General features: G+C 40.0%; 2 non-coding genes across 2 annotated transcripts; both read right to left on the bottom strand.

Moving 5' to 3' along the window:
- Positions 1–29331: 29331 nt before the first annotated feature.
- Positions 29332–29438, bottom strand: LOC145629535 (small nucleolar RNA R71). The gene has a single exon (XR_014111701.1). It is a non-coding gene; the product is annotated as a small nucleolar RNA R71 (small nucleolar RNA).
- Positions 29439–40966: 11528 nt separating this feature from the next.
- On the bottom strand, positions 40967–41072 carry LOC145629769 (small nucleolar RNA R71). Its single transcript, XR_014111917.1, has one exon. It is a non-coding gene; the product is annotated as a small nucleolar RNA R71 (small nucleolar RNA).
- Positions 41073–72089: the final 31017 nt, after the last annotated feature.

Genomic DNA, 72089 nt, shown 5'->3' with positions numbered 1-72089 from the left:
ATTGTTTGATTGCCTGAAGAAATGTTGTCATGCTCAATTTGAATTTGTACTTTGTTTTAGTACTACGTACTCTGTTTTTTGCGAACATAGTATCATGCGGCTAGACGAACCTTTAGATACTATAGAACCTTAATTTATGATGATTTTGCACAATGTAGCATGGCTAGACAACGAGGCTCAGGTTCACGGTCCCGAAACACTAGACGGGAGCATGAGCCCGTGGAGGACGACACTACACCGTCCATTTCGCTTGGTCAGCTCCCAGAGTGGGATGAGCAGACCTTGTTCTTTGCCCCTGTCCACCACATTTCTGAGAGGGTGAGACGGGGAACAGAGCCTGGGAGGACACGACATCACGACTCTGGCTGTGATGGTCTAGGCGATTTGTACAGGATGCATATCGCCAGAGATTGAGAGACGAGACTCCTATGGGAGTCTTGCGGATTGGTTGCCCTGTTTGAGACCTCTGAGGCTATGGTTGCCTCCAGTGGGGGTCACCACGTAGTACGTGCTCTGGTGGAGTTCTTCTGGGATACCACCAACACTTTTCATTTTCCTTGGGGTGAGATGATGGTCACTCCTACAGACTTCAGTCTCATCACAGGACTGGAGTTCTCTTCTGTGCCACTGCCATTCGACGGCAGTATCGATGTATTTTCTCCAGAGGTCGAGGAGCTATTGGGGCCGATTGCTGTTCGAGCCCGAGCTGAGGTCGAGACGACTCAGTTCAGTGCTAGGGGAATTCGCCGCTCGACGCTGGCAGCGGCTCTTGAGGACGATGCGACCACCCGAGAGCAGCGGGTGCGCATCTTTGTGCTGATGTTGTTGTCAGGGACATTCTCCCCCGACAGGGGTAGTAGGGCATTGCTTTACTACCTCCCTGCTGACAAGGGAATAATCGCGTCGTCAAACGACTACACCTAGATCAAATACAATTTATACAACCTAAACAAACCTAATACGAGTATAAGGCAAGCATAGGGGTCGAACCACAGAGAACGGTTAAACACCACCAAATGTTATCAACAATTAAGCTAGTCCGGAATAAGGGAAGGTAAACTAAAGGTCTAAACAAACTAAAACTAGAGATAAAACATTAAGGGAAATAGTCTAGGAGTAGCATTCACTTGAACATAGACAAAGGCATAGGAGTTGAATTAATTATGAACTAAACATGCTTGAATATCGAAGTAAAGTCCAATCTAGCCACCTTCCGGGGTCAATTGGCTTCTCCTAACATAGCCTCTATGCTTCCACATTAGAACCATATACTAGGAGGTACTATCAAATAACAATCGATAATAATGAACCTTAACTAAGTCAACTTCCGTTTCATGTTAGCAAAGAGTCACTCCCAATCAACTAACAACATGCATTTTGCAAGGAGATTGAAGAATATCAAGCATATAAAGACTTTAATCACAAATAAATCAATTCTAAACCCTAGAACATGCTCAAGATTCAACTACACCACCACCATCCCCTTAATGGGGGAATTACTCACTAATCATGATAACAACTAGATTAATCAACAAATAATCAAGAATCAACATGATTAATAAGCAATACCAACAACAAAAACAATAATCAAAAGAAAGCAAATAAAAATAGAGGAGAGAGAGTTAGAGATTCTCATTGATTGAAGATGGAAGTCTACAAACAAGATGATCAATCTTCTTCTTCAAGATCCAAGCTACAATCAACAATGGTGAAGCCCCTCACTTTCTCTCTCTAAACTACACTAATCCTAAGCTAAACCTAGAGAGAGAAGCTCTCCTAAAACTATGGAAAAAGATCTAAAAGAATGAAGACGTCCCTTGTGCAAAACAAGCCCCGCAATATATAAAGAATCGCGCAAAAACGCTGAACAGGACTCGCTGCGCGCCCGCGCAAGGCAGCTGCGCGCCCGCGCATTTGAGGGTTGCGCGGCTTGTGCTTTGGTGTGTGCGCCCGCGTTGCTGGCTGCGCGCCCGCGCACTGTAGCTGCGCGCCCGCGCAGTGTCGTTGTGCGCCCGCGCACATGTCGCGCACAGGCCGCGCAAAACTTTCTGCCTTGATTCTGCAATTTTGCCAGTTTTGCGCGGGTTCTCACAGGGCTGCGCGCCCGCACACTCTGGCCTTTCTTCGATTCTTCTCTCATGCTTCCTTGGCTTCTTCTTTGCAATCCAAGACTTTAAATACCTAAGCACAAACACCAAGGAAAGCAACAAGGTATAGGGAACGGTGCAAACACGCAATGAAGGCAAGCATTAAGGAATATACGCGATTTCATTAAAATCACATCGAGACATGTATGCACGCATTATTTGAACAAAACAACTACAAAACACCCTAAGACAAGCTAAAACAAGGCATAAACACTATCCTAGGAGTGACATAAATGTCACTCATCAAATTCCCCCAAGCTAAACCTTTGCTCGTCCTCGAGCAAAGCTAGAGCAAAAGAGAACAAGAGGAAATTATTGAAAGCAAAAGAAACAAAATAGAAACAAGGAGAAAGAATGTACACTAACTCACTGTCGTAGGAATCACGGTTGTTTTTAGCTACAACAAGCCCTTAAAACCCCAAAGTCGCCTATGAGGACGAGTGAGGTCTCGTGAGGGTTTCCTAAGAGCTTACCCCACAACTCTCGACAAAAGCCAAGGCAAGACAACAAAAGGAAAAGGAAAAGAAACACGAAGAGAAAAAGCAAAACACAAGCTCATATATGGACAAGAGATAAGGACAAGTACTAATGAATGCAAACCTTTCTAAATGGACAAATGTATGCACGTTCCAAGATGTCAATGGTTGATTGAAACATAACACATGCTAAGCATAGAGAACTACTTAGGACTCAATCCACCCTAGCCCCAACCAATCGGGCCACGTTCTCTCCACTAGCTTCAAATCAACCCTTAAGCTAGCTTCTCAAGATTCCACGAAGGAACCGGAAAAAGATAAAGAAATGAAAAACTTTGAGAAGGTAATCCCGACGTCTCAACTATGCATACTCTTTCCATAGGTTTGAAGTCTATCTCCCTCCACCGTTCTTTTGACCTAACCCACTAGAGTCTAAGGGTCTTTTTATTGGTTGTAACGTAAGGCTAAGGGTTAAGGTGGGGTAAAAATTTGAAATTTGGTGAAATTTCCTAAGTGAAGCAAAAAGTGCGGCCGACACTCAAAAATAACTCAAGAATTCACTAAATATCAAGCAAAAATACCACTAATGCCATTCCCCCAAGCTTATTCAACACAAACACACAATATTCCCCCCAAGCTTAAACAAAGCATTGTCCTCAATGCTTAAACTAAGGAAGAAAATGAATCCATCTAAAATATTTTTGTTGTTTTTTTTTTTTTTTTTTTGTTTTTTTTTTTTTTTTTGACTTTATTCATTGTCCTTGCCTTTTTTTAAACTTTGGACGGCTTTTTCTTGAAACTTCACTTGATTTTCATAAATTTGCATATTACTTTACAAGCTCAACTCTAACCAAATCTCAAAATGCATCTTGTCTATGATCAACAACTCAAAACTCAAACCTCACATGCCAATGCTTCACTAACTAAAAGGTTGGTAAACATAGGCCATTAGGTTTGTAATATGGTTTAAACAAGAGCGGGAAACATAAGGCTCAAATTGGTTAGCAAGTAGGTTTATGCAAAATAGAAAATCAAATTTGTAACAAAATAAAAAGAAGATAAAGAAAAATGAGAAAGAAGTGCCCTTTTCCTCCCCTAGAGTGCTTCGGTCACGATCTTGGGAGCTATAAGTCAAAACAAGGATCAAGACATGCATAGCTAAGGATCCAAATGTGCCACACAACAAAGTGATGAAGGCTAGAACAATGTTACCTCACACGGGATTATAACTAAGCAAATACCAACTAAGGGTGCCAAATCCACTATAGAGAGCAACACCATCTTACCACATACCCGTGAACTAAGGCTTCATGGCGCCCTAAAAGTTCTTAACCCGGCTACCTTAGCATGTAATATCCTAGAGTCAACCAATGACACTCTCAAACCGTGCACACATTAACCACTTAGGAAGAAAGGCATTCAAGAGTAAACAAATCCAAAAGATATAATGTCCAAAATAAGAACAAACAAAACACAATTTGCTAAACTTGCCTTGAAGTAAACAAAAATATTTTTGGATTTTCCAAAAGCATGAAAAACATGGAAATGCATAAACTCACGTGCATGGCATAAATGAATCAACATCCCACCAAACATGATAGAATACCCTCCCCCAAGCTTGAATGAAACCAAGCTCTCAAATCATAAACAATGAAACCAAGGAGGGGAAAACAAGGACAAATTAATCCAACATTACCAACACATGATCTTCAAGTCACAATAAGTAAGAGAGAGAGGGAAAAGAAGGATATTACCGGATATGGGATAAATGCAAAATCACACAAAAAAAACCGAAATAGCCTCATATGAGCCACACTCTCTACAAATAAGGCTTGAATTCCACATGATAGGTAAGTTGAGGCACATTTCCTTGATTCTTGATCATCACCAATGCGCAAGAGTATATCAAGTTGTGTACCTAGCAAGGAACACAAACACGTCCATGAGAGAAAATCTAAGCTAAAAACAAAAGAAAATGAAAGCAATAAAACACGGGTTACTTCCCGCAAAGGCTTGTTTAACGTCCAAGCGAGACCAATCTAGTAAATATCCCGACAAAGAACGCAAAAGCTTGTCATATGCACCGGCAAACATATCAAGAAATAGAGCATACGCGATGCTCATATGACAAGCAAACATAAAGTACAAGGAGACTTTATGTTTGAAAGAAGGGGGAAAAGAAAAAGTAAAAGAATCAAAAGAAAAATCAACAAAATAAGAAGAAAAAGAAAGATAGGGAGGCAAACTATCCTCACAAAAATCTTTTTGATTGGCATTATAACTCTTTTCCTCATCAACAATAAAAGAGTTGGGGGCTTCGAAAGCATGGATAGGAGGAGGATTCCTAAGCGGTTCTTTGAGAAAAGAAGGGAGGAACATAGGATAGTAGGGGATATGGTTAAACCTTTGAGAGAAAGGTGTATGAGAAAGGGGAAAAGGGATAGCTACTCCCTCACCACAAGGTCTCACATCACTAATGAGGGCATGGAAATCAATCATGGAATCCTCAAATGAAGAACCCTCACGATCTACATCTCCCTCAAGCTCAAAAACTCCAAATGATTCAACCTCAACCTCCTCTTCATCATCTTGAACAACATCTCCCATACATTTCTCAAGTCCTACCATCTCAAATCCAAGAGTGAACGGGGGCAAATTCCTCTCAAACTCATCTCTTTCTAATGAAGCATTATCAATGAACTCACTCAAAAGGTTATGGGCTTTCGTTTGAAATGCAAGAAATATTTGGGCCATAATCTCAAATGAGTCCAAATCATCGTGGATAGACGAATCAAAAGCTTGCTCATTGGAATCATCTAGGGAACTATGGGGCACACCTTTAGAATTCATGCAAAAATTTGATGCAATATGAGAAAGAACATGCACTTCATCATCATTAGAATGTACCTCATTACATTGAGCTATAGAGGGAGGGGAGTTAAAATCATGCATTACATGGTCACTATGGGGAGCATCAAGCACATCATGGGAATTCATATTAGACAAATCATGACAATTAGCATCAACATTAAAAGCATGAGAATCCCGAACATAAGTCTCATGATTGGCCCTCTCCCAATCATAATTATCCCTAGCTAACCATGAATAGAAATCCCAAGCTTCATCCGAAGACATAGTTTCAAGATCACCATTTAGCATATTATCAACCACTCCTCTAAAATGCTCATTTAATCCCAAATTAATGATTTCACAATAATCACCCTTGGTAAAACCCTTAACACCATCCAAGAAATCCTCAAGTCTATTAAAATACACCCAAAACGGTTCATTATCAAATTGAGGAATAGAAATACAAGCCATTTTTCAACAACAAAAACAAAACAAAGAGAACAAAAATAAATCAAAGGCAAAATATATACAATGGACTAGTCTCAACAAGATAACACAACGGTAATGGAAGCCGTTCCCCGGCAACGGCGCCAATTTGACAAGGGAATAATCGCGTCGTCAAACGACTACACCTAGATCAAATACAATTTATACAACCTAAACAAACCTAATACGAGTATAAGGCAAGCATAGGGGTCGAACCACAGAGAACGGTTAAACACCACCAAATGTTATCAACAATTAAGCTAGTCCGGAATAAGGGAAGGTAAACTAAAGGTCTAAACAAACTAAAACTAGAGATAAAACATTAAGGGAAATAGTCTAGGAGTAGCATTCACTTGAACATAGACAAAGGCATAGGAGTTGAATTAATTATGAACTAAACATGCTTGAATATCGAAGTAAAGTCCAATCTAGCCACCTTCCGGGGTCAATTGGCTTCTCCTAACATAGCCTCTATGCTTCCACATTAGAACCATATACTAGGAGGTACTATCAAATAACAATCGATAATAATGAACCTTAACTAAGTCAACTTCCGTTTCATGTTAGCAAAGAGTCACTCCCAATCAACTAACAACATGCATTTTGCAAGGAGATTGAAGAATATCAAGCATATAAAGACTTTAATCACAAATAAATCAATTCTAAACCCTAGAACATGCTCAAGATTCAACTACACCACCACCATCCCCTTAATGGGGGAATTACTCACTAATCATGATAACAACTAGATTAATCAACAAATAATCAAGAATCAACATGATTAATAAGCAATACCAACAACAAAAACAATAATCAAAAGAAAGCAAATAAAAATAGAGGAGAGAGAGTTAGAGATTCTCATTGATTGAAGATGGAAGTCTACAAACAAGATGATCAATCTTCTTCTTCAAGATCCAAGCTACAATCAACAATGGTGAAGCCCCTCACTTTCTCTCTCTAAACTACACTAATCCTAAGCTAAACCTAGAGAGAGAAGCTCTCCTAAAACTATGGAAAAAGATCTAAAAGAATGAAGACGTCCCTTGTGCAAAACAAGCCCCGCAATATATAAAGAATCGCGCAAAAACGCTGAACAGGACTCGCTGCGCGCCCGCGCAAGGCAGCTGCGCGCCCGCGCATTTGAGGGTTGCGCGGCTTGTGCTTTGGTGTGTGCGCCCGCGTTGCTGGCTGCGCGCCCGCGCACTGTAGCTGCGCGCCCGCGCAGTGTCGTTGTGCGCCCGCGCACATGTCGCGCACAGGCCGCGCAAAACTTTCTGCCTTGATTCTGCAATTTTGCCAGTTTTGCGCGGGTTCTCACAGGGCTGCGCGCCCGCACACTCTGGCCTTTCTTCGATTCTTCTCTCATGCTTCCTTGGCTTCTTCTTTGCAATCCAAGACTTTAAATACCTAAGCACAAACACCAAGGAAAGCAACAAGGTATAGGGAACGGTGCAAACACGCAATGAAGGCAAGCATTAAGGAATATACGCGATTTCATTAAAATCACATCGAGACATGTATGCACGCATTATTTGAACAAAACAACTACAAAACACCCTAAGACAAGCTAAAACAAGGCATAAACACTATCCTAGGAGTGACATAAATGTCACTCATCACCTGCTGTTCGCGATCTCCAGCGGATCGGGACTTATGATTGGGCCAGCTTGGCCTATACTGACTTCGTTCGCGCAGTGAGGGACTCGGGTCGCCACCGGTCCTTTAGGACGAACGTTGCTCTGTCTGCTTTCTGCAAAGTCGTAGAGGTAAACATTATTCCTTATAAAGTTTAGCCCTATATGTTAGGCAGCATTTACTCATGCTTTAGCTTTTTTGTAGATCTGGTTTTATGAGTACTTTCCTTCCATTGCGCCGGCGAGACCATCGCCGAGGGGGTATCCGGTGAGCGCCTCTTGGGGCGGCCACCATGTGGACCGGTCTACTGCACGTGTCCGGAGTCGGATCATCTCGGTACGATTTTAGTGTTTATCTTGCTCTTCTGCAACGTTTTAGACATGTTCTTATGTGATTGGTATTCTTGTAGGGACCTGAGGTAGTATACCGACCATGGGATGGTTGGACAGTCCCTGGATTAGCCGCACGGTACTCTGCCGAGCGTCGCTACTTTTTGGGGACCTATGGAGCGGTTGTATACTTAGGAGAGAGAGTTGCTAGACAGCACTCTTCCGATATTTTTATTGTTCCTGCTCCTCCACTACGTCACATGTTCGACGAGAGAGAGTTGTCGAGCATGGCTGAGGAGTCTAGTTCCCTCTGGCGGTCCCATGTGATCCTTGGGAGGAGTTATGCTGAGGAGCTACTTCCTTTGTTGGCTCCAGCCCCTGTGCCGGCCGAGGATGTGAGGGTAAGATTCTTAACTTTTGTTTTTCGCTGAGTAGCCCCCAAGTAATACCTTGCTGATTTCTTTCTGTCTTAGCAGGATGGTCCCACTGAGTTTGTGCCACCCCGTATGTCCATCCACTACCAGGGGATGTACGGGCCGATCGAGGAGATGATTTCTCCGGCTCTTGAGGGCGAGCGCTTCGTGGAGCGGTCGATTCCTCGTCACCAGACTAGGGTAAGTCTAGTTCTAATTCAGAATCTTGTATTTAGTTATCATGCATTTTTACTGACTTGACTTTCCTTGACAGTTCTCACACGAGGTGGTTTCGGCTATGGCACGATGCATAGATGCCTTCCGGAGCCAACTCGTCCGGATGAGGAATGCGGCTACCTGTCGTCGAGACGACGCTGTCCGAGAGGTAACTTTTCTTTACTTATTATTTCTGCACTATGGCTTTAGTTTTTTCTCTTGTTTCTGATTTAATTCTTTTTGCAGGGTCAGCTGATTGCTTCTCACACCCGTACGAGGCCTGAGGGGCGGAGAGAGCCGGTGAGATCTAGCTCGAGACGTCGTCGTACTTCGTCTGGAGGTAAAGGTGGTCGTTCTGAGGCTGCTCGAGCCGATGTTGCTGAGGGCTCAGGGTCTTTTTCTGAGGGTGCTCCTGCTGCACCGGTATGAGAGGCTACTTCGGCTTTCAGAGGTTGTGGGATGTACGAGGTTGGCTCGTCATCGCAGCAGCCTCCGCGGTCTCAGCCTCAGGTTGACCTTGGCTGGAGCGGTCCTGTTTTGAGCTTCCCTCCTCCTACGGAGACTGGAGCTGGTGCTGAGGCCGGAGCTGGTGGAAAGGTGACTCCTCGGACGGCGCAGTTTTATGGAATGATGGGCCTACGTCCTCCGGTGCCGTAGTTTGCTTCTGTATATGCATTTTATTTTGACTTTTTATAGAACTTTGCCTTTGACTTGTTATTTAGACACTCTGTACATTCTGTTATTGCGAATTTATCTACTATTATGTTAGTGTATGTTAGTGTGTGCAAATGTGATGACAATTATGCGCAAAAATTCCGTCATTTTTATTATTGATGGAGGGTATTATCCGACTCTCTCCCCCAAAAGGAAAAATAAAAAGGAAAAATAAAACGGAGAAAAAGGCTGATTTTTGAATTTTAATATAAACTCAAGAGAAAATAAAAATTAACTAAAAAAAATCGCTATATTTAATTAATTTATAAAAGGATAGAAAAACATTTAGAAGAAATTAAAACGGGGCCATAAAGCCATTAAACGACTCCAATTTGATATAAAAACGCAAATTGAGCACGCGCGGCTGTCCTGCTGACTTGGCGCCAGTTGGCGCCAGCTTGTGGCGCGTGGCGCCAGGCGCTATTTCTAGCGTGTGGCGCCAATAGCAGATGGGTGACGCCAATTTCGGGTATTTGACGCCAATTGATGCTGACTACGTATTCCAGTCAGGTAGAAATTCCTCGCAATTTGTGCATAAATAGCCCCCTGCTGAGCCGATTATTCACATAATTCCAGCGAAAAAATTATTCTTCTCTTTTAGAACAAATAATTATCATGTCTTTAGCCACCAAAACCTTCACCCAATATTCTCATGAATGGTGTCGATCTCTCAATGCTAGAGAAAGAAAAGAATTGGATTTATTTCACTTGGGGGGAATATATGGCATAAAAGGGGTAGATCTAGACATAGACTTCATACATACCGCTTTAGAATATTGGAACATTGATACACATTGTTTTAGAATAGGTTATGATGAAATTAGCCCTTTGCTAGAGGAATTTGGTGCTATTTTAGGCTTCCCTGCAATAAACCTGATAGTAATCCCTAGGGTAGATGCATATTACTATAAGGATTTCGAGCGCTTCTTTAACTTGAAGGAAAGGGATTTATCAAAAATAGTAGATGGCAATGTGGTGAACTTAAAAGAATTCGCACGCTATTATTTTGATAAACCGCTTTCAGAATCTTTTCACATATATAGAAGAAGGGCGTTTTTATTCTGCATGCTTAATCAATATTGTCTTAGTAGTGGTAAAATTAACGAGGGTCAATCAATTATAACCACTGTGCTAGAACAAATTGAATCAGGGAGAAATCCAATGCCATTGATAGTTGGAGAGACTATGATTAGTCTAGATGAGTTGAAAAGGGACCCAAAAGCACCTCTTCGCGGTTCTCCAATTTTATTACAGGTAGAAAAATAATATTTTTAATTACAGAAATCAAAAAATATATTTTTGTTTTGTAATATTAATTTATTTGCATTGGAATTTTTTACATATGTGGCTAATGGAAAGGTTAGGATTAATTAGCCCTCCGGACGACATTGAAAGTTATACGCCCACTTGCTTTGTGAGAAGAAAGAAGCGCATCCCTAAAATTGGGCGCCATGGGTGGAAGAAAGTCTTTGAATCACGTGATTTCGCTATCAAGTTGGTCATCCCATGGTGGAAAATAAAAAGGATGGTTGGTGTTAACAAGCAACCTTTCTGCCGTCTTCCAAGCTTGTCTCGCGTGACATATTATTATCCCTGCAGAGTAAAAAGACAATATGGCTTGCTTCAAAATATCCCTTTCGGGGATCTTCGTCCTCCCTATGAGTATCCCATATCTCAAGAAGTAGAAAATTTTGACACTTACTGGAGCGCTAGACCTTTATGGGAAGTGATTACCCAAAAGGTTCCCCCTTCTTTACCTAATGATGTAAAGAAGTGGTTGTTGAAGAAGTCTTCAATTGATCAGGGTAGAACCGATGTGAAGAATCGTCTAGGTGACAGGGTGACACCGGCCAAGGAACGCTTAGGTGCAAGAATTGATTTCAAGACACCTACAATGCCTAAGAAGAAGAATACTACTAAAGACAAAGGGAAAAGGAAAGCTATAGACAAGAAGGCTTGGGTGGAAAAGAAGCATGGGGTGCTAGCTGAAGGAGAAACAATCTATTCTAAAATTGAATGTAGGTCCTCTAAAGGATGCCTACTAGCTAAAGTAATGGATGAAGAGGAGGAAACGGAAAAGAATTGGAAAAGGGCAAAGAAGGAGAAGAAAGACTAGAACATTGCTTAGCTTTAGATTTATTAGATTGTTAATTTTTTATTTAAAGTTAATTTATTTCAGCCTTATTTGAATTCCATTAACAATGCAATTTTATTTCATTAATGAAATTTCAGCTTTCAATTAAATTGTTACTTTAAATTTATTTTATTAAAGCAAAGAAAAACCGAAAAAATTGATTTTCCAGAAATTCTTCGAGTACGGAAGTTGAAAATTTTCCGAAAAAAACACCGAAATTCGCCCAGATTTTATTACTGAATTAGCGTCAATAATTGCAGATTAGCGCCAGCTATTGAGGTCTGGCGCTAGGCGCCAATACCGTCGTCTGGCGCTAATGGCTTTTGCTGGCGCCAGGCTCTGTTCTGTGACGCCAGTTGCTTTTCCTACTTTTGTTGACTTTTTGTTAATTCTGGAACGCGGAGATGTCGAAAAATTAAAGTGGCCGCACCCGTAATGGGTTGCCTACGTATCCTTTCCTAAGGAATCAGGCCGAACGTAGCTCTCTTGAGTGTCCTACTCAAGTAATTATAGGTAGTATTTTTTAAGTTGGTCAAGATTGGTCATGTTTGAGAATTCATTGCCATCCATGTCAGTTAATTTTGCTGCACCACCTGACAGGATTGTTTTGACAATGTAGGGGCCAGACCAATTAGGTCTGAACTTTCCCCTTGGATCTAAAACATTTTTCCTTAGCGCTTTTAATACCAAATCTCCTATTTTGATATTTCTTGTCTTGACCTTCTTATTGAAATGTCTAGCCATACGAGTTTGATAGCACTGAGTCTGGTGTAGAGCTTCTAGTCGTTTTTCGTCGAGTAGGATCAATTCTTCATATCGTGCCCTAGTCCATTCGACTTCATCGAGTTTACTCTCTAGCGCAATACGTAGAGATGGTATTTCTAGTTCGACAGGTTGTACGGCATCCATTCTATATACCAAAGAAAATGGTGTATTTCCTGTTGACGTATGGATTGACGTGCGATAACCCCACAATGCAAAGTGAAGCTTGGCAGGCCAATCCTTATAATTTTCTGTCATTTTCTCGATGATAGTCTTTAAATTCTTATTAGCTGCCTCGACTGCTCCGTTTGCTTGAGGTCTATAAGGGGACGAATGATGATGTTGGATACCATATTTGTGTAGCAAATCTTCACATTCGGCTTGAAAATGAGTTCCATTGTCACTTATCATTTCATGCGGGACTCCATATCGACAAATGATATTCCTTTCGATAAAGAGTGCTACATGTTTTGCGGTGAGTTTAGCATATGATTGTGCTTCGACCCACTTCGTAAAGTAATCAATTGCTACTAGAATAAATTCATGGCCTCCTGTCCCTGGAGGAGCGATCTTGCCAATTATGTCAATTCCCCATGTAGAAAATGGCCATGGTGATGTGTAGGTGTAGAGAAAAGATGGAGGAACGTGTTGTAAGTTGGCATAAATTTGACACTTAGGGCATCTTTTTACATATTGATGGCAGTCCCTATTCATGGTAGTCCAATAATACCCTTCTCGCATTATTTTCTGGACTAACATTTTGCCATTTATATGAGTTCCACAGATTCCTTCGTGGACCATTCTCATTATTCTTTGTGCATCCATCTTCCCTACACATAGGAGGGCTCGACCTTTAGGTACCCTTTTATGTAGCTCGTTGTCTATGAGTACATATTGAGAAGCAAAAAGTCTCAAGGCTCGTTTTGCTCTTTTCTCAGCATGAGGAGGGTATTCTCCATTGGTGACATAGTTGAGAATGTCTGTGTACCATGGTTCTTCTTCTTGTTCTTCATCTTCGTCTTGGACTGGGTCGTCGTCTTCTATAGCCTGTATATATGCTGGTTTGTGCCTTTTTTCGATAGTTAGAGGCATCTGCTCGATATCCATGGGAATCCTAACCATTGAGGCTAATCTCGCCAAGGCATCAGCAAATTGATTTTCTTCTCTAGGTAGATATGTGTATTCCACCTTCTCTAACTGATCAGTAAGAGTTTCCATATAGGTTTGGTAAGGGGCTAGGCTTTCGCTTCTTACTTTCCACCTTTTAGATATTTGATTGATGATTAGAGAGGAATCTCCGAATATCCTTAACTTCTTTACTCCCAATGCCAGGGCTGTTTCAAGGCCTACCACACATGCTTCATATTCAGCAGCATTGTTGGTAACGTCGAAATCAAGCTTTATTGAGATTGGGACGTGTTCTTCTTTGGGTGATACTAGTAGCACTCCGACACCACATCCCTTTTGGTTTGAGGCTCCGTCGAAATACAAGGTCCAAGTATCATCTTCGGTGACCATCAAATCTTCATCTGGAAATTCGTTGTCCTGTATTGGTGTCGAGTCTTCTATTGGAAAATCTGCTAGAAAGTCTGACACCACAGATCCTTTAATAGCTTTTTGTGGCATAAACCGTACATCGAACTGGGCTAAGTTGACTATCCATCTTGAAATACGTCCATTGAGTGTTGATTTCTCGAACAAGTATTTGAGTGGATCCAATCGAGATACCACGAAAACGGTATGCACCAACATGTAATGTCTAAACTTAGTTGTGGCACACACCAAAGCGAGGCACAATTTCTCGAGTGGTGTATAGCGTGTTTCGTATTCGAGCATCTTCTTACTTAAGTAATAGATTGCATTCTCTTTGTTTTCTACCTCTTGTGCTAACATAGCTCCCATTGTCTCTTTAGTAACCGTCAAATATAACCCAAGAGGTATTCCGGGAAGTGCTGACGCTAATACGGGAGGATTTGCGAGATAGGCTTTGATCCGGTCAAAGGCTTTTTGACACTCGTCATCCCATATTACTAGTACATTCTTCTTGAGCTTTTTGAAGATTGGTTCACATATCGTTGTTAGTTTTGATATGAACCTACTTATGTATTGCAACCGGCCAATGAATCCTCGAATCTGTTTCTCGGTTTTGGGCGATGGCATTGACATGATTGCCTGAGGTGACTCCAAAAGCACATTTTGATGGATTCAACCTCATATTGTATTTTCATAGCCTTCCGAAAAATTTCCTTAAGGCTACTTGATGGCCTGGACGGTCCTTTGATTTCACAATCATGTCGTCGACATATACTTCAACTTCTTTGTGCATCATGTCATGGAGCAAGGCAGTTGCTGCACGTTGGTAAGTAGCACCTGCGTTTTTTAACCCAACTGGCATTACCGTGTAACAGTAAGTGCCCTATGGTGTGATAAAAGTTGTCTTCTCCATCTCTTCTTCCGCCATGAGAATCTGATTGTACCCTGCATATCCGTCCATGAATGAGAGAAGTGCGTGATTTGCTGTGTTGTCTACCAGAATATCGATGTGTGGCAAAGGGAAGTCGTCCTTTGGACTTGCCTTATTTAGATCTCGATAGTCGACACACATCCTTACCCTTCCGTCTTTCTTTGGAACTGGGACGACGTTGGCGACCCGTTCGGGGTATTTGGATACCTTGATGAAACCTGCAGTTATTTGTTTTGGAACTTCTTCTTTTATTTTAAGTGCTACGTCGGGTTTCATTCGACGTAACTTTCGCTTTACAGGTTTAATTCCTGGAATTAATGGTATAGTGTGTTGAGCTATTTCTCTGTTGATGCCTGGCATATCTTCATATGACCAAGCAAATACATCGATAAATTCTTTAAGCAAGTTAATTAAATCGGTTCTTTCTTGTTTATTCAATGTTAGTCCGATTTTAACTTCTCTTTTATGAGTTAAATCATTTGAGATGTCAACTGTTTCAGTCTCTTCAATTACTGGTGTTTTCTTTTCAAGTGTTTCCATTACTTTAATAATTTCTTTATCTTTTTCATCGTTAGCTAAGCAAAGTTCGTCATCTTGGGTTAGGGAAGAACACGAGAAGTAAGAAGAATGAGCGATATTATTATACTCTGAGATCATTACATCAAAGAGTGATATGTCCTCAGGGACTGGGTCATTAACTATCCTAGGAGAAGAACAAGGAAGGGGAGGCGTTATAGCTAAAGACTTAGAAGATTCTATGGGGAAGGACTCTGACTCAGACTCTGACGATTCTTCAAACATTGGCCCTTGTCCTGTCGTGATTGATATCTTCCTCCCACTCGAAGTGGCCACCTTGATAGTCTCGCGCCACTCTTGCAATAATCCTTCAGCTGGAGTAATTAGCTTTGAGGGGTCGAAGTTTTCGCTTTGTAGGACCGTTTGAATGAGTGAGGAGTTATCTTCCTCATAAACTGGCTCAATCTTTTCTCGCCCAAACAGTAATCCCATGACGTTAAAGTCAAAACATGGGGGTGCTTTCTCCTTGTGGACGGGAGTTGGGATTTCGTCAGTGAAGTAGCAATCCAAGAAAATCTCGAATCCTGGTTGTCGTATGCCATTTACAACAAATGGTTCGGGAAATTCATGGCATGGATAGTCCTCTCCTTCTTTTATAAACTTTCCATTAAGCGTAAGAGGGTACTGATCCATTGGAATTGCATTCTTTTGAATGCGAGCGTCCCTACGTGCTTTCAGTTTGTCCTGGGCTCGCTTAAGATCTTTCCGAGTCGGTTCGAAACCAAGTCCGAAAGTATCTAGTTTAGGGAGGCCAGGTGACTCTATCGATTTTGCTATCCCCTTCTTCTTTCCTAAGGTCATCCCAGGGAAGTGTCCTTGTTTCTTTAGCATAGTGTTGATAATCATGTTGGAATGGGGGTCGTGGCAAAGAGATGTCCTTTCATCCTCTTGGATTAAGGAGACTTCTTCGTTAAAGCCCCATAGGTCTTCATCATATTCGTCATGCTCCATGTTGATGATTGGATTTTCTATTGATTTGATCCTCATTGGCGAAGCATCAATAGTGATGGGTATTCCTCCAACTATGGCTTTCACTTGGTGGTGGAGAGATGAAGGGACGGCCTTTAGGTCATGGAGCCAAGGGCGTCCTAATAACAGATTGAATGAGGCTTTGATGTCTACCAATTGAAAAGTAGTAGCATGTTCTATTGCTCCTGCCGTCACATTTAGAGTTATTTTGCCAAGAGCTTGACGTCGAGTATTATCGTAAGCTCTTATTCCTTGTGTGGATGGAGTTAAATCCTCATCTTTTATGCCAAGCATCCTTGCAGTCCTAAGTGGACAGACATTAATAGCCGATCCATTGTCTACAAGAGTCATGGGAACATTCATTCTTTTGCAGACTACTGTGAGGTTTAATGCCTTGTAGTGCTTGTCACCTTCCGGGGGTAAATCTTTATCAGAGAAGGTGATTAGATTAATTGGACTAGGGAGATCACTCGTGAGGAAGTTAGCTAGTCTCTCAGGAGTAGTGTAAGAATCTATCCCGATTTTATCCAAGGCATTCATCACAGCCAACCTATGTTCTCGAGATGTTGCTAAAAGCTTCCATACATTCATCTCCACTTTTGTTTTCTTGAATTGTTTAACGATGTCATTGTCTTCGATGATAGGTATGGGAAATTGTTGTACAGTAGGCATGGGTTGTGTTGAAACGGGAGATTGTATTCTCCCGGATCTTGTGAGGACGTCTATTGATGAATCTTCTTCTGCCCAAATGTCGTCCGTGGTGTATGATACAGAAGGTGAAGGTTCTAATATGTCTTTTAGATAGACATCTTCTTCATCACTGTCCCATACTCCATTAACATTTATGTCCTCTTCTTGCTGAACTTGGACTAATTCCTTTATATCAATCATTTTCTGCACCAAATCCTTGAACTTGAAGCAGTTTTCTAGGGTGTGTCCTCGTGACTGATGGTATTGACGGTAATATCTATCTGTCCTTTTTAATGATTCAAATGGTCTCGGTTCGAGAGGTTTGACCTTGCCACTCTCGGAGAGCATTTTAAACATTTGTGCATACGGGATCCCAATTGGAGTATAAACTTTATTGCTCTTCTTGGGTCTTTCGGTGACTTGTAAGGGAAAGTATTTTGCCTCATAAGTCATTTTTACTGGTGTGAATTCTCTCTTAGGTTCTTTATCATATTCCTTGTGAAGTTCATTCAAAATTTTGAGATTTTCACGTAACAGTTGCGATGTCTCCCTCAGATACAGTGTGAGTATTCGTATCTCTACCTCATTTGCTAGTTCTGGAAGATTATCTTCGATATCGAAAAATGTCTCTTCTTCCTCCTCTTCGACATTAGTTTCTTTTACAGGCTTAATGAGGGATGAGGGGTCAACTTCGCTTTCTTCATCGGAGATAGCCAATGTGTGAGCTAGAGGTGCATTGTCAATACTCGGTTTCTTACTGGCAGGAGGCAACGGCAGCTTGTTACTATCAATTAAGTCTTGAATAGCTTCCTTAAGCTTCCAACAGCTTTCAGTAGAGTGGCCCCTACCTTGATGATATTTGCAATGCACATTAGGGTTCCAATTAGGCGACCTCTTCTCGACTGGTGGATCTCCAAATGGTCCAATAGGAGTTATAAGACCTTTTGCATTTAGCCGATCAGACGCGGTGTCATAACTCATGCCAATAGGAGTGAAGTTTCTCCTAAAGGGTTTCTTTTGTCCTTGATTGTTCATGGCGAGGATTTCTCCTAGATTAAATGTGCTAACATTATTTGAGTGGGCGGTTTTGGAAGAAGAAGGATTGTCGTTCTTCTTTCCTTTCTAGCCACTATTGGAGTTATTGTTGGCAGCTTTAGATTTATCTAAGTCATCTTTAATATTAATCCCGATATCATAAACAGCCTTAAAGGTATGAAGGTTGTTTTGATATTTAAGATGTTTTGAATATTTTTCTTGGAGATTTTTAATGAAGAATCTCACAGACTCTTTTTCACTGGGTACCTCAATCATTTTAGCTGAGGTTTCTCTCCACTTGTTAAAGAAAGATGTGAAGCCTTCATTCTCCTTCTGTTTGAGGATTTCAAGTTCTCTATGGTCAGTTTCGACTTGAACGTTAAACTTGTACCTATCGACGAAAGCGTTTGCTATGGATTCCCAAGTAGAGGTCTTTTCTTTTTCAAGAGAAAAGAACCATTGTTGGCAAACGGTCTCGAGAGATAGCGAGAACAAAGAAGGGAAGACTTTCTTATCGATACCCTTGATACTCATTATTGTTTCAAATGCCCTTAGATGGAAGTATGGGTTGTCGATTGCTCTAAACTTTGGGATGTCGTTGGCATTGAACTTCTGCGGAAGAAGATCCTTATCTACCGAGACCCCTTGGGATGTGAGTTCTTGAAACTTGTAGTAACTGGACAACTTGCTTAGGCTTTCTTGCATGAGGTCCATTTGTTGTTGCTTCGCGGGATCCTCGATCTTAAGTGCGAGAAGTTTCAATGTCTCAGTTACAGTAGCCAGTTGGTTCTTGAGATCATTAACTTCTTCCTGAGTTGCCATTATAACTCTTCCTTTCCTCTTGCGAGCTATAGGTTTGTCGAAAAGTTGGACTTGTACGAAGAGGTTATCTTTGATTAATCGCCCTTCCTTTCTTGACCACGCGCTGTAAATTAAGCCAGTTTGCGTTTTAATTACTTGACTCGAATCAGTTTGACTTTATGGCTTTTATTTTTTTAAAAAAAAGAAAGTATGCATATTTTTAGGGAGCAATAATGTACATGTGTTTAGGGAACTTAAGTACTATTATTTATTGGAGGATTAATATCCGACTTATCCCCCTAAAAAAAATGACGAAAAAATAACGCGCGCACACAAGACTCCCTTAATCATGGTCAAGACATGTGTATTGGTGTGTGTATTGAGTGTAAGTGACATGCTTGGACTCTTGTGTAAGACCATGGGATTTAGTGCCTAAACTCGAATATTGATTCAATTAAGCATTATTGCCAGCAAAATTAACCGAATTGAACAGGAAACTGATTAATTAGACATTAGGTGATGACTCGACAAATAATCCGAACTGTCGGCCAAACGACAGGACTGGCGTCACAATATGGTGGTTGGCGTCAGACTTTTTAGTAAATGTCTGGCGCTACACACCATACAGTGGCTCTACAGCTCATATTTTGGCACCAAATTTGGAGCCTCGATCCGGGACTGTTTTCGGTATCATTAGTCAACTGGGGTATGCCTAAAGTCGTACTAGGTCAATTCCAATTAAAAGAAGAAAAAACATTATGGACTCGAATTAATTAATTAATTAATTAATTAATTAATTCGGCAAAGTTCTTTAAGTCATTAATTTAAATCTCAAACACAAATCAACAAACGGTTAGGAGGAGCATAGGATATATATGCACAACAAATAATGCACAATTAGTCAAGTAGGCACAATATGATGCAATGAGTTCACAACCTAACCATGGCTCTAGTTCTCTAAATTCGGGATATGGTTTAGTCAAATAGGGTCCATGGTTAATTGTTCAGATGCACCGCGTAGAAGCCTAACCGTGAAGGGTTAACGCGTGTGGATAGAACACCGCGAGTTTTTAGAAAAAACTCACTTCCATGGTTTGGTGAATTCAACCTCTCAGATGTACCCTTTGTTGCCAGGAGCGTTCAGTCAGGTAGATAGAGCATGAATTCCCAGAGGGTTATGTCCATATGTAGAACACATATGGGTTTCAGAAAAGTGAGAAAAAATTTAATCAGGAAGTAGGATCGAGCAAACAATACGAAAAAACCGGTCGAAATTAGTACGCATATTTCTGGCTCGATATTGGGGGAAATTGGCGCCAACAAACAAAGACTGGCGCCAACTTTTAACTGTAGCGCCTGGCGCCGATATTGGTGTCTGGCGCTACGGCTAAATGTTTGGCGCCAAGCTCTGGCCCCTGACGCTACTTCCCACATGCCTCAGCAGCTTTCTGTGCTCAATAAAATCACCCAGTTTCGCGCAGTGTTATTTCAGTCCTAGTTGTGAAAGACATTTCTCAAATTTCCTACGTGTAAAATCCTATGTTTTTGACTCATTACGGATGGTCTTTCCAATGAGAACCTTTTTATGCATATGCCACAATGTTAATCAAAATAACACACATGAAATACTTAGAACTTTTCGAGTCTCATCCACTCATTCTAAATCATTGCCGAAAAAAATTTAGGAATTAAAATAGAAATCCTCCCCAGTGAATTCGCCAAAAACTGTAGGGAATAGTTTCAAGCCTTTAAAATCCCACTAGCTTGAACCCCACTGTGATCATACACTAAAGTACGGTGGCGTCCAAAAGGGAAGAAGATAGAGCAAAAGAGTCGCCAACAAGTTTTTAAGGAACTTGTAAACCATTCACGAGGTGAAGGTTACACCCCTTAACGATCCAAGAGATCGTCAACTCCATAAGGTCATGAACCAAATAAGGGTTCGGGGATGATGGTACAAATCCAACCTAAAAGAGATTGAACCTTCCCTAATAATAGGCCTCTACTTTATTCTGCTCGTATTCATGTGCGCTTTCTGATTAACATACAATCAATAGGATTAACCCTAAACCTGTTTAATCTATGTTGGTTGAATTTAATGCACAAATAAATCTATTATTGGAGATCACTTGAATTATAATCACAATTAACCTGACAAGATTATTAATTATCTTATTAAACGTGATTGCAAGTACCAATTCCCTTTAAATACACAATAAAGGTGATCAAGCAATAAATAAATATCAAGCAACATAATAATGAATATCATCATCATAAAAATAAATTATAATTGAAATAATCATAATCATGTTAAAGCATAGCAAGATCCTAGGCATGATACTAACAAGATTAATAACAAACCCTAGCATGTCCCTAAGCATTAAAAATCAAATCATTAACCCTAACATGATACTAACAATCATAAATATTAGGAAGAGAATAATAGGCATCATAGCAATCATATTTAATATTAAAAATACCCTAGACATGATACTAGGAATATCATAACAACAATATAAACATGATTTCTACATCATAATATCAATAAAACCATTAAAGTACTTACTTGGATGCCTCGTACCTCTTTCTAATAACAAAATACACACGTTAGTAACTTCAAGGAAAACAATAAACAAACAATTAAATTAAATAATTTAAATAGAGATTTGGGACCAAACCCTCAGAAATTAAAACCTTTCACGTCTAGGGCGAAGGCAACTTCGAATATGGCTAGGTGTTTCTAGATCTTGTGAATGCGGAATTTTGTATTAAAAAGCAAAGAAGAAAGAATGCATGAATGAATGAATGTTATTGAAAAGAATTGAAGAGAGTTGATGATCGATGAAGAAGATAGTTGATTAAAACTTAAGAATAAAGAGAATTGGTGACCCTTGATGATTGAAAACGGAGTTTTCGATACGATATTTATAGAGAAAATCATCCAAAAAAGATAATTTATCAAAACAGAGTCTGAAGACCACAAAACTAACTTGACTCCAGCCCTGGCTCATTGGCGCCAGGACCAGTGGCTAGCGTCAGGCGCCAATGCTGGCGTCTGGCGCCAATCCTGATTCTAGGCGCCAAGGCCTGGGGTTGGACGCCAAACCGGCTTTCAACGCGTTTTCGAAAATCTGATGAATTTCCCGTACTGGAAGATAAAATAATATAATTTCAGTCGAAAATGCTATTTGATCTAATTAAAACTCTGAAAAATCCTAATTGAATTAAGAATGATAAGACCTTCTAGAATGTTCTAGAAGACCAAAACCATTCCTAATTACATTAGGAATGATAAATCATATTAGGCCCTCCCCTAGATCATTGGGCCGTACTTAAAACTCAAACCATGCCTAGTTTAGTAAATTGGCCATAAATTCCTCAATTTTCATCGGAATTGGGCTTATAATATATCGTTAGAAAGGTCTTTGCAAACCCCATCCAACTACACCACTATTGGACCCATATCATGGACCAACCAAACTGGATTGGCTGTTTTTCTTAAAATAAAGTTTTCAAAAAACAGGGAGAAAAGAAAAGAAAAGAAATAAAACTTCCCGCAACACTAGACCTTTCCACACTTTCGTTTCATTCGATTATGATTTGACGTGAAAGGCACTCATCACTGGGTTTGGTTTTGGGGAGACACATTTGGGTGTCTACAAAAGGCTTCAAGGGGAAAGGAAAGAAGAACTTTCTGCCTAAGCCGAAAGCTACCAAAGACAACAAGGAGAAAAAGGTAACATCTTCTAAGTCTGGTTCCGAATGCTTCTATTGTAAGAAGAAGGGACATTAGAAGAGAGACTGCCTCAAATTCAAGGAAGATAAGAAGAACGGAACCGTTGCTTCTACATCAGGTATTTACGTTATAGACATTAACTTTACTAACTCGGCTTCATGGGTATTAGATACCGGATGTGGCTCACACCTTTGTTCCAATTCACAGGAACTAAGGTACACTAGGAGGCTAGCGAAGGGAGAGATCGAGCTCCGGGTAGGAAATGGAGCAAGGATTGGTGCTATATCCGTAGGATCACTTAGCTTGTCTTTGCCCACAGGGCTATTTTTGGAACTTAACAATGTTTATTGTGTTCCCAACATTACCAAAAACATCATTTCAATTTCGGTGTTAGACGCCAAAGGTTTTGAATTTTGAGTTAAGGACCAATCATGTTCATTTTATCTCGATAATGTTTTATACGGTACGGCACATTCAGAAAATGGTCTTTATGTGTCATCTCTAGACAAAGAAATTTATAACGTTAATAATCCTGCAAAGAAAGCTAAGACTACACCGTCTAGTCAAACTTACTTGTGGCATTGTCGTCTTGGCCACATTAATATCAAACGCATCAAGAAGCTTCTTCAAGAAGGTATTCTTGACACATTTGATTTAGAATCCTTTGAGAATTGTGAAGGATGTTTAATAGGCAAGATGATAAAGCAACCGTTCTCCAAGTTGGGAGAAAGGGCTGGTGACTTGTTGGGACTAATACACACCGATGTATGTGGGCCAATGAGTACACCCGAAAGGAGTGGTTATCAATATTTCATAACCTTTACGGACGACTATAGTAGATATGGTTCAGTCTATCTAATGTCGCACAAATCTGAATCGTTTGTTAAATTCAAGGAATTTCAGAACGAAGTTGAAAACCAACTCGGCAAGAAAATCAAAGCGCTTCGATCTGATCGAGGTGGCGAATATTTGAGCCAAGAATTCGATTACCATCTGAAAGAACATGGAATACTTTCAGAGTTGACACCTCCGGGAACTCCTCGATGGAATGGAGTATCAGAAAGGAGGAATCGAACCCTGTTAGACATGGTCCGATCGACTATGGGTCTTAGTGAACTTCCAATCTCTTTCTGGGGACATGCACTTTTAACTGCGACACTTACACTGAATCGTGCTTCGTCAAAGGCAGTGGAAAAGACTCCATATGAATTATGGACAAATAAACCTCCAAGGTTGTCTTTTCTCAAGATTTGGGGATGCAAAGCATATGTCAAGAAACTCATTTCTTACAAACTTCATCCGAAATCTGATAAGGTTTACTTTGTGGGTTATCCAAAAGAAAGCAAAGGGTATTACTTCTACAACAAATCCGAGAACAAAGTGTTTGTTGCTCGTGATGGTGTCTTTTTGGAGAAGGAGCATCTCTCCAAAATGACAAGTGGGAGGAAAATCGAACTCGCGAAGTTCGAGAGGACGAGCAACAAGGACAAGTGGACAATCAAAGTGCTCACGAAGCATCTGTTGACATTGGTCAAAGTCAGAATATGCAAAGTCAAACCGACAATGCAAATGCTCAGTCCATTACCCTACGTAGGTCAACTCGACCAAGATCTCAACCTGACAGATATCTTGGTGTTGTATTAATCGAAGATCGGGACATCCTAGTAGTGGATGGGGATGAGCCGACAACCTACAAGCAAGCTATGACGAGCCCCGACTCTGCAAAATGGCAAGAGGCCATGAAATCCGAAATGGACTCCATGTTTGAAAATCAAGTATGGGACTTGGTTGATTTACCCGTAGGTTACACACCTATCGGATGTAAATGGATTTTCAAGATGAAAACCGACAAAGATGGAAATGTATTCATTTACAAAGCAAGGCTGGTAGCAAAAGGTTACAGGCAAATTCACGGTGTTGATTATGAAGAAACCTTTTCTCCAGTAGCTATTCTTAAGTCCGTTCGAATTCTTCTAGCGATTGCTGCATATTACAATTATGAAATATAGCACATGGACGTCAAAACCGCCTTCCTCAATGGAATTTTGGAAGAAACTGTGTACATGAAACAGCCTGAAGGTTTTGTCGACCAGAACAATCCTATGAAGGTATGCAAGCTTAAGAAGTCCATTTATGGATTAAAGCAAGCAAGCAGAAGTTGGAATACGCGATTTGATGAAGCCATCAGTAAGTTTGGTTTTATCAAGAATCCAGATGAGTCTTATGTTTACAAGAAGGTCAGTGGGAGTGACATCGCCTTCCTAGTCTTATATGTCGATGACATTTTGCTAATTGGAAATAGCATTCTGTTGTTAGAGTCTGTAAAGGCTTTGCTCGGGACATGTTTTTCAAAGAAAGACTTGGGAGAGGCTCAGTACATACTAGGCATCAAGATCTATAGGGATAGATCAAAGAGGATGATAGGAATGAGTCTAAGTACTTACATTGATAAGGTACTAGCTCGATTCCAAATGGAAGGAGCCAAGAGAGGGCACCTACCCATGTCACATGGCATAACCTTAAGCAAGAAGGAGTGTCCAAAGACACCTGATGAGCGAGAAAGGATGAGTCGTATTCCATATGCTTTGCTTATTGGATCGATGATGTATGCCATGATATGTACTAGGCCGGATGTATCGTATGCCTTGAGTGTTACGAGCCGATACCAATCAGACCCAGGAGAGGCGCATTGGATTGCGGCCAAGAATATTCTGAAGTACCTAAAAAGGACAAGGATAAATTCATGGTCTATGGCAGTTGTTGAGGAATATACCGACGCAAGCTTCCAGACAGACAGAGACGACTCCAAGTCACAATCCGGATAAATATTCTGTCTCAATGGAGGAGCGTTTAGTTGGAAGAGTGCAAAGCAAAGCACAATCGCTGATTCTACAACTGAAGCCGAGTACTTGGCAGCGTCTGAGGCAGCCAAGGAGGCAGTTTGGATTCGCAAGTTCATTGATGAACTTGGTGTTGTACCCTCCATCAAGGGTCCAATAGACCTCCATTGTGACAACAATGGAGCTATTGCTCAGGCTAGAGAGCCACAAGAACATTAGAAGGTCAAACATGTCAAGAGGCGATTTCACATGATTCGAGAATGGAAGACAGAGGGTGAAATCAGAATTTGCAAAGTGGGAACGGATGACAATGTAGTCGTTCCACTTACTAAACCTTTGTCTCAATTGAAGCACAACAAACACATTGAGGCAATGGGAATCAAGCATGTCGCAAACTGACTTTGATTTCCATATTATAGTGTTTTAATTAAATTTTGGACAATGTTAATGTAAAGCACTATGATGAACCATTCAGTGTTTGGAGTAACTAAATTTTTCATGCAATTTAAATCACTCCATCTCTATTTAATTGTGGTTTAGAATTAAATAATGAGTCCATTCTATTTTAATAAATATTCAAAATACGGTATCAAGTCAATGGCTTGGATAAAGAAACACCTATTAAGTGAACATTGAATATTTTAATCGAAAATTACCCCTATTCAAGGTCATATTTTTGTTGACGATTAATGACCATTAGAGATTAGTGTGTAGTATGATTTATAGCACCGTTTCTTGTGCTATGAGGATATAAATCATTTGCACATGTATTGGTTTAGAACCATACTTGATCGACCTATGAGAATACTTGAAAAGATTTAAAATCGTCATAAGTATTTTTCTCATTATTACTGTCGGAACTCTTTTCCTTGACCATGAGTAGTGGGAGGTCTCTTGTTTGAGTACTAGTCTGCTTTGGTATCCGCCAAACGTCTGCCGTAACTGGGGATTATAACGACAGATATCGGGCGGCTAGGTCCTCTTAGTAAGAGAAGCTACATGACAAGACTGGAAATGTCCCCCTACTAACAATAGGGAACATGTCTTGTTGTTAACAAGGCCTCTCGAAGAGCGAGACTGTGAAAATGCATGGCCGTGCTCAGATGGATTTTAGAAATCATCTGCTTATTGACAGTCAAACTCGGATTTCTAGAAACACTTCTGGACGTAACAGAGATGACGAGTAATCTTACTCTGTAGTTCATGAAGAGACATAGGAAAGGGGCTATACACTAAATGCACACTTGTCCGGAAGGACAAGTGGGAGATTAAAAGGAATGGTGTCCTTCGAACAAGTGTATTATTCTGATAGCGGGTTCAGAATTATTAGAACGCTAATATATTCAATAAGTTCAAGTGATCGGAATGCCTAGGTGGAGGCCGCTTCCGATCAGTAATATTAATATAATTAATATTACAACTTAATCTTGACTGAACCCTTTGGGTCACACCTAAGAAAAATATACGAACTGACTCGACGAATTAATTCGAAAGAAATTATTTCGTCGCCAGAGTGTTAAATATTTAGACGTCGGTAATTCGAGCTTGGAGCTTCGAAACCGATCGTCGGAAGTCTAGTCAAAAATAATAAAAAGACGAGACGCGCAAAATAATAATAAATCGACCATATTCCCAAAATACGCCTAGCATCGGAATGCCCCGAGCATTCGAATGCTAGGGGCAAAAATGTCCAAGCATAGGTGGCTAGCAAGCGCACCAAGCCGAGTCTAGCATGGCTGGCTAGGTGCGTGCTAGAAGCCACGCACAGCAGCAGCTAGCAGCCGCGTGCACGTGGTGCGTGAAGCAGCTAGCTGCCGCTAGCTAGGTGTGCTAGCAGCGCAAGCACTAGCAGCCACGCACAGCAGCAAGCCCGCACCAAGTGCGTGGCTTGCGCGCACAACAGCAGCCCGCATCTTGGTGCGGGGCTGGGCTCGGGCTGTGCTCGTGGCTGGGCCATAGGACCGGTCACTATGGGGAAACTTGAGGAATATTGGAGCAAGTGGGTAAGGACATGTGGCACAAGGAGAGTATTGAGTGGGGAGCAAGTATGGTCCCCTACTCTCCATGTGGTCCTCACCAACCCATTTCACATGGTAATGCCACTTGTAGATTTATTATTAGTTTGCAATTTTAATTTAATTTAGCTTTAAATTAATTTGTGGAATTTCATAATCCCACATTGATGGGATAGAAATTCCCACTTATACTTTCCTCTATAAATACCAACCTTGGGATTTGAAGTAAAGTGCTTGAGTGGGAGTTAGAAAGAGCATTCCATATTTTGGGAAAAACTCTTAAACTCCAATAACACTTGGGTTTTGGTGGGACCTTGCTAACTCCAAGGTAGCGGACCTTAAAAGTCTTGTTTGTCCTTTGTGGGTGGATACCGTTGGAGGCACGACATTTGCGGTGCTCAAGGCTTTCAAGTAAGAGCCCGTTTTGAGAGGGCGAAGCTCGCTTCAAGGGTATGATTCGTTCTTCCTTTTCTTGTGTTTATTTATTTATGCTTTATGGTTTTATTAATTTCGAGTGGTTCCTTGGGTCGGGGTTGTTTCCGCGGTGAGTCGGACTCACCAAACCCCAACAATTGATTTCATTGATTTTAATCATGTTTTGTTTTGAGTTACTTGAGTTTATTTCTAGTTTTGATATTATGTTTAATCTCCCTTCTCCAGGCTAAACTTTTAGCTAGGGTAAGAGGATGGAAGATATGAGTTGATATTTGATGAATGATGATGGGTGGATTGAACTTATGCCATATATTTATGAAAGACATTATTTTTATTAGCTTGAGATTATTGTTGCACTCTATTTAATGTTTTCTAGTTTAAATGCATGAAAGTGATTTGAACTAGATTAAGGTCATTTCTATTTTAATGATTGCATGAGAATGAGTTATTAAAGTGGAGTTTTTATGGATTGTGCTTCTTTATTCTCTTTGATTTGATTGTAACTAATAGGATGCATGAGAATGATCCTTATTAGTGTAGACCTCTTTCATTGAGTTTCCTAGACTATTACATGAGAATGAATTGTTTAGGTAGAATCTTGTGTTCTTTGGCATGTGTTTTATGATAATCACCATTATTCCCCTCTTTCTAATCATATTGGACACCCCCATATCCCTAGCATCATTTTCCCTTGATTTTGATCATCATTTTCGTGCTTATTTGTAGTTTTAGTGTTCTTACTCAACAAAACAAAAAAAACAATCCCCTTTTCACTCTTGCATTAGTGATTATTGATGTTGAATTAGAGTGCTTCCCTAGTGGTTCGACCCTTCAGTTGCCACTAACTAGTTTAGTGTTGGTTAAGGTATTAAAAATGATTAATTTGATTAGGGTATTAGCTTAATGACCAATATAACCCATGATCAAATTTTGGCGTCATTGCCGGGGAAGCGACTTGTTTTGCGTCTATTATTGCTTTTGTTAGAGTCATTTTACTTTCTTTTCTTTTTGTTTCTTTTTGTTTTATCATCCTTGTCATTGTTAATTGTTTGCTTAGCTTTTACGAATGCTTAGGAGGTCTCAAGGAGCACCCTCACATCAAATTGACCACGAAATCAACCGAACCTTGAGACAAGTCTGTAGGCTTTATTAAGACGAGGGAAGAGGTTTTAATGTTATAGTTGATAGTGAGAGTGATTCTTACTCTTCAAGTTCACCAAGCGGAACAATGGCGGGACAAGAGAATGATGTATTGTTTCGTGAGTTCGGAAATCCGGAGGATTATGAGCTCACAGGAGGGATTTTTCTACCCGTTACGGAAACTAACTTCTCAATCCATCCACAATATAATAGAATGATCCAATCGGAGCAATTTTGCGGAAGTGCAAGTGAGGACCCTATTGAACTTTGGACCGATTCCTTGAATTGTGCGCATTGATGCAAACCAATGAAGTGAGTCAAGACTACATTCGTATGCACCTTTTCCGGCAATCTCTCACCGGACGAGCAAAGAAATGGCTAAAGCAAGTAAAGCCTAACACTCTCACAACATTGAGGGAGGTGGTAAAGGCGTTCTTGAAGCGCTTTATCTCCGAGGAGAAGACCGCCTAAATGAGAAGGAAAATTGCATCATTTGAGCAAGATGCCGATGAAAGTATTGGTGAAGCATGGGAGAGATTCAAAGAGTCGGTACAAGCATGTCCCCACCATGAGAACAATCAAGGGTTGCTCATGCGGTTTTTCCACGACGGATTGGAGCCCATGTCAAGAGCCAATTGAGATGCGGGGGCGGGTGGTCAATTAATCAAAATCCCTCAAAATCAAGTTGAAGCCACAATAGAAGAGGTAGCAAAGAACTACTCTTGGGGGGGCCGAAGAAGAAATGCACCAAAGAGAGGTGGTATTTACGAATTGGAGAAAGTTGATCAATTATAACATCAAATTTATCAGCTAGCATAAGGGCTTTCCAAGTTGAACACGAGTGTGAATGCAAGTTCAAGTGGTGGAGAAATTTCTTCTCAAGTTAACTCTTTCTCTTGTCAAAATTGTGGAGGAACAAACCATAATACATCTTATTGTGGAGGTTTAAGTCCCGAACATGTAGCGGCATACAACATAAGGCAAGAAGGATTTGGAGGAAGCGGCGGTGGAGTAGCTTGGAGACAACCACCACCCGGGTTTGTACCTCAACCTCAACAATGGAACCAACAAGATCAACCTTCCTACAACTCCAACCCTCAATATCAAAATCCAACTCCATCTCAACCCCAAAACCCAAGAGGAAGCTATCCAAGGAAAAACCAATACAACAATCAAACCCAAGCACCTCAAAGAAATCATCAAGAACAAGCACCTCAAGCGGAGCTAACTCATACTTAACTCCTCCTAGCCATGCATGCACAAATGCAATCTTTTGGGCAACAAATGCAAGAGATAAGAGCTCACAACAAGATGGTTGATTCACTACTAGCTCAATTTGCCGAGAGAACTCCTTTCAATTCACCATCTACTCTACCCGGACAACCACAACCTAACCCATCTCACAATCCAAAACCCGATACGTGCAAGTCGATCACATTGAGGTCGGGAACTTCCTATGAAGGGCAAAATGAAGGGGATAGTGAGGAAAAGAAGGGAGGAGAGGAGAGTGTGAATGAAAACAAGGGAGGTGAAAAAGAAAAGGGTGATGAGAGAGAAGGAGGTTCGGAGAAGAAGAAGCTTGACAATGAGAAGACAACTTCAATTCCTAGTGATGCTAGGAACCTTGATGAACATGTTCCTTTTCCTGGTCGGCTTGCGAAGAGGAAGTTGAATGACAAGTTTGCAAAATTTCTTAGTGTCATGAAGAATTGTCATATCAACCTCCCTTTTTTTGAAGTTGTGACACAAATGCCATTTTACTCCAAGTTCCTCAAAAATATTCTCACCACCAAGAGGAAGCTCAATAATGAGCTTATCACCCTTCCACATCAAGTGAGTACTCTTGTCCAACATAAGATGCCCAAGAAGGAAAAAGGTCGGGGAAGTTTCACTTTGCCGGTGAAAATTAGGAACATGGAGGCTAGGGGCGCCCTAGCCGATCTTGGAGCAAGTGTTAGTTTAATCCCTCTATCCATTGCTCAAAAACTCAATATAGAGATGATCCTTACAAGGAAGACAATTCAATTGGTCGATCGGTCGATGAAATTACCTTGCGGAGAGCTTGATCGAGGATGTTCCAATTCAAGTGGGTCACATCTACGTTCCTTGTGACTTTGTAGTGATGGATATGGAGGAAGATGTTAACACTAGTGGAAAAAATTCTATTTGTAACGGCTTAATTGTGACGGGCATATTGTTGCCCGTTACAATAACATCATTCGTAACGGGCGATATTAAGGTCCGTTACAAAAAAAATTCAATCCGCGTAAAAAATGAGTATTTGTAACGGTCGGTAAGGTGTCCGTTACAAATAAATACTTATTCGTAACGGGCACCTTTCCGTCCGTTACGAATACATTTTTATTTGTAACGGGCAATTACTAACAGTTACAAATACTAAGTTATTCATAACGGACATTTTCTGTCCGTTACAAAAAGTAAAGTTAACACGAGATTGACCAACTTATTTGTAACTGACTTAAAGCGTCCGTTACGATTAAATGTTCAAAATTAACCCTAAAAATTTTTCAATCCCCTTTTTTCATTTTCCCTCACTCATACTGTACTTGCTATAATAGCTCGATTTGTTCCCTATTGAAGCGCAATCTCATCTTCTCCGTCGCCGGTCCTCTGTTTCTCCGTCACCGGGCCTCACGCCCAGCCTTTTCAAAATAGTCATTCCCTCCAACATTCTCTCTCTCCTCAATAGATATTCCCAAATTCTTAGTTATTAAATTGATGTTCTTAATTTGAGCTTCATTTCTGGGAATTTTCCACTTGTTGAAAAAATTATTGGGTTTTTAGTTTGATAATCAACACTTAATTGGGTTCTCAATGTCTTGAGAATTTGCAATATACGCCGCAATTTTTTAGGGATTTTCGAAAATATTCAAGGTTAGCTTTCTTCTAACTATTTCAATTTTACGGAGAAATTTCGTGAAATAAATTATCAATCGCTTGAATTCAGCACTTCATCTCAATTTCTTCTTTTCGATCATTTTCGCCTATTTGTGATGGTTATTTTTATGTTAGGGTTTCTAATTTGCTCAATTGTTTACCAACAATATTACAGTAGTCTAAATTACCATATGCTTTGTCGAGTTCTCAATTTCCAAACACATTTCTACTTTCGTTTATTCCTAGGTTAGTTGTAGAATTGGGTTATATTGTTCAATTATATGCTGAAATTTTCTAATAATATCATTCAATTTTGTGTAGAAAGACTATAAACGGTGGTGTTTGCGGCGAATTAGTGTATCACGGTATGTATTCTCCTTCTAATTTCTTATTGTGGGTTTTCCAATATTAATTTAGGGATTTTTCTGATCTATATTATTATTGTGATGTTGCTGGAAATTAATTTGAAGGTAAAAATGAACTAGCCTGTTTCACTTAGTATATGCTTGGATGATTAATTGGTTAGAGAAAACTACTGCATTTGAATTCGCAATGGCGGATCAAATGGGGTACACAAAGTTACATGCTAGTATGATTAATTGATTAGAGAGAACTACTGGATTTGCTTTTGAAACATTGATTTTTTTTACTTTTCAAGTATTCAATGTTTCATTCATTCTTTTATTTCTTGAATTTTTTAATTTTTATTATCTAGTTTGTTAGACTAGTAGATTATATAGTTAATATCTGGTTGAATTAGTTTTGTTTTTTCAAGTGAGTAGTTGAATTAGCTGTTAGATTAATAGATTATTGTCTCCTGATCATTTTATAACTCTTTCTCCGAAGAAAATCAGTTCAGTTTCAATTAAATGTTTAATCAAGAAGAAATAAGTTCTCCCTTACTCCTTGCAAGCTCAGGTGGTCGCTTAGGCAATCTTGAGTGAAAAGCTTAAAAATCGGTCTCTTTATTGGATTTTGGCCCGTCAAACTCGTAATGCAGATGGATCGTGGGCTATAGACCCGAAGAATTCCGAAACCTAGCAAATAGCCAATGTTATAACACTCCTTTTATTTTGGGATGTGAAGCTCTTAAAACTTTGGGAGCGGTCATCAATTGCAAGAACAACACCATCACATGTGAGGTAACCGATGAGAAGATTGTCTTTGAGTTTTCTAAGTTGCTCAAGACCCCCATGGTTTAAAAATGCTATAGAGTTGATGTTGTGAATGAGGAGCTAGATCGCTTGGGGAGGGTCGTGATTAGGCCTTAAGATCCAATGATAGAAGCTCTTACATGCAAAGAAGAGTTCCACTCTCAAGAGACTAACGAGTTTGTCATGGCAATAGAGGAATCCTCAAAGGAGGAAGTTGAACAACAAGTTGAGATCGAGCTTAAGTCCAAGGAGGAGAAATTGGAGGAGAGTTCTAAGCCTCCTCCCAAGGTAGAATTCAAGCCCCTCCCCCCTTCTTTGAAATATTCTTTTCTTTATAAGGAGGGAAATTACCTTATTAGTCAATGCTACCCTAGATGGTTTTAATTTGGAAAAACTTCTTGATGTTTTAAGAAAATACAGGGATGTGATAGGGTATAACATTGATGATATCAAATGTATTAGCCCTTCTTTATGCAAGCATCATGTTCATCTTGAAGATGATCATTCCACCTCCATTGAACCTCAAAGAAGGTTGAACCCCAACCTTCAAGAGGTTGTGAAGAAAGAAATTTTGAAACTACGTGAGGCGGGCATCATCTATGCTATCTCCGGTAGCAAATGGGTTAGCCCAGTTCCTGTAATTCCAAAGAAGGGTGGAATGACCATAATCAATGATGAAATGGGAGAGGAAATCTCCACCTGGACGGTGACCGGGTGGATAATGTGCATTGATTATAGGAGATTGAAAAAAAACACCAAGAAAGATAATTTTCCTCTCCCTTTCATGGACTAAAAGCTTGAAAGGCTTTCTAACCATGCTTTCTTTTGTTTCTTGGATGGGTATTCTAGATTTTTCCAACTCCCTATCCATCCAAGTGATCAAGAGAAAACTACTTTCACATGTCCATATGGGACATTTGCATACCGATGAATGCCATTCGGATCATGCAATGCTCCTTCTACTTTTCAAAGATGCATGACTTCCATTTTCTTTGAGATGCTTGAAAAAAAAATTGAAGTTTTCATGGATAATTTTAGTGTTGGTGGCTCGTCTTTTGACACTTGTCTTTTTAACCTTGAAAAAGTTTTAAAAAGTTGTCAAGAGACGAGTTTGGTTTTAAATTGGGAAAAGTGCCATTTAATGGTCGAGAAGGGGATTGTCCTCGACCATAAGGTTTAAAAAAAAAGGCATTGAGGTTGATCCGGCCAAAGTTTCGGTAATTGAAAAGTTGCCCCCTCCTGCATCTATCACGAGGGTACGGGCTTTTCTTGGGCATGCCGGTTTTTATCGGAGGTTTATCAAAGATTTTTCTTCAATCGCCAAACCTTTGACCGAATTACTCAAAAAAGAGGTTGTTTTTAGTTTCAATGAGGCTTGCCTTGAGGCGTTTCGTAAGCTCAAGGAAGCCCTCATTTCTTCTCCCGTTGTGCAAGCTCCGGATTGGAGCTTGCCTTTAGAGCTAATGTGTGATGCTAGTGACTTTGCAGTAGGTGTCGTTCTTGGTCAAAAGAAACAAGGAAAATCATGTGTCATATACTATGCAAGTAGGACTCTAGATGAGGCTCAAAAGAATTACACAACAACGGAGAAATCGATGTTAGCGGTAGTGTTTGCATTCGATAAGTTTCGGTCCTATCTTATATGCTTAAAAGTTATTGTGTACACGGATCACATCGCGGTGCGGTATCTCATGACCAAGAAAGAAGCAAAGCCTGGCTTGATCCCTTGGGTTCTCTCTCTCCAAGACTTTCACATGGAAATGAGGGACAAAAAGGGAGCGGAGAACTATGTAGCGAATCATTTGTCAAGGCTACCATTTGAGAACAAGGAGGATGTACCGATTAATGATGAGATAGGATTCGAGGCTCTCATGGCTTTGGTGTCAACTTCTACCCCTTGGTACGCGGATATAGCCAACTATCTTGCGTGTGGAGTCGTTCCCCCGGAGTATTCTTCTCAACAAAAGAAGAAGTTTTACAAAGAAGTGAGAAGGTACTTTTGGAATGACCCATACCTATTCAAGCAATGTGGAGATGGCCTTTATCGGAAGTGTATTCCATATCATGAAATTAAAGGAGTTCTTGAGCATTGCCACTCAATACCATGTGGAGGACATGGTGGTGTTGACAAAACAGTGGCAAAAATCTCTCAATCTTTTTTGTGGTGGCCGACAATGCATAGAGGCGCCCACCAATTTGTTGCGCAATGTGATAGATGTCAAAGGAGCGGAGGCATTACCAAGAGGGACGAAATGCCCCAACAAAGTGTTATAGAAGTTGAACCCTTCAATGTTTGGGGGGTGGATTTTATGGGGCCTTTCGTTTCTTCTGGTGGAAATCTATATATCTTTGTAGCGGTTGATTATGTGACGAAATTGTTTGAAGCCATACCCTCACCTACCAATGATCACAAGGTTGTGCTTAAGCTTCTGAAGAAGATCATTTTTCCTTGGTTTGGAGTTCCGAGGGTGCTAATTAGTGATGGAGGCTCCCATTTCGCCAAAAAGCAATTTGAAGCTCTTCTCAAGAGGTATGGCGTTCATCACAAGGTTTGATTACCTTACCACCCTTAAACTCAAGGACAAGTGGAGGTCTCGAATCGTGAAATCAAAAATCTTCTTGAAAGTATGGTGAACAAATGAAGGAAAGATTGGTCTCTCAAACTTGATGACACACTATGGGCTCTTAGGACGGTGTACAAGACTCCAATCGGCACGACCCCCTATAGGTTGGTCTATGAAAAGGGTTGTCACTTGTCGGTTGATTTAGAATACAAGGCTTGGTGGGCCATCAAAGAGCTCAATATGGATTTATCGTTGGCTGGTGAGAAGAGATTGCTTAAGCTCAATGAATTTTAAGAGCTTAGAGATGATGCTTATGAGAGCTCAAGTTTATATAAGGAGAAGACCAAAAAGTGGCATGACCAACATATTTGAAACAAGAACTTTAAGGTTGGAGACAAGGATTTTGTTTTCAACTCTAGGCTTCATTTGTTTCCGGGTAAACTCAAATCAAAGTGGTTAGGGCCTTTTGTGATATCAAAGACTACTCCTTATGGCTCCTTTGAGTTGGATGCGGATGGTAACAAGTTTATGGTTAACGGTCATCGTTTAAAGCATTACTTTTGCAAGGAAGAAGTTGGTATCATCGAATGTATAATTCTTGATCCTTTGGATCCCAAGCCTCCCACTTGAAGAATTTTCCTCATGGGCAAGCTAGTGACCTCATAAAGAAGCGCTTCTCGGGAGGCAACCCGAGTTTCTAACTCCTTTCTAATATTTTTAAAATATTCCGATTTCACATTCTTCTTTGAATTTGATTTTGAATTTCATTTTTCCACTTTTGGTTGATAGGTGTTTAGATGATGAAGGAGAAAAGGATTTTTTCTATATCGAAGATGAGAGGAGAAAGAAATTGAAGTTGCTCTGCGCGACCCCTGTGCGGGAACGCAGTGTAAAGTATGCGGGCGCGCATCCTTGTCAGAACCCGCAGACTTTTATTCGAATTTGGATATTCGAGACAGAAGGTTTGCAGGACTGTGAAAATTGGGTTTTAACCCCTTCTTCCCCATTTCGCCCTCATATTTTCACAAACCTCATTTCATGCTCTCTTCTCTCTCCTTACAAACTCAAACCTAATCTTCCAATTTCACCAATTTCTTACAAATTCCATTGATTTTCCTTCAAATCCATAAAAAATTTTCACTCTACTCACAAATTTACCCACTTTCTCTCTCTAAAATACCCAAAAATCCTCCATTTTCATGGTTTGCATGCTTAATTGAAGGTGGTGTTCTTGGGGGTTTTTAGTGGTGTTCAGGCTTCTTCTAAGTGGTATAAATCTAAATTTTGCTATTTTATTACTTAGTTTCACATGTTTATGCAAAATTTTTAGTGATTAAGCATGGATTAGCTTGAGTGAGTTTCATGTGATTTTGATTTTCTTTGTTAAGGATTTGTTGGTTATTACTGTGATATTTAGTGATTTTGGGACATTGTTGTTAACAAATTTATTTGGAAGCTATTTTCATGAAATTAAGTTGAGCAATTTTGTGTTAGTATTGATGATAATGCAACTATTTTCATGAGTATTGCTTATTATCATAATGTATTGTGATTGAGTGTTTTGTTGTTGATTCTAGTTGTCTTGGAAGCTATATTTATGTGGTTAGTTGTTGGTACTAACCTTTTTGCAGATAGTTAACACTTGGGTTGTTGTTGTTGTGTTTCAATTATTGGTTGAGTTCGAAGGGAGTTCTCTTTTGGTTTGGTTGTTTGAATTGCATGAGAACACAATGAGCAAAAGGAGGAGTAGAAAGGAGCCTAGGTAAACGGTTGAGGAACCGAGTACTCAAACTCAACAAACTCAAGCTCAAGGATAAAATGTTCCCCCTCTATTGAGATTCTTGAACAAGGTCCATGCTACTTTCTTTAATGACCTTCAAGGACGAAAGCTAAACCCCTCGAGACACTATGATCAACGCTCCATGAGAGCTTTGGGGATTGATGATGATATAAGGTCATTCCTTGACAACTTAGGGATGAGTGAGTTCATCAAGCATCAATTTCGAACATATATAGAGCCGACCTTCTAATTGTTGGCCTCATTTGAAAAGGAGCCTCATGGGAACAACGACTTCCAAATTTCCTTCCAACTATTCAACAACCAGCACACTATGACTCTTAGTGATCTTTATACATCGTTGGATTTGAACCACGAGGTGGACCTCCTTGCCCCTTCATTAAGCCTATTCCCAGAGTACGATGCATTTCGATGGTGGCAAACGATTACTGATTTTGAAGAGTTCAACACTAGGTATTCGGTGGCCAACCATATTATCCACCCTGTGCTCCGTATTCTTCACCGCATTCTGAGGTTTGCGGTGTTTAGCAAGCAAGACTTGAGTAAGCTTTCGCATGAAGAGCTCTTTACTTTGTGGGTTGCCACTAGGGAGGAGTTGAAAGGGCGACTCAATATGGGGTACTGGTTCGTCCTGTGCTGCGAGGCTGTGAAGTCGGGTCACAAGACGGGAGAAATTGCCCTTGGTGGGATGATTACAAGGATTGCCAAGAAGCTTAACTATGAACACTCTTCCCCTCATGCACTCAAATTTGGTCCGATAAAGATCTATTCATTGACATACAACAAATGAGAAGCTCGGGGTTCCTCCAAGGAACTTCAGATGCCAACAATTTTCATGCTTGGATGGTTGACCGCGAGCACCATTGTATCTTGCCTTACCCCAGCCGTACATCCTTGGAGCCGAACGCTAGGAATGTATGGAAAATTCCACGAGAAAATAGTGTGCTACCCACTGCTTTGGGTGGCGCAAGGAATATGGTAGTCGAGCAACAACAACAACAACAACACCAACATCAGCAACAACAACAACAACAACAACAACAACATCAAGGCATGAGTAGCCTTGAACAACAATTGATGAGCATGCAACTTGGCATGCAGAGCCTGATGGAGAACCAACAAGGTATGTTTATGCAAACCCAAGCTCTCTATGGTGCGGCCTTGTATAGGGGTGAGGTCACCCCCCCGGTAAATTACCCCTATTGGCCACCCCAACAAGGCCAAGTCCCTCAGTGGCAGGGATCGCAACCTACTTGGCCCTATTGGCAAGGGCCCTCCTCCCACGGTGTTTCCCGGGTAGACAACCCGACAGAAACCGAGTGCGATTATCGTGCCCCCGGGGGGGGAGCGATTTTAGGGGTGACCTAATGCGTATCATTTATGGCCCTCATAGGGTAGCATTTTAGGGTGATTTTATCTTCCTTTTTATGCTTTCTTATCTTATTTTTGGTCCTTTTTCCTTTAATCCCTTTCTTTCTTTCTTACCTTGTGTTTTTCGTGTTTTCCTCGTGTTTCCCTTTTATTTGGTTCTTTTTCCCTTTTATTCCTTTTCGTTGTTTGTTTTTGTAGGTACATAGGATTTGTCTGTGCAAGGGAATCAAGATGGGCTATATTGACTAAGCAAGGAGGAAATAATCGACTCGGAGAGGGCTCAGAGAGGGCATCAAGCCCTGCCAGTCTGTCGCGGGCGCGGGTATGAAGGCCGCGGGCGCGGGCTCTTATGCACCAAATTGGCAGATTTCGACCAGGAACTCTCCGCGGTCTGGCCGAAGGCTTGCCGCGGGCGCGGGTAGTTTGGAGAGCCCGCTCGTACCAGAGAGACCGCGACCCTCTGATCACCCTTTGGGAGCAGGGGATTCGCCGCGCTTTTGCCGCGGGCGTGGGTGCTTTTGCCGCGGGCGCGGGCTAGAAGACCCGCGTGCGCGGGTGTTGCGCAGAAACCCCGCGGAGTTTTTAATGGGTTCCGTACCTATTTTTCCGCGGGCGCGGGGTTTATTGGAGAGGGCGCGGGGATCCCGTTTTTTTCTTTGCCTATAAATACACTTGTAATTCCTTTTTGAAGATAACTTTTAGATAATTTTCATTAGCTTAAGTTTAGAGAGAGAAGTTAGAGAGAAGTTAGAGAGAAGTTAGAGAGAAGTTCTTGGTATTGGATTTGTATTTCAACATTGGATCAGTTGTGCTTGGATTTCTTCTTTTTCAATCATTAATATTAGTTAGATTTTCTTCTTCTAGTTCATCTCTTACTTGATTGATTTAGTTTCATCTTTGATTGTTTGTATTGCTTGGATTTGAATTGGATATTGTAGTTGATATTGCTTTCTCTTGATTTTGATTTAGAATGATGATCAATGCTAATTCTAGTGATTTGTTCTTGAGCTACACCATGATTAGTGAGTAGATTAGTTGCTAGGGAGAAGGGGAAGCATGCTTGATTGATAATTTATGCTAGTTAATGATCTTTGATTGATTGAATTGTTGCAATTAAATTGGTTAACATAGTTTTGCATGTGATTAATTAGATTAGGAATGATCAACCTATAAGAATAATCTAGATTGCATTGCATTTCTTAATGACATGACCCATCAATTTGAGAATTGCTTTAATTTATTGAGTTTGATTGTGAATTTCCTTGATTAACCATTCATAGTGACCCCTAGTTTGGCCTCTAGGAGATAGCTCTTGAACTCTCTTGATTGCTACTATTGTTTGTCCTTTGCAATGCTTGAATCAAACGAAGAAATTATCGATTAGCACGATTATTGAATTAGCATGTGGAACCAATATCCCTAGTATTTAGCTTTTTGAATTACTTGATTAGTCTAATTTTGCTATCATAACACCAATCATTTTCTCACTTAAATCTCCGAAATAGCTTGATTTAGGCTAAAGATAACACCAACTAACTCCTTTGGGTTTGACCCTTTACTTACCTATACTTGTTTTAGGTTTGTTTAGGATTATATAAATAGTGTTTGATTTTGGGATAGGCAATTAACGACTAGTTTCTTCCTCTATCAAAATGGCGCCGTTGCCGGGGAGTGAAATTGGTGCTTAGCTTTAGTTGTTGAGTCTATTTCATTTTAATTGAAAAAAAAAATACAAAGAGATTTTGTTTCTTAAGGCTACATTTGTAGCCGTGCTACCAATATTTTCATTGAGTTTAGCATGCATAGAGGTCGTGATCGATCCATTGTGCCTTTTGACCCGGAAATCGAAAGGACTCTTTCGAGGAGGAGAATTGCTAGTCGATCCTTTGAATTTAGTTCTTCAAGCGAAGAAGGATTTGAAGAGGAACTAGGCATGGGAGATCAACCAAGAGTTGCTTTGAAAGAATTGGGAATTCCCGGTGCGTACAAGTTTGAGAGTGGAATTGCTCCACCTACAACACCGGCGAATGACTTCGAAATTAGGCCGGCTATGATCGCTTTGATCGAAAGGAGACAATATAGCGGAGCTAAGAATGAGAGTCCGTTGAACCATCACAAGGAGTTTGAAAAGTATTGCAACACTATCAAAGTGAACGGAGTTTCTCAAGAATTCATCCGGCTAAAGTTGTTTCCATTTTCTCTCATAAGCCGAGCCTTAGAGTGGTTGGATAAGGATTTAAAGCCAAATTCCCTTCGAACATGGGACGAAGTCACCAAGGAATTCTTGTCCCGATTCTACCCACAAAAGAAAACGGTGGAGGCTAGAGCTTTGATTCAAGGGTTCAAGCATAGACCTAATGAAAGCCTCTACGATGCATGGGAGAGGTATAAAGAGTATCAAAGGGAATGCCCCCACCACGGAATTCCAACTTATCAAGTCATTCAAAGTTTCTATGATGGCCTAAGTCCTCAAGGCAAATCATGCCACGATGGGGTCCCATAATGAATCGGACGGAAGAGGAAGTGGTGGACATTATAGAGGACGTGGTTAAGTACTATAGAGATTGGCAAGATGGTGAGAGGGGTTCAACTAGCAAGAGTGGCTCTTCGGTGTACTATATAGACCATCTAAATGCGATCAAAACTTATCCTCACAAATGACAAACTTGGGGAAAGAAATGACCGCAATCAAGGCCTAGTTGGAAGGTTCCTTTTCTTCTCAAGCTTCGAATTCTCCCTCCAAATTTAAGGGGAGAGGTACCTTTTCTAACTCTCAACCCCCTCTCTCTTCAAATAATATGACTAGTGGTTGCTTGTTTTGTGATGCATGTGGATCTTATGATCATGAATCTTGTAATTGCCCTCATGCTTCTCCGAAATGTGGTGATGATTTTGATAATAGTGAGAGTGAGCATGTGAATTATGTGTCAAATAATAATGTGCAAAGGTTTGATAATAAAAGAGGTCAATGGATAAGGAATTACTAAAACCAAGGTAATTTTGACAACTATAACCAAGGTGGTGGTTATAGGAACCAAGGGAACCAAAGTTCTCGTGGCAACTATAACAATCAAGGTTATAGTAGTCAAAATCAAAACCAAAATTATGGTAATCAAAACCAAAGTTATGGAAATCATAACCAAGGTAGTGGAAACCATAATCAAGGTTATGGTCAAAATCAAAATAGGGGTAATTGGAACAATCAAGGTAGGGGCAATTTTCAAAATAATTCTCAAAGAGGTCCCCCACCCGGATTTGTTCCAAAGACTCAAGGTGAAAATTCCTATTCACAATCTTTTTCTTCTAGGACCAATTTGGAGGAAATAATTGAAAATCAAACTAAGTTGTTGAACACATATATGGCCGTTAGTGACAAGATGTTCAATGAAATGATGACCCACAACAAAATGCTCGAAAACCAAATTTCTCAACTTGCTAGTGCTTTGAAAGACCAAGCAAGCCATTCTTCTTTACCTTCCCAAGGCCTAGATCCCAAGAAACCCGTGAATGCTATTGTTACAAGGAGTGGTAAAGTTCTTGAGGAGAGATTGCCAAGGAGGAGTGATAACAAGGAGGTCCCCAAGGAAGTTTTGGTTGAGAATGAGGGAAGTAGAGCATCTTTGGATGAGGTTGTGGTTGAGACACCAAGAGAGGTGAGAGTAGAGAAAGAGATTGTGAAACCCAAGCTCCCTTATCCCCAAAAATTCATGAGACACAAGTTGGATGAGCAATTTGGGAGATTTATTGATATGCTCAAACAACTTCACCTTTCTCTACCTTTCACCGATGTGATAAACCAAATGCCTAATTATGCCAAATTCCTCAAAGACATTTTGAGCGGAAAGAGGAACTTTGTAGTGCGATCATCATGAAAAAAATGCCACCTAAGTTGAACTAAAACAAGCTAGGTGTGCCATGAAAGGAGGTGGCATTGTCTAAGGAATTGCTTAATGGAAGCATGGAGGAAGTGGATGAACAATTGTGCTTGAAGATCTCAAGCCATGAAGCTTTTCAAGTGGCCGCAACAAAAGAAGGTAAAGGTGTGCCTATTGTAGAGCTCAAACTTCTACCATCACACCTTAGGTATGAATTCTTAGGCCCAAATTCCACTTACCCCGTAATTGTTAGTGCATCCTTGAGCGAGAGCGAAGCTCAAGCGTTATGTTGTGTCTTGAGAAAGCACCAAGGTGCTTTGGGCTATACTATCGATGATCTTAAAGGTATAAGCCCCGCTTTGTGTACGCACCACATAATGCTTGAGGAAGGCACCCTTCCTTCTATTGGACAGCAAAGAAAGCTACACCCTTAAATGGGAGAGGTGGTGAAAAAAGAGATCACCAAGCTCTTGGATGCGGGAATCATATTCCCCATCTGAAGCTCTAGGTGGGTTTCTCCCGTTCATGTCGTTCCTAAGGTATGACCGTAGTCAATAATGAGAGTGGTGAGCTCATTCCAACTAGGACGGTCACCGGTTGGAGGATATGTATAGACTATAGACATCTAAATTCATCAACCAAAAAGGATCTCTTTCCCCTTCCATTCGTTGATCAAATGTTAAAGAGACTAACAAGGCACAAGTTCATTTGCTTCGTTGATGGCTATTCGGGATTTTTCCAAATGCCAATCCACCCCGAATATCAAAAGAAGACAACATTTACATTCCCATATGGGACCTTTTCCTATAGGAGAATGCCCTTTGGCCTTTGTAATGCCCCCGCAACTTTCCAAAGATGTATGAAGAGCATTTTTGGAGACATGTTGGAGGAAGAAATGGAGGTGTTTATGGATAATTTCTCCGTAGGTGGGGTTTCATTTGAAGAGTGCCTAGTTAATCTTGAGAAATGTTTGGCTCGGTGTGTAAAGGTTAATCTTGTCTTAAATTGGGAAAAATGCCATTTCATGGTGGAGGAAGGGATAGTGCTTGGGCATAAGATCTCTCATAAAGGAATAGAGGTGGATAAGGCCAAAATTTAGGTTATTCAGAAGCTTCCACCACCGGTGAATGTCAAGGGAGTGAGATCATTTTCAGGTCATGCGGGTTTCTATAGAAGATTCTTCAAGGATTTCTCACTCATTGCCAAGCCCCTTAATGATCTTCTTCAAAAAGATGTTGAGTTCATTTTTGATGATAAATGCTTGGAAGCATTTAATAGATTGAAGAAGGCCCTAATCTCTACCCCCATTGTTCAATCCCCAAGATGGGATCTACCCTTTGAATTGATGTGTGATGCTAGTGATTGGGGAATTGGAGGTGTTTTGGGACAACGTGTGGACAAGAAGCTTTATGTGATTTACTATATGTCCAAGACACTAAATGGGGCCCAAAAGAATTACACAACAACAGAAAAAGAGTTCTTGGCCATTGTTCACTCTTTCGAGATATTCAGGTGTTATTTGTTGGGTTCCCAGACCATTGTCTTCACGGATCATGCGACTCTCAAGTATCTTTTTGCCAAGAAAGAGTCCAGGCAAAGGTTGATTCGTTGGGTTCTTGAATTACAAACTTTTGAAATAGAGATTAGGGATAAGAATGGTGCGGAAAATGTTGTGGCGGACTATCTTTCTCGCCTTGAGGATGATCAAATTCATGATGATGGTCTACCAATTGAAGATAGAATTCTTGATGATGTCTTGTATGCCATTAAGGTTAAGTATCTCCCATGGTATGCCGACTTGGTTAACTTACTAGCATGTGGTGAGTTTCCACCTTCTTTCTCCAAGAACCAAAAGAAGAAGCTAAAAAGGGAAGCAAGACATTACTTGTGGGATGAACCAATCTTGTATAAACGCAGGGTGGATGGCTTGCTTCGGCGTTGTGTCCCGAATGAAGAGGTGCCAAGTGTTCTAAATATGTGCCATTCGAATCCAAGTGGCGGTTGAAAGTGCAGCTGGTACTCAAGAAGGGGGGGGTTGAATTGAGTACAGGGCAGTGTTAAGAATTATTGGATTTTCTTCTCTATTTATGTAGGGGGACCAGGTGATGAACTGGTCCTGCAGCGGAAACAGAAAATTCAATAAATAATCAACACAAAGATTTAACGAGGTTCAGCTCAACTCTGAGCCTACGTCCTCCACTACCCTAATTACTTTTATTAATCAACTCTGAAAAACAAAAGCAATTACAAATGATCACACTCGTGATCCCCACACCTAACTCTAGGTGTCACTTCGCACTTGAACTCACAAGCACTTGCACTCACACTCGTAAATGCTACCCAATCACTAACCTCTTAGTGATTCAATACAAACCCTTTGTTTCCCTCTAAATGCTTCCTACTCAAAGCTTACAAGAGATAATTACAAAACAATCCTTACTGTGTGCATAAATAGTTTGTAAGAGATGAACTAACTATTTCCCTTAGAGTGTATTTCGAGCTTTCAAAGATAGAGAAGTTTTTCAGAAAAGCTCACTCGAAATTCTGATCGAGTTTATGCTTTTATAAGGTTGGGAGATGAATTCTTTCGTGATCTTTTCAGATCATAACTTAGGAAAATAGAATATCTTTTATTTTGTAAATAAGAGATATTCTAAGATATTATTCTACTTTCCATAAATGGGTAGAATAATATATTCTAAGTTATATGCGAAATAATTCATCTCCAACTCTGCATAAACTGAATCAATTAGTTTAGTAAATATTCTCTAAGGATAGGAAATATATATTCCAGAAAATATTTACTGAACTAATGTCCAGGTTCACGAAACAAGCTACGAAGAAGCTGTTTCCTGACCTGTTAGTGTCCTAGAGATCAGGTCAACTTTTCCTGATCTCTACAACACTAAATATTCTAAGTAAGGGATACAGATAGCTTACGTACAAACATCCATGCACACTTAACATTATAAAGACTACAAAGATCAACTATCCTAATCTGAGAGACTTCATAATCTTCAAGTCTTGACGGCCTTCCTTGATAGAACATTCTGATACATATTTCTTGAATGCTTTGATTCAAAAGGACTTCATATTGCCTCAAGTACTTGGGATAGCTGTTCCTGTTCAAAATGTCAGTTGATATGATATAAAACCAACAAGAACCAGCTAGTCAGTTGTTTGTCATCACTCAAAACCTTAAGTGACTCAACAAATTCCCCCTTTTTGATGATGACAAACACTTTGAAGTTTCCTGCACCTGCACGTTAGTGAGAAACAGCAAAGTAAAGAAAGTTCTAATCTACACTTAAGAAGACAAGACTTTCTACTAGACTTTCTACACAAGGGATATCTTGTGTAAAAGACTTATGACACTGATGACTGACCAGGATAGCCATCTTTATTTAAAAGAAACAACTTGTTTTTGGATTTTTGGAAAAAGACACTGAAACAGTTAGTTAATCTAACTGTTCTCTCTATTTTAACTTGTTTTTGTGATTATCTGACTCAAGGAAATAAAAGACTCAATCTAATTGTCTAACAAGGCCTTTTCAGAAACTTCAACCTGCTTTTCCCCCTTTTGGCATCATTAAAAAGCATTCAAAAAATAGAATTGCACACCAAAATATCGCAAGTAAGCCAAAAATCAGTAGTTTCAACCACTGATCAATCTCAATGCTGCAGGTTAGCACAAACAGGTTATTCAATCACATGAAACAGAAAAAGCTTAAAACTGTTCAGGATTACACACCAGAAGGTTAGAAACATAATAGAAACCACACTGCATGAAAAACAGTCTAGCAGTGTGGGGGAACAGCAAATATTATGGCAGTTAATGGAAGGGGAGGGGGAGACTGAAGTGATCATTCATCATCATCTTCATCCTCTTCTTCATCCTCTGGGTTGATCTCCTCCTCGAAGTCAGAACCTTCCTCAGCTGTCTTTTCTTCTTCCTTCTTCTCCTTTTCCTCTGTCTCTTCTTCTTCTTCCTCATCAGATTCATTTTCCTCTTCTTCAGAACCCTCTCCTTTTTCAGCATCAGGACCCTTCTCACTGGAGGATTCCTCATCATCCGTCTCAATGATCCTACAGTGTGTAGAGTCAAACTGCATCCCAGACTCTGGGGGCAACAGGTGATCAATCACCCTGCAAATAGTGAGGAATTTCCTGTTGTTCATAAGCTTGTCAAGCTTCCTTTCTTCTTCAGCCAGCACTAGACTGGCAGCCAACTTTATGATCCTCTCATCCTGCCTTTCCAACTTGGCAAGAAGCATTGCCACATCCTCAGGAATGATTTCCTCCTGGTTCCCTGCATCCCTTGGGCTACTTTCTTGACCTACAAAAGTCAGCCTCTTTCCAGAGTAGTCAATCTTCTTTTGAGTGAGTATTTTCTTGGAGAACAACTGAAGACTCACCGCTTCACCAGAAAAAGAAAACTTGGGATTCTGCTCCTTGATGATTTTGCAGATAAAGGAACCATAAGGAAGGGAGTTGTGGGATGAAGCATGGCAGTACAACATGTGCTCCATCATTAGAGCAGGCAGATTAACCTTAACCTTTTTCAGGATCAGATAGATCAGAACCATGTCCATGATCCTAACAGTACCTCTGCCTTGACCTTTGGGCAGAAAGACCTTCAAACACATGGAGTGAAGAACTAACATAATTGCCTCCCTAAAGTCACTAGGGGGACCAGCTTCTTCCTTCTTTCCAAACAAAAACTGAGTAACCTCCTCAGGTGTTACTTCTCCCATTAGGGGCCACCCATCACTGCTATATCTACCGAAACCATCTCTAGGTATACCCAGCAACTCAGATAAAACAGACTCAGAAACATGGACAATACTACCAGAAACAGTTGATGCCACAGACATATCAATGTTTTGCTTCAGATTAACAAAAAACTGACGAACAGGACCAACAAAAGCATCATTTAAATCATTAAACAGAGACATCCATCCTTGGAACGCAAGAAGTTCCTTAACTTGACTCAAAGCAGGAATATCAAAATATTCATTCTCAACACCACAACCAGATAACACAGTCCTAGAACTTAAAGAAGTTGCACCAGTACTGGGGTTAACAGGTTGTTTACCTTTAGCAGTCTTGGAGATACGGGAAACAGATGATGTTGCTTTCCTTTTCTCTCCTCTCTTAGGCTCAGATGGTGTAGTCTCCTTCTCTTCTGAGCCCTTAATGACCTTTGAAGCAGCCCTAGTCTGCCTTTTCCTTACAGAGCCAGTAGTGGTACCAGCAACCACCTTGGTCACCACTACATCTAGATCCTCCTCCATCTTCTTGTCCTCCTTCTCCTCATCCAATCCTTCATCAGCCACTTCCTCTAACTGTTTTTCAAGTTTCTTGGCTATCTTTTTAACAGGTTCCCCCTCAGAAGGTGATTTGGGGTTTGAAGAAACGGTTTCAGTTATTTGAGTGAGGGTTTCGATGGATTTCTCTTTTGGGGCCTTTTTGGATTTGGATTTTTGTGGAGAAGGGTTTAAAGTTTTAGTCTTTGATGGTGAAGCAGGTTTTTCCTTCAAGACATTCTCTTTTGAAGGAGTTTGTCTCAAGGGAACGGCCTTGATGGGTTCAGTTTCAGAGGGGTTGATTTCTGGTGTTGCTTGTGAAGGAGTCTGCTCAGAGACGTTCATAAGAACATCCTTGATTGTTTCTTGAGATTTTGACGAGGGGGAACTAGCCAAACTTGCTTTGGAACCTCCTTTCCTTCCTCCTTTCCTTCCAGTTCCAGCCTTTCTCACCATTGTTGCTTGTCTAAGCTTCGAAGAATTGATCTTGTGTAGAGAGAGAAGTTGAGAATTTTTGATGAATGATGAATAATCACGGAGCAAAGAAAGGGAAGCAAATATATAGCAAGAGGAATTATAGAGACAATCAGAAATAAAATCAGAGGATCAGAAGATATTTGGAAGTTATTTTAATTTGGAAATAACTTCCATAAATGAACAACTGCCCATAATTGCAACTGTCAGAACAAATTGCCGTTGGAGGAAAATAACTGCCATAATTTAAAGATTTTAAAATCAAATAAGAATATAAAAAATATTTTCTCACGGTTTAATTTGAAATTAATTTCAAAATTAATCCGTTTGTATTTGCTGCTGTTTCCTCTGCTGGTAGGGTTACTGAAACAGTTGCTTATCTGTTCAATATGGCCTTCAATCCTGAAAGTGATTAGCTGCAATATTGCTCACATAGAGATAAGCAATTAACATTGAGATAATAGACAGATTGCAAAGGTATGATGCACGCACACATTTAAAGAATACTTAATTAGCCAATCATTGGGGAAAAACAGCTGAGAGAGGTCTCTTAGTTTGACCTAGTCAGACCTAACATGACTCTAAACTTGCAGAAAGACTCTTTACCCAATGGCTTAGTGAAGATATCTGCAATTTGTTCTTCACTGTTGCAAAAACTCAGCTCTACAAGACCTTTCTCAACATTATCTCTTAGGAAATGATGTCTTATCTCAATATGCTTTGTCCTGGAATGCTGCACAGGATTCTTAGAAATGTTAATAGCACTTGTATTATCACATAAAATAGGTACATTTTCATAGAAAATACCAAAATCTTTCAACTGGTTCCTTATCCACAACAGCTGGGAGCAGCAAGCTGCAGCAGCTATGTATTCAGATTCTGCTGTGGATAAAGCAACAGAATTTTGTTTCTTTGATCCCCATGAAATCAAGCAGGGACCTAAGAAATGTGCCATACCAGATGTGCTCTTTCTGTCTACTAGGAATCCAGCATAATCTGCATCTGTGTATCCTAATAGTTCAATTGAACCACCTTTGGGGTACCACAAGTACAGATCATCTGTTCCTACTAAGTATCTAAATATTCTCTTGACAGCCTTTAGGTGAGATTCTTTGGGATTGCTATGAAAACGTGCACACAATCCCACAGAAAACACTATATCTGGTCTACTAGCTGTCAAGTAGAGAAGAGAACCAATCATACCTCTAAACAGTGTAGCTTCCACGCTCTCTCCTTTATCATCACTGTCTAGCTTTGCATTTGTAGGTATTGGAGTTGCATATGATTTACTGTCTTGCAATCCATACTTCTTGATTAGTTCCTTTAGATACTTCTGTTGATGTATCATGATCCCATCAACTGTTTGCTTGATCTGCAATCCTAGGAAGAGTCCTAGTTCTCCCATCATGCTCATCTCAAATTCACTTTGCATCAGATCTGCAAACTCACTACACAAAATTTGATTAGTAGCACCAAATATTATATCATCTACATATATCTGTACTACAATCAAATCAAAATTCCTGGTTTTTATAAAGAGGGTCTTATCAACCGTTCCTCTTCTATAGTCATGTTCCATCAGAAAGTTGGACAGCCTTTCATACCAAGCTCTAGGAGCTTGTTTAAGACCATAGAGCGCCTTGTCCAGCTTATATACATGATTTGGGAATTGACTATCAGCAAAGCCAGGGGGCTGCTCAACATATACTTCTTCTTTCAAATAACCATTAAGAAATGCTGTCTTAACATCCATTTGAAAGAGCTTAATGTTCTTATGAGCAGCAAAGGCAATCAAGATCCTTATTGCCTCAAGTCTAGCTACTGGGGCAAAGGTTTCATCATAATCAATGCCTTCTTGCTGATTATAACCTTGCACGACCAGTCTAGCTTTGTTTCTGACTATAGTACCCAGATCATCCAATTTGTTTCTGAAGACCCACCTGGTACCTATGACTGACCTGTTCTCAGGTCTTGGCTCAAGATGCCACACTTTATTTCTTTCAAATTGATTTAATTCATCTTGCATAGCCAAAACCCAATCAGGATCTTTTAAAGCCATCTTGTAGTCAGTTGGTTCTATATTAGATAAAAATGAGAAAAATGCACAAAAGTTTTCATAAACTGCTCTCCTAGTCTGAATGCCTTTACTGATATCACTTAGAATTTGTTCAGTAGGATGAGAAGATTTATATTTAAAAATGCTAGATCTAGGTGCATTCTCATTTAATCCATCAAAACCATCATGCATCCCTGGTTCATTTGTGCCATCGAATTGGTTTTGCACAGATGGACCAGTATGCTGAGATGTTCCCCCTACCTCCCTTACCTGGGTGGAAAACTTGTCCTGAAAGTTTTCTGTTCCCCCTGAGGTGTTGCTTTCTCCATTTACTTGGGGGCCTTCATCTCCATCCTCATGAGTATCCACTTGTTGAGGATCTCCTTCATTGTGACCAAGTCCTTCACCAGCAGCATCTGGTGAACCAGTATGTGAACCTGGTTTTTCTAAGGAAACATCAGTTGATTCTCCTGTAAAATACAAAAGTCCTATCTCATCTAAGTCATCAACCTGCACATTCTCACAACACATATTAAATTCATCAAAGACTACATGAACACTTTCTTCAACACACAAAGTTTTCTTATTGAATACTTTATATGCCTTACTGTGAGAAGAATAACCAAGGAAAACAGCTTCATCACTTCTTGGATCAAATTTATCCAAGCTGTTCTTACCATTATTATGCACATAACACTTACAACCAAAGGTTCTGAAGTATGCTATGTTTGGTTTCCTTCCTCTAAGAAGTTCGTATGGAGTCTTCTTCATTTGAGGCCTTAACATCAACCTATTTAACATGTGACAAGCTGTATTTACAGCTTCTGCCCAAAAAGACTTGGGGAGACAACTCTCAATGAGCATTGTTCTTGCCATTTCTTCCAAAGTCCTGTTCTTCCTCTCAACTACTCCATTTTGTTGAGGAGTTCTTGGGGCAGAGAAATTGTGAGAAACTCCATGTTCCCTGCAGAACTCTATGAAGCTAGAGTTATCAAACTCTGATCCATGATCAGATCTTATGGCACCCAGTTGATGATTGATCTTGTTCTGAACCTGCTTTACTAATACAATAAACTCATCAAAAGTTTCATCTTTAGAAGACAGAAATAGAGTCCATGTGTATCTGGAATAATCATCAACAATGACACACACATATCTAGAACCATTTCTACTTTGGACTCTCATGGGTCCACATAAATCAATATGAATAAGTTCTAGAGGTCTGCTGGTACTGATAGTTTTCTTTGGCTTAAAAAAGGATTTGACCTGTTTCCCTTTAGCACATTCTTCACAAACTCTATCTGCTTCAAACTTGATGTTAGGCAGGCCTATCACCAATTCTTGAGACCTGAGTTTGTTAAGAAGTCTAAAGCTGACATGTCCCATCCTTTTATGCCAAAGCCACTGGTCCCTATCAGAAACAGCACTCAAACAGATGGACTTGTTCTCAGGGATTTGGTTTAAATAAGTAATGTAAACGTTTTCATGTCTGAATCCCTGGCAGACAAGTTCATTTGTTTGCAAATTCACTATGTGACAAAGGTTGTCTTTGAACTCAACTTTATTACCTTTATCACATAATTGTGAAATACTCAAGAGATTATGTTGTAAACCATCAACATAATATACATCACTAATAGCATGGGAAAGTGACTTACCAACCTTACCAATTCCAAGAATGGTACCTTTGCTGTTATCACCAAAAGTCACCTTTCCCCCTTCATGAGCTGTAAGTGAGAGAAACTGTTTCCTATCCCCTGACATGTGTCTTGAGCAGCCACTGTCCAAATACCAGTAGGTATTGTCTCTCACTTCAGCCTGCACAGGAAAAATTTAAACATTAGCTTTAGGAACCCGAATCTTTTTGGGTCCCTTTCCAACAACAGATTCAAGCACGTCTTTTCTAACCCAAATCTGTTTAACATTTTTCTCATTTTTATCCAATCTACTTTTCCTGTCTTTACACTCATATTTCTTATGGCCATTCTTGCCACAATGATAGCACACATGCATGTCTTTTGCTAAGACATACTTACCTTTCTTATACTCCTGTAACCATGTAGTATCTCTGGGAGACCAGTTCCTCCTGTTCCCCTTCCCAGTATAACCAAGTCCCCTTCTACCACTGTTTCCAGCAGTTAAGGTTAACTGGTTCAATGAGTTCTGGGATTGGAGGACTTTATCCATTCTCTTCTTAAATTCTATGAACTCTCTATCCTTTAAATTCATTTTCTCATGCAGGGATAATTTCTGGTCAACAACTATCTCAAAGTCAAGCTTAGCTCTTTCAAGCTCAGCTTGCAATTTTGAAATACTTGAATCATGCAAAACTACAGGATCACATGAATTAGTCTTTCTAAGCTGGGCTAACTCAACCTGCAAGCTACAAATTTTAGCTTCACATTCATCATGCATATTACTAGAAACAGTTTCAGAACCAGTACTTTTGCTGTCCTTAACTAGGACATATGCTTTATATAGTTTCTCTACATCATCAACTAACAAGTTGAATCCTTCTAACAGTTTAGACCTATTCAGAGCACTTGCCCTAGATTTTATACTATCAAAGTCGTACAAGTCATCATCACTATAATCAAGCACGTTAATGACACAACTTGTAAACTGTTTCTCACATTCATCATCACTGTCATCACATAAACCCATATCAGATTTTATTCTCTGAATTTCAAGTTTGCTTTGATCTAAAGCAATCTCTAGTTCAGCTACTTCCTGCTTCAAGTTAGCACAGACACTTTCCAACAAATCACAACTTGAATTAGCAATATCATATTCTTTAGACTTTTCTTTAAACTTTCTCTTAAAATCATGATAAGCAATTCCAAGTTCTAAACATTGATCTAAAGCACTACTAGCACATTCCATCAAGTTTTCTCTATCATAAAAGAGCATATCCTTTTTGATCTGATCAATGTTTACCTGATGTTGATCCAAGGGGTGCTTCTTTGCCATGAGGCAGTGGACATCTGAGCTGGTTCCTCTGCTGTACCTGGTATCTTCTTCTGAACTTTGATTTAGTATTGCTGTCATACATACATCTGACTGACTTGAATCATCTCCCTCTTCATCACTGTCTGTATCTCCCCAGACAGCAGCAACCATGGCCTTTTTGTAGGCCATCTTGTCTGCTTCCTTGGACTGGTTGTCCTTCCATTGAGGACAATTCTTCACAAGGTGTCCCTTCTCACCACACTTAAAGCATCCTGTTGCAGAGAAATTGTTAGATTTTTTATTTGATGCATTATTAAACTTACCCTTGATGAATTTTCCCTTCTGGTTTCTGAAACTTCTTTCAAACCTTCTAGCCATCATTCCTATTTCATTATCCTCATCTTCGACTGTTCCCTTTAGTGCAATTCCTTTTGCTGGTACCCTCTCTGACTTAGATCCAACCTGCATTTCATGGGTCATGAGGGAACCTATCAGCTGTTCAACTGATAGAATTGAAAGATCCTTTGCCTCATAAATGGCTGTAACCTTGGGAGTCCATTCACCTGTCAAACTTCTCAAAATCTTTCTAACAAGATCTTCATCAGTAAAGCTTTTACCAAGAGATTTTAAATCATTTACAATAGTCATGAATCTACCAAAACAAGTATTAATATCTTCATCCTTAAACATATTAAAAGATTCATATTTTGACATAAGTAAATCAATTTTAGACCTTTTTACCTCACTGGTACCCTCAAAGGCAAGTTCAAGGGTATCCCAGATCTCCTTGGCAGTGGTGCATGCTGAGATCCTGTTTGTCTCATTCTCAGCAATGGCCTGTTGCAGTATTGACATAGCCTTAGCATTTTTCTCCAGCTTTTTGTAATCAGTGGAGATGTATTCATCTTCAGTCTTTGGGACTAGCTTCCCTTCTGGATCAGACTTCTCAATGGTCAAGGGACCATTCTTAACAACCAACCAGCATTCATAATCAATGCCAATGATGATATTCTTGATTCTGTTCTTCCACCATGCATAGTTCTTCCCATTGAACTTTGGTGTCTTGTTTTCATATCCCATAGCATTCATTTCCTGAGTACTCATGATCTACTTCTCTAGGTGTTACCCTTACAAGAAGCCGAGGCTCTGATACCAATTGAAAGTGCAGCTGGTACTCAAGAAGGGGGGGGTTGAATTGAGTACAGGGCAGTGTTAAGAATTATTGGATTTTCTTCTCTATTTATGTAGGGGGACCAGGTGATGAACTGGTCCTGCAGCGGAAACAGAAAATTCAATAAATAATCAACACAAAGATTTAACGAGGTTCAGCTCAACTCTAAGCCTACGTCCTCCACTACCCTAATTACTTTTATTAATCAACTCTGAAAAACAAAAGCAATTACAAATGATCACACTCGTGATCCCCACACCTAACTCTAGGTGTCACTTCGCACTTGAACTCACAAGCACTTGCACTCACACTCGTAAATGCTACCCAATCACTAACCTCTTAGTGATTCAATACAAACCCTTTGTTTCCCTCTAAATGCTTCCTACTCAAAGCTTACAAGAGATAATTACAAAACAATCCTTACTGTGTGCATAAATAGTTTGTAAGAGATGAACTAACTATTTCCCTTAGAGTGTATTTCGAGCTTTCAAAGATAGAGAAGTTTTTCAGAAAAGCTCACTCGAAATTCTGATCGAGTTTATGCTTTTATAAGGTTGGGAGATGAATTCTTTCGTGATCTTTTCAGATCATAACTTAGGAAAATAGAATATCTTTTATTTTGTAAATAAGAGATATTCTAAGATATTATTCTACTTTCCATAAATGGGTAGAATAATATATTCTAAGTTATATGCGAAATAATTCATCTCCAACTCTGCATAAACTGAATCAATTAGTTTAGTAAATATTCTCTAAGGATAGGAAATATATATTCCAGAAAATATTTACTGAACTAATGTCCAGGTTCACGAAACAAGCTACGAAGCAGCTGTTTCCTAACCTGTTAGTGTCCTAGAGATCAGGTCAACTTTTCCTGATCTCTACAACACTAAATATTCTAAGTAAGGGATACAGATAGCTTACGTACAAACATCCATGCACACTTAACATTATAAAGACTACAAAGATCAACTATCCTAATCTGAGAGACTTCATAATCTTCAAGTCTTGACGGCCTTCCTTGATAGAACATTCTGATACATATTTCTTGAATGCTTTGATTCAAAAGGACTTCATATTGCCTCAAGTACTTGGGATAGCTGTTCCTGTTCAAAATGTCAGTTGATATGATATAAAACCAACAAGAACCAGCTAGTCAGCTGTTTGTCAACGGTTCGGCCTCCCATATCATCCTCAATCGCGGGGCCAAGTCGAGGTCTTTAATCGTCAAATAAAGCTCATTCTTGAGAAGACGGTTGCAAGGAATAGAAAGGATTGGTCGGACAAGTTAGATGATGCTCTTTGGGATTATATGACGGCTTTCAGGACGCCCATTGGTACCACTCCATATCGCCGTGTCTATGGCAAGTCTTGCCATCTCCCGGTAGAGCTTGAACACCGTGCTTTATGGACAATCAAAAGGATAAACTTTGATTTAGAAAGTGCGGGGGAGAAAAGGTGGTTGGATCTTCATGAGCTTGAGGAGCTTAGACTAGATGCTTATGACTGTGCTAGCACCTACAAAGCTCATTCCAAAGAAGCTCATAATAAGCTTATTGAGAAGAAGGATTTTTGTGTGGGTGATAAAGTCCTCCTCTACTACTCGAGAATGAAGTTATTTCCCTAAAAGCTCATGTCAAATTGGAGTGATCCTTTCTTGGTGAAAGATGTTTTTGCTAATGGCACCGTGAAGATTTCTCCTTTGGATTCCTCATCTTCTATCAAGGTTAACGGTCATCGGCTAAAGAAATCTTTTGATGGAGTGTTAGTTGGTATTATTCATAAAATGATTCTTTTCAAACCACCTTGAGTGGGGTGGTAAACGTCGAGCTAACGACGTTAAACAAAAGTGCTTACGGGAGGCAACCCGGATTCTCACCTTTACTCTCTTTTCCTTTCTTTCTTTTATTTTTGGTTTTTTGTTGATTTTTGCTCTTACCCTTCCTTCTGTTTTTGGTTTGTTTTGTGGGGTGCCTTCATTAATCATATATGGACTAAATGTGTTTGTTGAGGGAGATAAGAGGTTTTAGAGTGAAGGGGAGAGGGCACCCCGCGGGCTTGGAGAGGCCTCAGGTGCCCTTGCTTTCAATAGTGGAAATTGGATCAGTAGCTCTCTGCGGTCTCTCCGCGGGCTCTCCGCGGGCGTGGATGAAATAGAGAGAGCCAATCCTCTCGTGGTCAACCTTCAAACACCGAACCCCCTCAAAACAAAACTACTGAAGATGAGGCCCCACCTCCTCCTTTACCCGCTCTCAAATTTCATAACCGGGCTAAACACACCCCTATCTATAATAAAATGAAATCCCGGAAATTTAGACCGTCCTGCAACTATTTTCTCGAGGATATGGAAATATTTTGAACTTTTGAGGACGTTTGAACCCCTAGTTCACGGGAAAGTGGTAAGATGGTGTTGCTCTCTTTGGTGGATAGGATTCCCTTGGTTGGTATTTGCTATATTTCTTATCCCGTGTGAGCGTCATTTGTTCTAGCCTTCATCATTCTTGTGAGCGGCATTTAAGATCCTTAACTATGCATATCTTAATCTTTGTGTTGGCGTCTAGCTCCCAAGATCGTGACCATATATCTTTAGAGGAGGAAGAGGGCATTTCTTCTCATTTTTCTTTGTTTTCTTTGTGTTTTGTTATAAATTTCATATTCATTTTTACATTCACCCACTTGCTAACCAATTTGAGCCTTATTTCCCCTTTCTTGACTTATCCATATTACAAACCTATCGGCCTATGTTCTGCCAACCCTTGTAGTTAATGAATCATTGGCTTGTGAGGTTCGAGTTTGATAATGTTTGAATTGAGCAAGAAATGTTGTGTAATTTAGATCAAATAAGGTTTTGAAAGACAATCAATTTGACTGAAAATTATAGTGCGATCATCATGAAAAAATGCCACCTAAGTTGAAAGACCCCGACAACTTTTCCATCCCTTGTGCTATTAACAAGATGCAATTTGATAATGCCTTATGTGACTTAGGAGCTAGTGTAAGCTTAATGTCATATTCGGTTTATCAAAGACTCGATCTAGGGGAACTCTTACCTTCTAACATTACCTTGCAAATAGCCGATAGGTCAATAATCAAGCTTCCAAAACGTAAAGTGGAAGATGTTCCATTGAGGGTTGGGAAGTTTGTGTTCCCGGTTGATTTTGTTGTCTTAGAAATGGATGAAGATGCTACCATTCCAATTATTCTAGGTAGACCCTTTCTTGCTACCTCGGGTGCTATGATAGATGTAAAGTGTGCAAAATTTCCCTTAAGGTAGGAGATGAGGTCATAGAATTCGATTTGAATAAAGCATGAAATATCCAAGTTGTTCTCTTGAAAATTGCATGATGATTGACTCTCTTGATCATGTTGTGTCTTCCATGCATGAGCACTTGCTCACCTCTAACGATGCTCTTGAGAATGTTTTGTTGAACAAAAACAAGCTAGGTGTGCCATGCAAGGAGGTAGCATTGTATGAGGAATTGCTTAATGGAAGCATGAAGGAATTGAAGTGGATGAACAATTGTGCTTGAAGATCTCAAGCCATGAAGCTTTGCAAGCGGCCGAAACAAAAGAAGGCAAAGGTGTGCCTATGGTAGAGCTTAAACCTCTACCATCACACCTTAGGTATGAATTCTTAGGCCCAAATTCCACTTACCCCGTAATTGTTAGTGCATCCTTGAGCGAGAGCAAAGCTCAAGCGTTATTGTGTCTTGAGAAAGCACCAAGGTGCTTTGGGCTATACTATCGATGATCTTAAAGGTATAAGCCTCGCTTTGTGTACGCACCACATAATGCTTGTGGAAGGCACCCTTTCTTCTATTGGACCACAAAGAAAGCTACACCCTTAAATGGGAGAGGTGGTGAAAAAATAGATCACCAAGCTCTTGGATGCGGGAATCATATTCCCCATCTGAAGCTCTAGGTGGGTTTCTCCCGTTCATGTCGTTCCTAAGGTATGACCGTAGTCAAGAATGAGAGTGGTGAGCTCATTCCAACTAGGACGGTCACCAGTTGGAGGATGTGTATAGACTATAGACGTCTAAATACATCCACCAAAAAGGATCACTTTCCCCTTCCATTCATTGATCAAATGTTAGAGAGACTAACAAGGCACAAGTTCAATTGCTTCCTTGATGGCTATTCGGGATTTTTCCAAATTCCAATCCACCCCGAAGATCAAAATAAGAAAACATTTACATGCCCCTATGGGACCTTTGCCTATAGGAGAATGCCCTTTGGCCTTTGTAATGCCCCCGCAACTTTCCAAAGATGCATGAAGAGCATTTATGGAGACATGTTGGAGGAAGAAATGGAGGTGTTTATGGATGATTTCTCCGTATGTGGGGTTTCATTTGAAGAGTGCCTAGTTAATCTTGAGAAATGTTTGGCTCGGTGTGTAAAGGTTAATCTTGTCCTAAATTGGGAAAAATGTCATTTCATGGTGGAGGAAGGGATAGTGCTTGGGCATAAGATCTTTCATAGAGGAATAGAGGTAGATAAGGCCAAAATTAAGGTTATTCAGAAGCTTCCACCTTCGGTGAATGTCAAGGGAGTGAGATCACTTTTGGGTCATGCGGGTTTCTATAAAAGATTCATCAAGGATTTCTCACTCATTTCCAAGCCCCTTAATGATCTTCTTCAAAAAGATGTTGAGTCCATTTTTTATGATAAATTCTTGGAAGCATTTAATAGATTGAAGATGGCCCTAATCTCTACCCCCATTGTTCAAGCCCCAAGATGGGATCTACCCTTTGAATTGATGTGTGATGCTAGTGATTAGGCAATTGGAGGTGTTTTGTGACAACGTGTGGACAAGAAGATTTATGTGATTTACTATATGTCCAAGACTTTAAATGGGCCCCAAAGGGATTACATAACAACGGAAAAAGAGTTTTTGGCCATTGTTCACTCTTTCGAGAAATTCAGGTGTTATTTGTTGGGTTCCAAGACCATTGTCTTCACGGATCATGCGGTTCTCAAGTATCTTTTTGCCAAGAAAGGGTCCAAGCAAAGGTTGATTCGTTGGGTTCTTGAATTACAAACTTTTGAAATAGAGAATAGGGATAAGAAGGGTGCGGAAAATGTTGTGGCAGACTATCTTTCTCGCCTTGAGGATGATCAAATTCATGATGATGGTCTGCCAATTGAAGATAGAATGCTTGATGATGTCTTGTATGCCATTAAGTTTAAGGATCTCCCATGGTATGCCGACTTGGTGAACTTACTAGCATGTGGTGAGTTTCCACCTTCTTTCTCAAAGAACCAAAAGAAGAAGCGCAAAAGGGAAGCAAGACATTACTTGTGGGATGAACCAATCTTGTATAAACGCGGGGTGAATGGCTTGCTTCAGCGTTGTGTCCCGAATGAAGAGGTGCCAAGTGCTCTAAAGATGTGCCATTCAGATCCAAGTGGAGGTCATATGGGCGTTTCAAAAACCGCCACTAAGGTTCTTCAATGTGGTTTGTGGTGGCCGCATCTCTTCAAAGATTCATGGGGCTTTGTAAAGTCATGTGACCGATGTCAAAGGGTTGGAAATATCTCCAAGAGGAATGAGATGCTTCAACAGCCCATTCTTGAGTTAGAGGTGTTCGATGTTTAGGGGATTGACTTCATGGGAACATTCCCATCTTCGTATGGTAATTAATTCATATTTGTGGCTATGGAATATGTTTATAAATGGGTTGAGGCCATTCCCTCCCCTACTAATGACCACAAAGTAGTGTTGAAGTTGTTCAACTAAATCATCTTCCCAAGGTTTGGCGTGCCTAAGGCTGTGATAAGCGATAACGGATCTCATTTTGTTCACAACTCCTTCCAAAAGATGTTGAGGAAACATGGAGTGCATCAACGGTTCGACCTCTCATATCATCCTAAATTGAGGGGCAAAGTCGAGGTCTCTAATCGTCAAATAAAGCTCATTCTTGAGAAGACGGTTGCAAGGAATAGAAAGGATTGGTAGGACAAATTAGATGATGCTCTTTGGGCTTATAGGACGGCTTTCAAGACGCCCATTGGTACCTCTCCATATCGCCTTCTCTATGGCAAGTCTTGCCATCTCCCGATAGAGCTTGAACACCATGCTTTATGGGCAATCAAAAAGATAAACTTTAATTTAGAAAGTGCGGGGGAGAAAAGGTGGTTGGATCTTCATAACCTAGAGGAGCTTAGACTAGATGCTTATGACTGTTCTAGCACCTACAAAGCTCATTCCAAAGAAGCTCATGATAAGCTTATAGAGAAGAAGGATTTTAATGTGGGTGATAAAGTCCTCCTCTACCACTCGAGAATGAAGTTATTTCCCGGAAAGCTCATGTAAAAATTGAGTGGTCCTTTCTTGGTGAAAGATGTTTTTGCTAATGGCACCGTGGAGATTTCTCCTTTGGATTCCTCATCTTCTTTCAAGGTTAACGGTCATCGGCTAAAGAAATCTTTTGATGGAGTGTTAGTTGGTCTTATTCATAAAATGATTATTTTCAAACCACCTTGAGTGGGGTGGTAAACGTCGAGCTAACGACGTTAAACAAAAGCGCTTACGGGAGGCAACCCGGATTCTCACCTTTACTCTCTTTTCCTTTCTTTCTTTTATTTTTGGTTTTTTGTTGATTTTTGCTCTTACCCTTCCTTCTGTTTTTTGGTTTGTTTTGTAGGGTGCCTTCATTAATCATATATGGACTAAATGTGAGGGTGATAAGAGGTTTTAGAGTGCAGGGGAGAGGGCACCCCGAGAGCTTAAAGAGGCCTCAGGTGCCCTTGCTTTCAATAGTGGAAATCGGATAAGTATCTTTCTGCGGTCTCTCCGCGGGCGCGGGTGCAATAGAGAGAGCGCAGGGTAAATTCAGAGAGGGCACGACTCATTTTCTCAAATTTGGATCAGGAACTCTCTGCGGTCTCTCCGCGGGCGCGGAAGTTTAGGAGCGGGCGCGGGAGATTAGAGAGGGCGCGACCCCTGATCAGGTATAAATTTTTAAGATTTTCCAGAAACTCTTCGCGGTTGTCCCGCGGTCTCTCCTCGGGCGCGGAAGTATTAGAGTGGGCGCGGCTTTGTTGAGAGAGGGCGTGGGGATCTGGGTTTTTAATAAACCCGGTTCCTCTCTCTTTCTCTCTCCTCTCTTATTTTCCCTTTCACTCCTAATTTTCCCCATTCTCTCTCTTCCTCCTCTCAAATTCTAACCCCTAAATCATCCCTTTCACTCAATTTTACTCAAATTCATCCTTGTTTTCTCTTAAATTTCCATCCAAATTTCCTTCATACTCAATTTTCATCAAGTTTGCTCTTCTTTCTCGTGGTTTTCTTCAGGTATTTCGAGTTTACTCGGTTTTGTGCTTGCTTTGAGTCTTCAATCTTGGTATACTTCTCACCTTTGTTTTATTTTTGTCAATTTCTATTGATTTTTATGCATTGGTTGTTAGAGGCCTTGATTAAGCTTGAGTATGATGTTTTTGGTTGTTTGTATGGTGGTTTTGCAATTATTTTTTGGATATTTTTGTGCTTCTTTTTTGTGATAGATTGTTGATATTGTTGGTTTTTGTTGGATTTTTGGTTGTTTGTTGGTTGTAACATGTACTTTGTAGTTTGTGGTGGTTATGGGTGGTCTTGTGAACGGAGGTTTGTTCACGTTGGCGATAGTTTTGAATTTGGGTGTTTTTTGTGATTCATTGTGTTGATTGAGCTTGAAACTATGGATTTGTTGAGGAGAGTTAAGAGTAGCAAGAAAAGTTCAAACAAATCCCCCAGCCAATCCTCTCGTGGTCAACCTTCAAACACCGAACCCCCTCAAAACCAAACTACTCAAGATGATGCCCCACCTCCTCCTTTACCCGCTCTCAAATTTCATAACCGGGCTAAACACACCCCTATCTATAATAAAATGAAATCCCGGAAATTTAGACCATCCTGCAACTATTTTCCCGAGGATATGAAAATATTGGATTTGGAAATTTAGACTCTAAGGAATCGCTTGCTAGCGAGATCATTCACCTGGCTCTTCGTATTCTCCATCGGATTCTTGGGTATACAGTGTTTAGTAAGCAAGATCTTGGGAAGCTTTCGAGGGAGGAGATCTTGGTGCTTTGGATGGCTACAAGGCCGGATTTGGGGCCAAGGTTGAATTTTGGGTATCTTTTCATGAATTGTTGTAAGTTGATCGCCACTGGGAAGAAGACAGGTGAGATTCATTGTGGTGGTATGATTACTAGATTGGTGTATTATTTCAAGCAAGAGTGTTTCTTGAGGTCTTGCACTCCGATAGGAAAGAGTGAAGACATGTATTTGGATATGAAGCAACTTAACACCTTGCACTTCATTTCTAAGACTAAGGGAAACGGTGGGTACTCTTGGCTAGTGCGAAATGTTCACCATTGTATGCTCCCAAACCCAGCTGCCACCTCAATCACTCGAGAGGCTAGGATTGTTTAGAGGATTCCCGAGGATGACGGGAGGGTTGAGAATGTTATGGAGGAGGATGATGGTGATGAGGAAGATGATGATGATGATGGGCATAATGGTGAAGGTGGAGAAGGTGAAGATGAAGAAGAGCAACAACAACAACAACAACAACCGCAACATAGAGGAAGAAGAAGATAACAACATCACCAACAAGACAACCGAGGAGATGCATATCTCCGTGAGATGGAGGCTATGCGTGAGCATATGGAGCGCATGCCATTGAGCATGCAAGGTATGTATTCGAAACATCAAACTTTGTCTTTTCAAACTAGCGCCCTATATGACGCTAGTGTGCGTAGGGGGGATGTCACTCCTTCGGTGAACTACCCTTATGTGCCGCCCCAACAATGGTCGGTGCCATCTAAGGGTGGTGACAACCTCCCCACGTACCCATATTGGCCCGGGGTTGCGAACCCCGATGAGCCAAGGCGTGACTTCCCAGATGAGTCCGGTCATTATGACTACCGGGTCTCGGGGGGGAGTCATTATCGGGGTGACCCCGACTACTACTATGTTCACCCCACTCACCCTGAGCTCTGTATGCAATCGGAGCCTTTTGACCAGTTATCCACATCTCAACTTGACCTTTTTAAGGGTCGCTATGGGTTCCCTCCCGGTTATACCGGAGGTTGGGATGTGGGTGATGGTGGTGCCGGCCCTAGTGGCCAATATTTTCCCCCTAGGCTGTTTGATTCCCTTTTTGTTTCCTCCCTTTTAGGTTTGGATGTTTTTAAGCATCGCGGTCGATGCCCTTATTTTGTACGGGAGGAATCAAATAGGATGTTTTAGGGTAGGTTTTTGGGGAGGCACCTTGGACTCTTGGGGATGTGTTTGAAAGGGCTTTGATGGATTTCTTTTGCTTCGCTCTTGGTAGTCTCGTTGGTATGTTGTCTATCTTGTTGTTTTAGTTTTTGATGATGATGTTTTGTGGTCCCTTCTATTGATGATGATGATGATGGTTTCTCTGGTTCTTTGTACATAGTTTTCGTGTAAGTTTACTTTTGTTTGCTTTTGTTTGGAAGTTACTAACAATTTCATTTTTTATATAGTCCTTTTCATTTCTTTTTCTCACCTTGCCCATAGCCACTGCTTTGGTCTTCGAAGTTTCGTAGTAGAGGTCGTTCTTGCTCCTTTATTATTGCTGCATAGCTTGGACGCTTGGTGAGGCCTTTTTTGTTTTATCTCTTTACTTTTCTTCCTTTACTTTTCTTGGTTGCTTAGATTAGGATTAGTTTTAGGAGAGTTGAACGGTTCGAGGATGTATGATTATAACACCTAGTGTGTTTGGGGTCTTTAGCGATGTGGCCATTTGACCGCTTTTTTGTCGATTGGGAAATACGTGTTATGATTGTATCTTTGTCCTTTTCTTTGTTTTCCTACTTTTCCTTTATCTTGGTTTTCCATATTTTATTTTATTTTCTTTTCTTTTCTTTTCTTTTTGTTCTTGGTTTTGTACATAGCTTTTTGAGGCTTTATTTTTCACTCTTTCATTCTTTTTTGACTTGGATTTGTAAACAATGGACTATTTCTTTTGGATAATAACCTTACTAGGTTGTCATGTTATGCACGGTTTGGGAATACGTTTGGTTCATTCTAGGATACAGCATGCTAGGGTAGTTGTCTAGACCTAGGGGGATCATGAAGCCGGATTCTACTTGTTTGTGGCATGTTGGTAGTTGCTCCCTATCTTCGATTTGACAACCTTAGTGAGTTTTTGCTACAACCATGTGAGATTCATACTTTTTTCAAGCTTTCATCATATTCTTGCATGAGCGACATGGATCCTTGACTTTCGCAAACTTAATCTTGAATCTTAACGTATGATTACTAAGACCGAGACCGAACCACCTAGGGAGGACAAATGCATCTTTTCGAGGAGGTATTTTTCCTTTTTCTAGGATAATATTTTTTTTTTTTACTTTTGGGTTTGGGATACATTTTCCTACTTGCTAGCCCTTTGAAATTTTTTCCCTTCTTTTCAAGCCACATATTTAGAATTCTTGAGTCTTTTGTTTCATTTTCCTTTTCTCTTGGTTTTTGTGAAGCAATGGTCAATGTTAGACGATTGTGGTGTATAAATTTGGATTTTGGTTCGAATTGGTGAACAAGGTTGAGTTGTTTATATTTGGAAATTAATGGCAAATGATTAAGTAAAAGCCATCCCAAATAAAAAGGCAAGGACTAATGCTTTGATAAAGTAAGAGAAAAATTCCAAAAACAATAAAAAATAAATAAAAAATAAATAAAAAATAATAAAAATAAAAAATTCAAGTGTCTTTCTCCCTTTTATGCATTGAGGACAATGCTCCTTCTAGCTTGGGGGGAAAGCGTTTGCGCTTTTTGTTCTTATGATTGTGGATTGTTGCTTTGAATAAGCTTGGGGGTGTTAATATGTTTTTGTTTGGTGATTACTCGATTTTGGTGTTAAGATTTGACTAATCTTTGCTTCACAATTTAGGTTAACCACCAAATTTTAAATTTATCCTATCTTAACCCTTTTTGCCTTATGTTACAACCTTTGGAAAGACCTTTTGACCTAGGGGTTGAGTCATTCATCGGTGGAGGGAATCATGGGTTGTAGCCTAAGGAACGGGGATGCGACGTCAAGATGTCGAGTAAGGCAAAAATTCGATCTTTTTCCGTTTCCTTCGTGGAATCTATGAGACGCTCACTAAGGGGAGATATGAGATTAGTAGGGGGAACGCGGTAAGATCGTTTGGGATGAAAGTGGAGTGTGACAACTAGTTCCTATGATTAGCATATTTATGTTTCAATCAACCTTAGGTATCTTATAACGTGCATACCATTACTTACTTTAGAAAGGTTGTTATTCATTTGAACTATAGTCACTTTGTAAAGTCCATTTCACAAAGATTTTTATTTTTATTTTGTTTTTCATTATTTGCTCTTTATTCTTGTATTTTGCCTCATTTTTCCTTCCTTTGTTTGTTTAATGAGAATTATAGGTTATCTATAGGAAACCTTTACGAGAGCATCACTCGTCCTCTAGAGCGATCTAGGGGTTTAAATGGCTTGTCTTTTGTTGCTAAAATTGACCGTGATTCCTACGGAAGTGAGTTAGTGTATATTCTCACCTCTTTCTTTTTCTTTTCTTATTTTGAATAAGCCCTTCTTTTTCCTTTTTAGCCTTTGTTTTGCTCGGGACGAGCAAAAGTCTAGCTTGGGGGAATTTGATGAGTGTCATTTATGGCACTCATAGGGTAGCCTTTTAGTGTGATTTCATCTTCCTTTTTATGCTTTCTTATCTTATTTTTGGTCCTTTTTCCTTTAATCCCTCTCTTTCTTTCTTTCCTTGTGTTTTTCGTGTTTTCCTCGTGTTTCCCTTTTTTTTGGTTCTTTTTCCCTTTTATTCCTTTTCGTTGTTTGTTTTTGTAGGTACATAGGATTTGTCTCTGCAAGGGAATCAAGATGGGCTATATTGACTAAGCAAGGAGGAAATAATCGGCTCGGAGAGGGCTCAGTGAGGGCATGGAGAGGGCATCAAGCCCTGCCAGTCTGCCGCGGGCGCGGGTATGAAGGTCGCTCGTACCAAGGAGACCGCGGCCCTCTGATTACCCTTAAGGAGCAGGGGATTCGCCGCACTTTTGCCGCGGGCGTGGGCTTGAAGACCCGCGGGCGTGGGTGTTGCCCAGAAAGCCCGCGGAGTTTTTCATGGGTTCCGTACCCGTTTTTCTTCTTTGACTATAAATACACTTGTAATTCCTTTTTGAAGATAACTTTTAGATAATTTTCATTAGCTTAATTTTAGAGAGAGATGTTAGAGAGAATTTAGAGAGAAGTTCTTTCTATTGGATTTGTATTTCGACATTGGATCAGTTGTGCTTGGATTTCTTCATTAATGTTAATGTTAATAAGATTGTTTGTATTGCTTGGATTTGAATTGGATATTGTTAATAAGATTTTCTTCTTCTAGTTCATCTCTTACTTGATTGATTTAGTTTCATCTTTGATTGTTTGTATTGCTTGGATTTGAATTGGATATTGTAGTTGATATTGCTTTCTCTTGATTTTGATTTAGAATTATGATCAATGTTAATTCTAGTGATTTGTTCTTGAGCTACACCATTATTAGTGAGTAGATTAGTCGCTAGGGAGAAGAGGAAGCATGCTTGATTGATAATTTGTGCTAGTTGATGATCTTTGATTGATTGAATTGTTGCAATTAAATTGGTTGACATAGTTTTGCATGTGATTAATTAGATTAGGAATGATCAACCTAGAAGATTAATCTAGATTGCATTGCATTTCTTAATGACATGACCCATCAATTTGAGAATTGCTTTAATTGATTGAGTATGATTGTGAATTTCCTTGATTAGCCATTGATAGTGACCCATAGTTTGGCCTCTAGAAAATAGCTCTTGAACTCTCTTGATTGCTACTATTGTTTGTCCTTTGCAATGCTTGAATCAAACGAAGAAATTGTCAATTAGCACGATTATTGAATTAGCATGTGGAACCAATATCCCTAGTATTTAGCTTTTTGAATTACTTGATTAGTCTAATTTTGCTATCATAACACCAATCATTTTCTCACTTCAATCTCCGAAATAGCTTGATTTAGGCTAAAGATAACACCAACTAACTCCTTTGGGTTCGACCCTATACTTACCTATACTTGTTTTAGGTTGGTTTAGGATTTTATAAATAGTGTTTGATTTTGGGATAGGCAATTAACGACTAGTTGATTCTTCTATCATGACCCCAAATATCCATATGTCGACCCTACCCACCCTTCCCCTCTTCAGCTTCCCGCCCCTTTCGACCCGTTGCCTTAATGGCAACAAGACCTCTTCCGAGGTCACTATGGTTGGCCTCTAGGATTCACCAGTGGTTGGGACCCACATGGCATCCCTCCGGACGGTTTCTCTTACGACACAGAGGATGATGGAGATGATGACGAAGCCGACTTTAGTGGCCACTAGCCCCCCTTGTTCTTTATTTCTCCCCTTTGCCCCCTCCCAATGTTTTAATTTGGCGCACCGCGGACGGTGCATTGTTTTAGTGTCGGGGGTGTGTAAGAGGCAAAGGATGTTTTTTTTTATAATATGGGGGAAGGCTTGTCATCATGCTAGTGTGGGGGGATTTCATTGTAGGTGGTAGAGCTCTCATGGTTCGGTTGGCTTTATCATGTTTTGATGTTGATTAATCTCCTTGATTGCGATGATGATGTCTCTGGGTGATTTTGATATGCTGTTGCTAATGAATTTTCAAGTGTTTGTGTAGGTGATGGCGCTCCCATGAAGAAAAATCCAAACTCCCGATAGTCCAAATTTCCCTTAATCCAATTTTTTTTTTAGTTTGTTTTATTTTATTTCTATTTCTTCATTTTATTTAAAGTCTTAGTTTCTTTCTTTGATTTATAAATTTATTCATTTATTTTTGTTTTATCTCAGTCGTTTCTTTCATTTTGGCTCACTTTTCAAGCTTGGAAATTGCGATAAAGGAAGTTAAGGGGCAAATCGAGCCCCCTCGGTGAGATTGCATAATTTATCTTGTCTTCATTTCAAGCGGCGTTTTGTGAGACCTTTCCTCTCTTTTATTTTCTTTTTCTCTGGGTGTTTAGCTTAGGTTTAGCTTAGGAAGAAGTTGAATGGTTCGAGGATGTTTTCTTTTGGATTTATAGAAGTTGGGATCGTTGATGTTGTTTTCGAACGATCATTTGTATGACGATTGGGATTTAATAGGATTATATGCCTCGTATGTTAACCTTTTTTATTTCTTCCTCTTTCTTTTGTTTTGTTTTCCCCTTTTTGTGTTACAAACATAATTATGACAATTTGAAATGATTTTTTATTTGTAATTTGCTCACTCTTTTGGATTGGTTTGCCTCTCTTGATGATGTGTCTTTGAATGCTTATCTTCCTATTTGATGAGGGTTTACACGATTGGAGAATGCTTTGGGTTGAATTAGACACATTGTAAGTTAAGGTAGCCCGGTTTAGAACTTTTGAGGACGTTTGAACCCCTAGTTCACGGGAAAGTGGTAAGATGGTGTTGCTCTCTTTGGTGGATAGGATTCCCTTGGTTGGTATTTGCTATATTTCTTATCCCGTGTGATCGTCATTTGTTCTAGCCTTCATCATTCTTGTGAGCGGCATTTAAGATCCTTAACTATGCATATCTTAATCTTTGTGTTGGCGTCTAGCTCCCAAGATCGTGACTATATAACTCTAGAAGAGGAAGAGGGCATTTCTTCTCATCTTTCTTTGTTTTCTTTGTGTTTTGTTATAAATTTCATTTTCATTTTTACATTCACCCACTTGATAACCAATTTGAGCCTTATTTCCCCTTTCTTGACTTATCCATATTACAAACCTATCAGCCTATGTTCTGCCAACCCTTGTAGTTAGTGAATCATTGGCTTGTGAGGTTCGAGTTTGATATTGTTTAAATTGAGCAAGAAATTTTGTGTAATTTGGTTCAAATAAGGTTTTGAAAGATGATTCATGAAAAGAATATGGAAAAAGGTTTGGCAAGAAAGTTGAAACTCATGAAAACCAAGCAAAAAAAAAATTGAAGGAAATGAAAAGGAATGAATTAATGTTGTGTGTTTTGTTTTGAAAGGTTGTAAGTTTGAGACTATCTTCAATTCATAGGATGTTCTTGAGAGATGGACACTGTTACGCTTCACTTAGGAATTGCCACCAAAATTTTCAAATTGTTTCCCAACCTTAACCCTTAGCCATGACATTACAACCCTACTTAAGACCCTTGGATTCTAGAGGAGCGTGGTCAAAGAATGGTGGAGGGAGATAGATTTCAACCCTATGGAGAGAGTATGCATAGTTGAGATGTCGGGATGACCTTATGATTCCACATAAAAATTCCTTTTTTCGATTCCCTCGAGGAATCATGAGGACCTAGCTAGGGGATGAATTGAAGCTAGTGGAGAGAACGCGGACCGTCTTGGTTGGGGCTAGGGCGGAGAATGAAATCATTAGTTCTCTATGCTTAGCTTAGCTTAGGTTTGTCTTTTTCAACTTTGAGCATCTTGGAACGTGTTTTCTCTCTTTGAATTAAGAAAGATAAGTATTCTTTGATGCATTTATTTGCATGTGAGTCCAAATTGAGCATTTCATTACCTCAAGGCTTGATTGGATTTGCTAAAACCTTGTCATGTTATGTTTGTCTTTTTGTTCCCGTTTTCCTTGCTTGAGGACAAGCAAGAGGCAAGTTTGGGAGATTTTGATGAGTGGCATTTATGCCACTCTTTTATCCTTTTTCTCTAAGGATTCTCCCCTCATTTGCACTTGTTTGGCCCTTTTTCTAAGCATTTTTACCTAGTTTTGCCTCCTCTTTTCGTTTCTCCTTTATCTTCCCTTTTCTTAGTCCTCTCGCCTTGTTTTTATTTTGATTTCCATCCTTTTGTTTTGTAGGTATTTTGTGTCGACATAAAAGAGGATTTCAAGGAGCCAAGCAAAATGTTCTGCGCGGGGTGCTGTGCGGCTGCTGTGCAGGCGCGCACCCTTGGCTGTGCGGGCGTGTAGCCCTGTCAGAACCCCCGCAGCCATATTGAAGAAATAGAGCAAAACCAGAGAGTTTGCGCGACCTATTGTGCGGCTTCTGTGCGGGCGCGCGACCTGCTGCGCGGGCATGCAGGTTTACTGTGCGGGCGCGCTTGATTTCCTCGTACCCTCAAAGTTGCGACCGCGCACTATGCTAAGAAGGCGCACACATATACTGCGCGGGCGCGCATATGTCGTGTGCGGGCGCGCACCGCGGGTTTTCTGATTTCTTTGCGCCTTGGTGTCTAAGTTTCTTTCTTTAGGGGAGCCACATATATATAGATGGGACTCTTTGTAATAAAAGACAGTTAGTACTTATACCATAGAATATTAGCCTAATCTAGAGAGAGAAAATAGATTGTTATTCAAGCATCCTTTATTGTATTCAACATTGCTCAAGTTTTAATCTTCAATCAATCAAGCAAGAATCCAAGTTTTCATCTTTCATTAATCCTTTCTTTAGTAATCTCTTTTTCTTTCCTTTAGTATTATTTATTTGTTTTATTTTTACTTATTCTTGTTAATCTTATTAGTTTATCTAGTTGTTATTGATTTCATTGATTTTAATCCTGTTTTGTTTTGAGTTTCTTGAGTTTATTTCTAGTTTTGATATTATGTTTAATCTCCCTTCTCTAGGCTAAACTTTTAGCCAGGGGAAGAGGGTGGAAGATATGAGTTGATATTGGATGAATGATGATGGTTGGATTGAACTTATGCCATATATTTATGAAAGACATGATTTTTATTAGCTTGAGATTATTGTTGCACTCTATTTGATGTTTTCTAGTTTAAATGCATGAAAGTGTTTTGAATTAGATTAAGATCATCTCTATTTTAATGATTGCATGAGAATTAGTTATTAATGTGGAGTTTTTTTTTTAGATTATGCTTCTTTATTCTCTTTGATATGATTGTAACTAATAGGATGCATGAGAATGATCCTTATTAGTGTAGACCACTTTCATTGATTTGTCTAGACTATTGCATGAGAATGAATTGTTTTGGTAGAATCTTGTGTTCTTTGGCATGTGTTTCATGATAATCACCATTATTCCCCTATTTCTAATCATATTGGACACCTCTGTATCCCTAGCGTCATTTTCTCTTGATTTTGATCATCATTTTCGTGCTTATTTGTAGTTTTAGTGTTCTTACTCAACAAAACCAACAAAAACAATCCCCTTTTCACTCTTGCATTTGTGATTATTGATGTTGAATTAGTGTGCTTCCCTAGCGGTTCGACCCTTCAGTTGCCACTAACTAGTTTAGTGTAGGTTTAGGTATTATAAATGATTAATTAAATTAGGGTAGTAGCTTAACGACCTATCTAACCCGTGATCATCTCCCATCTTGGAGAACGGCTGCTTAATCATCTTGCCTAATAAACATCCCTCGCAGTTCTCAAACGATTCTAAATCGAAAGAGTCAAGAACACCTTCCTGTAAAAGTCTCCTTATGCGTTTGATGTTAATGTGCCCAAGATGACAATGCCACAAGTAGTTTTGTTTTACTCCATGGTCTTAGCTTTTTTGTTAGTATTATTCAAATTATAAACTTATTTGTCTAGATCAAGCACATAAAGACCATTTTTCAAATGTGCAATACCATATAAAATATTATCAAGATAAAACGAAC

Source organism: Chenopodium album, chromosome 4 (genome assembly GCF_948465745.1).
Source record: "Chenopodium album chromosome 4, dcCheAlbu1.1, whole genome shotgun sequence".
Taxonomy (NCBI): domain Eukaryota; kingdom Viridiplantae; phylum Streptophyta; class Magnoliopsida; order Caryophyllales; family Amaranthaceae; genus Chenopodium; species Chenopodium album.
This window is presented reverse-complemented; position numbering and strand designations above follow the sequence as displayed.